We start from the raw sequence: 71508 nt of genomic DNA on the forward strand, positions 1-71508 counted from the left end.
TTGATCTGGAGCTCTCCCTCCTTTGCCTCTTCCTCCTCTCCCTGATGTTGTAGCCATGCACTCCCTTGTGATTGTTGTAACCCTTCCAGTAGGAATAGCATTCCTATGATCTTGCACAAACATATTCTCTGCCAGTGAGTTGCCATCTCCTATAGTCACACCTCTTCTCTATCATGTTAACCACATAAGTGACATTGCTTTTCAATTGCTATATTCCATGCCCAGCAAGGAATGCAAAACACATATTTGCAAAATCAACATTTCTCTGCATCTTGTCCATTATCTTGGGCAGATGAGCCCTGCCCATTTCTCCAAGCACTCTTTCTGCTTCTCATACATCCTCTTCATCAGTTGGCTAGTTATCTTCTCCATCATGCTTAGAATAGGAAGCTCCCTAGCCTCTAGAATGTACATGTTAAACACTTCACAGTTATTGTTCAGAAGGATGTCACTTTTAAAGAAATCATTAAAATAAGCCCTTGACCATGACCTTGGATCCATCTTTTCCAGCCATCCATGAGCTTCCACACTTAGCAACTTCATATTGTCCATGTTTCTATTGAATGCCGGCACATGACTAGATCTAGCACAAGCCCACGGCTGATCCTTTAAGACATCTCCCTAGCTTGTGAATCTGATTGAAATTATGTAACTAGTGTCTAACACGGAACCTATGCTCTGAATCTGGGAATTCTTCTTCCATGGCTAGAATTAGGCCTTTCTACTTGTACATATTTTTCTATGCATGTCTCTATCATGTGCACCGCCGCTGCCTGGGGCGCATCCCCTCTCTCCCCCGGTTCGTCATGGTTCCTGTATTTATAGGCAGGTGATGGAAAGTAGGATCTCCAAGAAGGGAAGGCGGTCAGCAGAATTTCACAAAACCGCGGATATTTCGTGATTGATTGCCGATCTCGCTGATCCTTGCCAACGTGATCGTTGGGCCGAGCTGGGCCATGCATGCAGCGTTCTGAACCCCAAAAATAGCTCACGTACTAATAATACTGCTACGCATGCATGTGGTGCTTGATTAATTAGCCCACCGCTTGTGTTTGGACCAAAAGACAGTACATGTATCCATACGGACACGCACATAGTGCTGCTCCATGCACTTGTGATGTATGTGATTATGTGCTATGACTATCATTTTTTAAGTTCGCTATGAGAAATTTCGGTACAAAATCTCGTCGAACAATGTGACATCCATCAAAGCACAGTACGGGTCTGCACCGTCCAAAAACCCACTCTTGCAAGCATCAAGGGAGAAGTACATAGTGTTGAAAGCTCCATTAACTAGGTGTAAAAACATGTTGTCGTATGGGTTACTTCAATACTCAGCTCCCTTGCATAGTCCCATAACAGATTGTACTTCTTGAGCTCATCCCCATATACAACCTTAAGTGCTTCCCTCTTTGCCCTAGATAATTTTGTCCTATTAGGTGCCAGATTATAATCCTTTTGCACTTGAGTTGAAAATGTTTTCATGTCCATCTTCTCATCATCTCTAAATGCCTCCATATATCTATTATCGCAAGATATGCAGCAGTGAAAGCTTTGATCACCCAGTCTTTGTTGCATGTATGTTCATTGATGTACTTCTTGACTAGTGAACTCTGGGATCTGGTGTCATATAGATGCCATGGACAACCGACAGCACACTTCACCTCTGCCCTCTTCTTTTCATTCCAGACCTTCTTGATGGCAACTCTGTTTTGTATGCTATACTCTGATATTTCCTCCCTTAGTTGCTTCACGGTTGAGAATATCTATGCAACATGGAACTTTGGTTCTTCCATGTCCACTCCAGTAAATGATTTGAAGTTGAACTTCATGTTGTCATCATCATCCTCACATTCTGGCAGCTCCAACTCTTCAGGTTCATCCTGTAGCACTGGGTTTCTTTCCCTTCACATCTTTCTCTTTTCCTTTTCCCTTTTCCACATATTTGTTTGCCACCTCTTTCACTGCATTTGGAACAAGACCATCATCCACATCCTTATCAACAAAAGCTGCATATATACAAATCATCATCTCCCTTAAGAGGGTCATTTTTAAAGTAATAAAAATCTGCATCTGAATCTAGGCTGTCCAGTATCGAAAACTTGAGCCATAACTTGTTGACTCCTGGTTCTGTAAAATTTCTGAGGGCTTTTAGGCAGGTCCTGGTAGAACTCAGAGAGAATTGGTGAATTTTTCTTCCTTTTGACTGGACTTATCATCACCTTTGGTAGTGGAGTGCTGGATCCTTCAATAAGACCATCATCCCAATTTTTACTTGCTAACATGCTGGCATGATCAATGTATATCACTATTGGACTGTTCAAATTAAGCAACGCACTTTCTGTCATCTTTTTTATGTCACCATCACACCAGACATAATATAAACCTGTTTTAATAGACTTCCCAGGAAAGCACCAATAAATCTTAGTCAGAGTACTATCAGCATAGCCTAGCTGCTTTTGCAAGATGTCCAATATCCATAAAATTGACTAACTATCCACATCACAATAGTCAAAAACATCAAACTTTTCCTCTAAGTATGATATGTTCTCCTCAATTCCACAGAAAAAGCCATCGTTATCTATCTTAACGGAAAATTGGCCATCGACTTTATCTACAATGTCATATGAACAAACAAATTTCAATTGTTGCGACACATCGATACCCTGGCTCATCATGCACGGATTGAACCATATCAAACCTAATGCCAGAGAAAAGGGCAAAGATTTTGTTCAGTCAAGAGTAAAGCATACACTACCGCATCTAATATCCCACAAATTTGGACGAAAAACACTTCATATATGCACAGATTATTCAAATCCAAAACCCTGCAAACCCCAAACCCAAATGCAAAAGGAGAGGGCCAAGATACTAACCGTATATAGGAGGCGGGTTGCCAGGTTTTCGCTGCCTTCGCCCACTGTCGACTCGTCGTCCGTCGATGAAGATCACCTGGTCCTTGATCGCGTCGACGCCATTGATGGTGAGAAGGGCGGACTAGAAGAGCAAAGGACGTTGAAGCCGAACGGTTCGTCTCCTGTGATGGTACGACCCACCCGTGTGGTAATTTTGCATAAAAGAAACCCGAGAAAATCGAGTAGCCGCGCGCGGTCCTAGCCGAAGCCGACGTGGCAGCCATGTGGCGTGTTTAAACCCGCCGAACCATTTTTGGACTAAAGTGATACAACAATTTCAATTTAGGGGTTTAAGTGTGTGTTTTTCGAGTTCATGGATTAACGTGTTCATTTTTGCCGAGTTCATGAATTAGCGGTGCATTTTAATCTTTTCTTTAGTGTGAATCAAGAGTGAACCCAGTGGAAAGGTTGCACTAGGGAGTGACGTCGCAATTCGTTTTTAATTTCGGATTGCTAGGGATCAGTCAGCTGAGAAATGATATTTTCACCGCTCGAGAAAGGCCACCTTGTTCCCATCTCACGGAACATGCTGAATTTTCACCGCTGCCAGATGTGTCATCAGGATTCCGCCGGCTTCAGATAAGCTTTGTTTCTAGAATATCGTTAGGATTAATTGATCGGCAAAGACTAACGTCTAGGGCAGCGGGCAGCCGCACGTCCACTGAGAAATTGCAATTCTCAGTCGGCTGATGCGTAGTCAATCCCTTTTAATTTTTCTAAGTGAAAAAAAGAGAGAAAAGATCAACAGGTGCTTGGGGTGCCATATGTACGGCAGAGTTTCTGGAGATTCAGCCCAGTTCTATGTTCTGCTGCATAAGTGCTCCGAACCTTCTGCCCAAGGAGAATCCCCTGCACCAGAAGATGCAGATCCAGCCCAGTTCTACGAGGCCAGTGATTCAGCTTCGACTTTTCATTTTGCTCTCGAGCACTGATGTGAGCACTAACCATTCATCCTACAACCGAAGCTACGTCACGACCAAAAGAATATGTAAAGCAACCAAAACTAATGCCTGTCCCGATCTAAAGCTATAAGCGGCAGACTTGGCAAGCGAAGCTAGCAACGATTCTACCGCTTGCTCCCCTTAGTTCTTGAATGCCCTAGCTAGATGTTTGGCAGAGGAAATTGGATTCGGCAGGAACCAGAGAATGTGACGAGAACGTGCGTCTGCGGGTAGTGCGAAGTAGTCCAAAACGAACGGACAGATCGAAAGTTGAACATTATAGTTGAGGGCACGTAGGACGATAGGAGTAAAAGACAGCGAGCAACAAGTCAATTTGACGCACGGTGTCGGTACGTCTATGCTTTTGGAAGCTCCCCGCCATTGACACTGGGCAGACCGCAGAGAGTGCCTGCAGATTTTTTTTTGAAAGAATGTGCTCGTAGATTTGTAGCAGCATACTTTAGCCGCCCGCCTAATCATTTCAGCTAGAAGCAGTAATAATCTTTATTGGTATACACAGTCAACAGCAACGCCACCTTTTCTTAAATGTCTTGGATAATGGGATTTTCTTCATGGTTGCCGACTTGCGTTCCCAAAAAACACACATCTATTCCGATTTCCAGAAACTTCTCATTATAAGAGTGAATTCCATTTTTATCTCCTCTTTTCATATATATTTTTTTGACACAGTCTATCATATTTAAGAGAATTTCTACAAACCTAGCTCATTTAAGCAAACTTGTGATACTAATTATCTTCTCCTTTCATTTTTTTGATACAATATACCACATTTAAGACAATTTCTGTAAATCTATCTCATTTTAAGCAAACATGTGCCACTAATTACTCCATCTTCCTTAAATCTCACCATTTCTAATAGGGAGGGTCCACTTTACAGGCCAAGCTGGCATGCCCAACGTGAGACCCGCTTTTGCCCTGGGCATGTCCGAATCCGGTTTTGCTATTTCTTAGGCAACTGAGAAATAACTATTTCTTAGTCGATGATAACAACATTTTGATTTAATCATTGAGATTCATGTATGATCAATATAATTTCGACGGAAAAAAAATCTTCACTGAAAAGCTACGATTGTTGACTGAGAAATAATTATTTCTTAGTCGACTGAGAAATAGACACTCTCGTCCGAATTAGACTTGGACCCCCAATATGAATTAGATTGTTACCATTCACTGATTTTTCGAAGTGCAGTGCCATCAGAGATGCGCATGCTGGGGTATATAAGGGCGATATATCTATGTTCAAGAATACGTATGATGAATTACTGCCCTACTCTTGTCCGACGAAACACATCAGCTATTCATCAAACTTTTGTGTAGTTGGAAACTGCATCGTACCCTCGTCGGACAATAAATCTTCTATCGTTAACTCAGAGTATTTTCCGATGTTCACATTGAAATGATTATTTCGTCTCGATAGGCTGTCAATTTATATCAAACATGTCGACCACTAGCTATATGTCGACTGACATTTAGTTTTGTCGATCGTTTATTTAGTTTGGGGAGAGCGATGCTACATACCGACATGAATACATGATCCCCGGCTTGGACGTACTTCACGGTCTTCGCTTGTCAGCATCTCCCTTTCACATTTAGATATGGGCTAGCTCCCTGCCAGGTAGCAATCTAATTAATTCATGTAGTCTCAATTAACAGACGAAGACACTCAGCCATGACACGTACGAGGATGTCACAGGAAAACTCAAACAGTACACGGGAGTCATCCCCACGTAAAAAAAATGATTGACACGTACATATTTTTTTCCCCGGGGTGACGCGTAAATTGTTATGCATGCTAGAACTAGAAGTAGCAGATTGCTAACCTCTTTCCGTGACTGGAAGCCTGGAAACAACTGAGGCAGTTCTCTTTGATTGGGAATCAGGAACTTTTGGTCCTTTGGAGCTCTTGGTTATCCATTCTACGAAGCATTAAACGCGCGTCCCGGCCGAGTAGCGAGTAGGCATCATTGCAAACAGCCAGGTTTCAAACCATCTTGGTCTATGCTTAATTGCTTAGGATAGCAACTGCACGTCGGCAAAGGGAGACACATAACCTGACAAGAGGATGTCACGTAAAAACACAAATGGCACAGCAAAGCGTGGTCAGTCGGCAGTACAGCAGCTAGCAGCTGTTACGTGCGCATATTTATGGCACAAAATAATTAAAACAACTTCTCGGGTTAAAAAATGTTTCCTGTTAACACTACGTGGCAGATTGCTTATTCTCACAACCGTTTTTGTTGTTGTTGCAGGCATTTAGGAACTTGGAGCGTTTGTTTATTCCCTTGTTTATTCCCATCGTCAGTGATCCTGTGCCATGTAGAATTCTCTGTACGTACATACGTACCTGGAAGAAAAGAGCCAAAGAAATACTAGTCCACATAAACACGTCGAATAGGTCAGACTACTACATCACTACATCAGGGTGAGAGCCAAAGAAACAGTACTACCACAGTAGCAATCTTGTCGCAAGCAAAAGCTGTAAAGCATCGCTGCAAATAGCCTGGGGATGCATACAACTAAAGCTAATGGAGTTATTAGCTAGCCAATCGACGTATGTTAACTCCGAGTAAGCATCGTTGCAAACCGCCCAAGATCGACGTACTCCACTGCCAGACTGCCAGTCGGCCACACTGTAGTGTGCTTAGTACTACATACATACCAAGCGCGTGTTACATGCAGCTCCACTCCTCTAATTAAGCCTTGTTTCCTCGCGCATCTTCTCACGACCGGCCGGGGTCGATCCACTGGCTGGCTCGGTGGCTCCGAGTCCGTCCGAGAGCGTGCTGCAGTGACCCACCAGACACCGGCGTGCCGGCGACAGCACGAGAGCGGGCGAGTTGCCAAGTTGGTACGGGTGCTGTGTATATATACACACGCAACTTGCGGCGCCGGGTAATCGAGAAAAACCGGGTACTGTACATAGAGCGCGCGAGTTGCCAGAGCTGCTGCCTGCAAATCTGCAATGCAGCTGCAAGTGGTGAGCGCGTGGTATGCAGAGATTTGCAGCATATCTGACGGAGCGTGACGGTGGAAAAAGAGTCACGATGGTGATCTCAGCCGTGGATTGCATGACTCAGAACTGACCAGGCAGGCAACCACATTCCCCACGAGCGGGACGTGGAGAGGGTGAGGGTCGAAGCCAAATAACAGCATGTTAAGTTTAAATTGATTGGGAATAACTTTTTTTAAGTCAGTGTTAATAACCATGTGATGCATTAAGATTCGTGCAAATACATGCAACTACAAAAGATGGAAGAAAATTCAATCGAATAGTTATGATTGTCGAGTGAGAAATAACTATTTCTAAATCGACCGAGAAATAGTCACTCTTAAACTTAAATTGTGTGGAAGTTTACTCAAAAGCGGCCAATTAAGCAAGCAACTTTCACTTCTACATGTCCTCGGTTAAGCTCGCAACCAGAAAGGTCGAGGCACAATAGCCAAAGTGGCGCACCAGCATTTTCCACGGAGGATGTCGCACCTAACATAAGATTTGCCTGAATCAGAGTCCAGAGAAGTTACCTGATGAAGTCCTAAATCAACATTGAAAACCGAAGGAAATTCGTGATATCTCCCTATCAGATGACGTGAATTGTCTGACTGTTATGTCTAGCTAATATTGTTCCCAGGAAAAACCTTTGTTTCTCCAAGTGAGCTTTTTTTCTTTCCAGCCCGCAAGCTTTAAACTTTTAGCGAATAGCCTGCCCTCGCAGTATAAATAAGACCCCGTTGCTCCTCTGCTTGTGCACACCTTCTTCTACGCTTTGTGCTCGCTACCACCTCTGTGTCAAGTGTGAGAGCTGAGAGGCAGCAATGGGAGGTCTTCACGATAGAGTCGCATGGGCATGGCCGGTGCTGCTGCTGTTGCTGTTGCAGCTCGCCGGGGCGTCACATGTCGTCTACGAGAACCAACTCCTAGAGACCGAGGCTGCCGCAGCCACCGTTCCGCCTTCCATTGTTGATGCCGAGCTGAGCTCTGGGTACCACTTCCGGCCCCCAAAGAATTGGATCAACGGTATATGCCAGCTAGCCCATCTATCTTGTTCGAGAGCTTAGAACTAAATTAGGACAGTAAAACTAGGCAGTCTAGGAGGCCTCTCGTGCCATCTGAGTCGTCAGCCGTTGGTTTTGATCATGATACATGAAAGCTATCCTAAGTCAACGGCTAAATTACTCCAACTTGCTTGTCAATTGTTCATGTCGATGAACCAGAATTGTAGCATTCCAGTACATATGTAGCTTGCACTAGCGGCGGGCTCGCATGCTCCCTGACAATTCTCCATTAACTATCTTATTTTTTTGCAAAAGGGTCATTAACAAGGTTGTTGTCCTACTTTAATACAGTTCTGTTTAATACTGTAACTTTTTTCCAACGGGTTTAGATGGTTCTAACTTGTGACGTTTTCTCTTATCCTGTTGGTGGGATGCTCCGCTCTCCGATTGCCACGCTAGATCCAAACGGTACGTCATCTTCCTCTCCCGCATCTCTGTCGTGTGTGATGAATTCGGTGCTATCTGCTAGATTCTGTGTGTGTGTGCTGCCTGCAACTTGCAAATCCATTGAACACTGACGCCACATGCTATTCAGAATGGCTGGCATACTTGGACTCACATGCAAACTTCCACTTGTAGAGAAAACATTAATTAGCTTATGAAGAGAAACTGTTGCTCATTGATAATTAGGGTAGTATGGAGGCTGTTGTTTTTTGGACTTCTGATCTGATTAAATGAACAAACTTTATACATGCATGAATGCAGCGCCGATGTATTACAAGGGGTGGTACCATCTCTTCTACCAGTATAACCCCAAAGGGGCCGTGTGGGGAAGCATCGTGTGGGCGCACTCGGTGTCTCGTGACCTCATCAACTGGGTGGCACTGAAGACGGCCATCGAGCCCAGCATCAAGTCCGACATGTACGGCTGCTGGTCGGGCTCGGCGACGATCCTTCCTGATGGCACGCCGGTGATCATGTACACCGGCATCGATCGCCCGGATAGCAACTACGAGGTCCAGAACATAGCCTACCCCAGGAACAAGTCAGACCCGCTGCTCCAGGATTGGGTCAAGCCGGGTCACAACCCGATCATCGTGCCCGAGGGCGGCATCAACGCGACGCAGTTCCGTGACCCGACCACGGCATGGTACGCCGACGGGCACTGGCGCATGCTCGTAGGCAGCCTTTCGGGCGCGTCCCGTGGCGTGGCATACGTGTACCGGAGCCGCGACTTCAAGCGGTGGACAAGGGCGAGGAAGCCGCTGCACTCGGCGCCCACAGGAATGTGGGAGTGCCCGGACTTCTACCCGGTCACGGTTGGCGGCCAGCAGCACGGCCTTGACACATCGGTCATGTCCAGCCCAAAGATCAAGCATGTGCTCAAGAACAGCCTCGACCTACGCCGGTACGATTACTACACCGTCGGCACCTACGACCGGATCACCGAGCGATACGTGCCGGATGATCCTTCGGGTGACAAGCGTCATCTAAGGTATGACTACGGCAACTTTTACGCGTCCAAGACATTCTATGACCCCGTGAAGCGTCGTCGGATCCTGTGGGGCTGGGCTAACGAGTCCGACACCGCAGTCGACGACGTTGCCAAGGGATGGGCCGGAATCCAGGTACGTAGCTAACATGCATGTCCGTGACTAGCTAGTTAGTTACTTGATCACTTCAATTCTTTTTTTATAAGATGTTCTACCTTTGACCCAAGTCTAACTTGAAATTGGATCAAGTCTATAGAAAAACGACTAACACCTACAACTCTAGGTTGGCTTTACAAAATCAGTGGTGATATACTTATTTGATATCATATATATAATTAAATACATTTATATATATTTTTGTCAAATTTTAAGAAGTTATTACATCTTGTAGAGAAAACAGAAGGAACAATTTCTTTGTCAGAACAGCGGTGTCATATATCTTCACACACTGTATATATCAGCATGTGCTCTGTAGTCAAATCATTCGTTTTTTTGCAAAAGATGATGGTATGTATCTTAGACAATTAACTAGCGGTATATATATATGTGATATTTTTAGGCGATTCCGAGGAAGGTTTGGCTGGACTCCAGTGGGAAGCAGCTGATGCAGTGGCCGGTGGAGGAGCTGGAGGCGCTCAGGGGTAAAAGGCCGGTCATTCTCAAGGACATGTTGATCAAGCAGGGAGAACATGTCGAGGTCACCGGGCTGCAAACCGCACAGGTGAGTGAGCTTAGCACAAACGTATGATTCCTAATTTTCTTTTCTTCCTAGTTAGTTCATCTACGTCTGTTTGCGAGCAAAGGCAACATTCTATAATAAGACCAAAAAAGCAAGAGAGCACTATTGACATGCACCAGTGCCGGCCTGCGAAACTGCTCAGCCATATGGCAGCATGCCAGCATGCATGCATGGGTGTTATCTTGGACCGCCAATCTTATCCGGCGCATGCATGCATTTCTGTAAGTTGTGTCCACTGTGCAGTGTCCACTTCCTCTCCCAAGCTATACTGCTCTCTCCGTCCAACGAAATATGTCTCAACTTTAACTAAATTTAAATGTATTATATACTAAATTATGTTTAAATACATCTAAATTTTGAGAAACTTGAGACATATTTTGTTGGCCGGAGGAAGTGCTTGTATCGTGTGGCTTTCTGCTGTGTTGTGCCTTTTTACTCCACGGATTTCACCACTCTCCCCTGCATTTTCAATCTCCAGCTCGATCGTCGTCATGCACGCACATCGAATTTAATTTGCTGCATATGCATGTATATACGCTCCCAGCGCTATTAGTGCTAGTGTCTAATTAGCTCTGCTAATGCGAAACAAATTAATTAATCAAGGGCATATGTAGGGCACCTTTTTCCTTTTTGCCAGTAGGTTCGTTAATGATCCGTTAACGACCAACTAACTAACATCTGCATTTCTGTTGATGGTTCGTCAGGCTGACGTCGAGGTGAGCTTTGAGCTGCCGAGCCTTGACCTGGAGAGTGCGGAGGCGCTGGACCCAGCGTTGGCCGACGACGCCGAGAAGCTGTGCAGCGTGCGGGGCGCAGGCGTGGAGGGCGGCGTGGGGCCCTTCGGTCTGTGGGTGCTCGCCTCGTCCAAGCTGGAGGAGAGAACCGCGGTCTTCTTCAGGGTGTTTAAGGCCGCCGGGCGCGGCAAGCCCGTGGTTCTCATGTGCTCCGACCCCACCAAGTACGTGCGCGCTCCGCCTAATTGCATCTCCGTAATTGTTCACTCCCTTAATTAACTATCTCAGGTGTGGATCATAGCCATTAAGGTGCACGCATTAGCAAAAGGAGATGGCACTCGCGCGAATGTTAAAAACACGTGTGGCTCACACACGCACGCAATTTTCGTGTGCGTTATTATACTGACATTAGACGATGGTTGGTCCGGTTTTGTCCCGTGCAGGTCATCTCTGAACCCGAACCTGTACCAGCCAACCTTCGCAGGATTTGTTGATACTGACATCGCAAAGGGCAAGATATCGTTGAGGACGCTGGTATATCCATATATTCTCAGCTCGATCCTACTGTAAACAAATTCGTCGTTACTGATTCCACGGCACTTCTTTTTGCTCGTTTTAGATTGATCGGTCGGTCATCGAGAGCTTTGGCGCGGGAGGCAGGACATGCATTCTCTCTCGAGTCTACCCATCGCTCGCCATAGGCAAGAACGCGCACCTTCACGTGTTCAACAACGGCAAGACGGATATCAAGGTGTCAGGGCTAACGGCATGGGAGATGAAGAAACCACTTATGAACGGCGCCTAATTCAAGATTACATGCAGATTCAGGAGCTGCTCCCATGCATGATGTGTGTGGATTTATTTGGGCGTTTTCCATTTACCGAATGCCTCACGCGAGTTTGATCTGACGATCAATATTGATTTCTGGTTTGTCAGTTTCAAGAAAAAAAAGAAGATTTCTGGCTTGTTCTATAGCGATAGGTTGCACGATGTACGAGTGTACAACGAACGGGCCATTTTGTATGTCCTAGGAACAATAAATTAATGCACGTTTGGGAGTGCATTGGCATATTGCATCTCAATAATACGGTTGCTGATTAATGATGGGTTCGTGCGCGTGAACAACATGATAAGTTTCAATTTCTCTTTTTTTAGAGGAAGGACAGGAGCTATGCAATATAGGCAGGACAGAGTCGCGTGATTAATTTCGGAAAACTGCGCAGAAACAGAATACAAACAAAAAACACCAAAAAGAACATACTAGAGCTTGGAGACAAGTTTTTTTTGTTTTTGTTTTTGTGAGAGGATCAGATCATCTGTAGCAGTAAAAAGAAACCTAAAAATAATAAAAATTACAAGTAGATCTTTGGACCACCCAACGACGGCAAGCACTAGAACGGAGGCGGGCCGCTGTCCTTACACCTCCATCACCGGAGCGGGGCAGAGCTTGCCAAAGGATTTCATGTGGTAGTGGATGGTGGGGTGTCATCGTGCTAAGCCCCCAAAGAACCAATGCACCAGAGCCATGACCATCGCGTAAGATTAGAACCGTAGATCGAAAGAACCAAACCCGAAACCACACAAAAGACCACGAAAGCCGATGGAATCCCAAGGGATTCGCTCGAAACCCGAAAAACCGGCCGGATCCCAAGAGATTCGCCGGAAACACGTCTCCACGCCAGGCCTAATGCCAACGATTGACTCCAAACTTTAGCCCGCCGTCGCTCCTGCAGGAAAGAACATCGATGTGGGGCGGGCTGCAGGACCTTTATTCCCATCGCTGCTGATGCCCCTACACCGGAGACGAAGAACACATAGACCCTACGAAAATCGGTCATCAGATCCAAGGTTCCCCTGCCCTCAGCCGGCGCCAATGGTGGCGGCGCTGGCGGCTGAAGGCACGAGCAAGTCGCCTCGTATAGGAGCCCTAGCTAGGAAAACGTTTCAGTGGGCAAATAATTTTTCCGTTCCTCCCCAGCTTGGAGACAAGTTACGACCATGCGGGAAAAAGAAACAAGGGACAGCGTCCAACCCCGAAACAAGAGCACCCAAGCCAATCATCCTAACCTTCGAAAAGCCCATGCTACCGGACGATTGATGTTCCCTTTCGTGCCCAGCATGACAAATTGCCCTCTCATTTTCATCGCTGGGTTGAAGAGCAAGCCAAACACAAGAAGATATTGCCAACCATGAGTAAGACCATATCAACATGCATGGAACTATATGCACCTCATCAGGCCTCAGCAACTCAGCCTCCATGAACCCCAACACCACGAGATCTACTTGCACCTTAGCATATGATTCGTTTGCGCATCAAGGCACATATCGCCAAACTTCGCCACCAAGAGAGGTGGTATAAACAACCTCGTGCTCCCCATAAGCAATAGGATTGTCTCAGTGCTAAGCTTGCCGGAAACCCTCTCTGGCATACTTTCCAGGTTCCAGTTAATATTTTTCATTTCAAATAATGATAGAGATAGCCTCACATTTCAATCACTCATGCGTGGACAATGGTTGTGAGACCTTGTTATGAGATTCCAATTGTCTCGATGGTATAGTAGCGGTTAGGTGATCATCGGTGCCAATCTACGCTAGTACTACTTCACTAGGCACGATTTCTTCGTTTCGAGACTTGCTCTTGCTCACCACCTAGCTTCCACATGCAAGATGATTACATGATGTGTTACAACACTTTCTCCCCTTCCCCTCCCCCATATTCTTTCATGATGGCAAAAGCTCTTTGAACATGCAGTTACCAACTCCTACCAAAAACATCTCCAAACATTCAAAAGCAACCATCTAGCGCAAAACTCTACAACTTCCAATCTCCTCGAAATCATTCGGTCCCCACAACTTTTCTGGTGGTTTTTTAGATCAAAGGAAGGAAAGTAGAACGAATGGCAATGGTATAGGGAGAGATCAATCGATATGGGGTCAGGGTTAGCGTGATGGGCCACCGCACATAGGTGTTCCTAGTCAGTTCAACAAAACTAACTAGGAAACATATGTTGTCAGTCGATTAGGATCATGATCATGAACGAAGGAAAATTTTCTTAGTTGGTTAATATTTCCAAACAGACCAGGATACTATCACTTTCTGGTCGACACTGTTCTCTAAGCCATATCTTGAATTTTTCCAGTCTTCTTCATTGCACTAAAAGTGTAGGGAAATACTTCATCCTGTCAACTATGTTCACTAAGCCGTGATAGATTTGATGACTTGCCCCACTTTACTTCGTGCTTTGATGATTTGCCCCACCATGTGTCCCTTGCATGTGGGGTGTGGGGTCACCTGTAAGTGAGTAAGGACAGGGCATATTATTAAAGTGCAAACTAAAGTGGGGCAAATGATCAAATCCCGGGCCCGTTATAAATGGAAAATCCTGGACATATAACCGGACGGTTTTTTTTGACCCAATTTTAAATTCGAAATTTTCTTTTAAAGATGATTATGTATTGCACACATGCAATTCAAAACTTTCAACCATAGTGTAGCGGATAAAGATAGCTATCTCTCCTTATTCAAAGGTCACATGTTCATTTGAGGCTTTAGTTCAAATTTTTGAAAACAAAGAATGTTTGTCTGATAAGCTCATTTTCCGGTATATGGGAAATGCGGCTACTGGACGGTTACCAAAAGTACAGCACATCGAAGAATTTAAACAAAATCAAGGGTCATAATTCTATGCACCCCCCTCCCCCCCCCCCCCCCCCAAAAAAAAACAACAACTTCACAACCTAACTTAAAAACAACAATTTAAGTCCGCATGAAATAACCTAATAAACTACCAATAATTTTGCATTCATCTGTTGGTTGTAAAAAAAATATCTCCACTACTAAAAAACGGTCTATATCTCATGGCCCATCAGTAACGGGTCGGGCGCAACCATTACTGATGAATAACATCAGTGTCGCGGCCCCGACCGTCACTGATGAACAGACGGGGGTCTACCCGTCCCCGCCCAGCCATACATCAGTGACGGTCGCGCGAGGCGACCGCCACTGATGTACCATCATTCCCTGCGAGAGTCATCAGTGGCGGTCGCTGAATAGTTGACCGTTACTAATGAGTGTTACATCAGTAACGGTCACCCGAACAGGCCCGCCACTGATGCACAGAGAATATTAGTAACGGTCGGTTGCGGCCTGACCGCCACTGATGAGTGGTACATCACTCACGGTCGCCCAAGCAGCGACCGTCAGTGATGTCGCCCCTGTGATCAGTAACGGTCGCAGGTGTCCCGACCGACACTGATGACGCGTCATCACTGACCAGATGCGGCCCCTTCTCCTCCGACGACGGCGGAGCCCTGCCGAATTTCGCCATGGCGGCCGACGAGCCCAGCTGCAGGTATCCCCTTCCGCCCTCTCCCTTCTTCCTCTCTCCCCGGCCGGCCCCTATCTCCAGATCCGGCCGCCGGCCTCCGGTGAGCTCCATTTTTCGATCCCCAAGCTTCCCTCTCCCTTGCGAGCTCTCTCTCCCTCCCGATCTTTCTCACCGGCCTCCAGTTTCTCTCCGAATGTCCCCAGTTTCAAATTTTTAGTTAGCCCCTTAACCCCAGTTAATTAACACCTTAATCCCCTTGTTAACTATTAGGCTAACTATTTTGCTTTGTGTTTTCTTGTGTATTGTGTTGTAGATCGAAGGACCGTTCTTGGATGTACGCCACGGAAAGAATCAATGCTAGATGGATAACCGAATGGACGGTCTTTTTTGGAGTCGCGAAAGGTGATATGGAACGAAAAGGACTTGTGATGATGTGTTTTCCATGTCGCAAATGTGGAAACACATGAATGATGAAGCCTGAAGATGTTCAGATGCACGTGCTGGCACCGGGTTTTGTGGAAGGTTATTCACGTTGGACTTGTCACGGGGAGGATGCGGTTGATGTCGGTAGCGGTAGCGAAGATGATCATGTCCTGCGGTATGATTTGGCGAATGATTCCGAGGAAGAAACAAGGGTCGATGAGGAGGCTAATGTGGAAGGTGAAGGAGCTACACGTGGTAGGATTACCGAAATGCTAGATGACCCGTACCTACGGGACCAGCTGGAGGACCCCGAAGATGAGGCTAGTGTGCTCAGTTCAAAAAATTGTTGGAGGACGCAAACACACTCTTGTATGATGGAGCTAGCAAAGAAAACAACGTGCTCGATGTAACGCTCAAACTTTTGAGGCTGAAGGCAGCATCATGCTGGTCAGACAAGGGCTTCACGGACTTGTTAAGTTACCTTGCTTCGGTTTTTCCACAGCCAAACAAGTTGCCCAAGAGCACATACGAGGCGAAGAAGATTACATGCCTGCTTGGATTAGATTGCGTGAAACATCATTCATGTCCAAAAGACTCCATGGTATACATAGGAGAGTACGAGAACCATGAGAGCTGCCACATATGCGGTGCATCGAGATACAAGAAGAAAAACGCCAGAGCTGGCGAAGACGATGGGGAAGAAGTGATGAAGGGTAGGCCAACAAAGACTGTCTGGTATCTTACGGCAGGTGGCCGAGTTGAGCGTTGGATGCAGAACATTAAGGACGCGAGGTATCTCGTCCATCACAATCCGGCGCAGGCAGCATTCGATCCTGACGGGCACTACCGTGTGGAGGAACCTGGGGTCCTAAGACACCCTACCGATGGGACTCAGTGGAGGAACTTTGACACGACATTTTCAGATTTCGAGGCAGAGCCCAGAAACCTAAGGCTCGGTCTCGGCACTTACGGGATAAATCCTTTTGAAAACATGAACAACAAGTACGGCACATGGCCAGTGATCTTGTTTGTCTACAACCTTCCTCCATGGTTAATCTTGAAGAGAAAGTACATCCACATGTGCATGCTCATACAGGGTCCAAAGCAGCCGGGAGCTGACCTAAATGTGTATCTGCAGCTAGTGAAGGATGAGCTGAAGCAGCTTTGGAACCCTGCCAGGGTGGTTTGGGACGCAAACAGGAGGGTGTACTTCACGATGAGAGCAGTGCTTCTGACCTGTGTGCATGACTACCCCGCGAATGGAAATACTTCATGCCAGGTGACACATGGCTACAGGGCCTGTACAAAGTGCGTGGAAAACACGACATCAGAAAAGTTGTCCGCTTCATCCAAAATTGTTTACATGGGCCACCGAAAGTTGTTGGATGCTAAAGACCCTTGGAGGGATGACAAGGAAAGGTTCAATGGGAAGGCGGAGCACAGAACAACGCCGAAGGAGAAGTCTGGTATGCAAATTCTCGAAATTGTGAACGATCTTGAAGTTGTCTCTGAAAAGATTGCTGCGAAGAAATATAAGGAACCTGAATGAACCTGAATGCAAATCCTCGAAATGTATGCGACAGCGTGCTGGGGTTGCTGATGAACATTCCAGAGAAGATGAAAGATAGACCCAATGCACGGAAGGACTTGGAACTCATGTCTATCAGAAAAGAGTTGTGGGGCAAAGATCAAGTGTCGGCAGCCGACAAGAATGGTTTCGTGACGGTGACCATGCAGTGTAGTCTTGCATGTTACAACCTGTACAAAGACGAGTTGCATAGGATGTGCTAGTGCCTGTAGAGTATTAAAGTTCCATCGAACTACTCGTCGAGCATCAAGCATCTAGTTGACATGAAGAGTGACAAGCTATCTGGTATGAAGTCTCACGACTGCCATGTCATACTCACTCAGTTACTTCCAGTCGCAATCAGAGGTATATTGGAGCCGCATGTCAGGGAGATAATCATGAAGCTTTTTGACTTCTTTGACAGCATCTCGCGGAAGTCAATCACCGTTAGACGATGCCAGATACTGCAGGATAGTATGATACAGATTCTGTGCGAACTCGATGTTCTTCCCTCCATCATTCTTCAATATCATGGTCCATCTAATGATCCACATATGCGATGAGATCTTGTCCCTAGGGCCCTCGTTCCTGCATAACATGTATGACCCTGAACGATACAACGGGGTTCTGAAGCGCTACGTTCGTAACAGATCGCGTTCAGAAGGTAGCATCGTGGAAGGCTTTAGGGCAGAAGAGTGCATCGAGTTCTGCACGGATTGGTTGGCCGATCAGAAATCAATAGGTGTTCCCGAGTCACGACACAAGGGCAAGCTCGATGGCGAAGGTGGCCTTGGACATACATTCCTTAATGTCTATGGAAGAGGAAGGGAAGTTGACTTTGAAAGAGCACATTTGGTTGTGTTGCAAACTGTCGATTGATGCCGGCCTTATCAGGAAATGCACATGGAATAACTGCGAAATGAAAACCATAAAAGAGGAGAAGTCTGGATCCACTGGGAGGACAATAAAACATTCGCAGCGTGGCTGAAGAATTATTGGTACGGCAGGGAGACGGCCAATGAATCTGAAAAGACAGTTGCATATTTGTCACGGGAACCTGCTTACCACGTCTCTACTTAGCAATCATATGCGATCAATGGCTATAACTTCTACACTGCGTCCCAGGACCGTAAAAACACGTATCAAAATAGTGGTGTAGTCATGACTTTTGAGACCGCGACCGACGATAACAGCAAAACCAAAGCGTTCTTCGGCGTTATCGAGGAGATATGGGAATTGGAGTACTCGATCACAAAGATCCCAATGTTTCATGTAAGATGGACCAAAGGTGACAAAGAAGAAAGTCACAGGTTCAGACGATGGTGCTACCTCCTGAGATCCCTCATGAACAAGTTGACGTGAGAAAAATCCCGGCAAGAGAGGAACCATGGGTCTTTTCTAAACAATGCAAGCAGGTATTCTACATAGATGAAGCGACCGCCCCCATACACGGGTTCGATCTCTATGCTTTAAGTGCTAGTCTCTGGATCGACTCACTACCACACACAGTTTCAAGATGTAATATCATAGAACAAAGGTCTCAAGTATTACAACGCATCATCCAGAATTTAAAAGTACTTACAAACTCGCATAACCTCATGGGTTAGCTGGAAATAAAACATTTGTTCAACAGCGGAAAACGGAAGATACAAGGGCTACATCAACACCACGGTGAGAGCGTGTTGGAATATAGGCCCATAACCTAAAGAACCAGAACGTACTCTTACTCTTCGTCGGAGCTCCCTGCATCATAGAACGATGCAACCACTAGGGTCAATACACTGAATGTATTGGCAAGATCACTAGGAGTTATAGCAGAACCTACCAAGTATATGCATAATCTGGCAAGGTGGGGTTCAGGCTATTTGCATAAAAGCTTAATTGTTTAATCCTATCATTTTAGTCAAATAATTTTATCACTATTAGACATGGGGTAGACACACCCATGCTCCTATTAAACTAACGACATTGAGTAGACACATCAATGCTCCTAAACTCAAGTTCAAACCATTCATTTTATTAAGAAATTAGAATGAGTGAGGTTTTCCTTACAGCTCCACATCCAGTTGCTCATAATTGTCCATAACCGGGGACATGGCTAAGTACTTAGTTTTGACGCTCTCGAGAGTTTGTACACATTCCCCACAAGAAACCGACAGGTTAATCCCTTGCTGTCCTCAGGGTAGAGTAGCAACGGCGTCGATTACGAGATTTTCAGAGGTAGTTCCCTAAACCACGAGAGAATCACGCTCCTCCTACACATGCTACCTCGGTACAATTCCTCGGGTCTAGGTTCATACAACTTACTCTTGTCTCGCCAGAGCCCTTATAGCATTGTGGTTGTACTGGAAGCTGCTAAATAGGAAACTAGTCCAGTCTCAGTTACCCCAGGTGGCATTCCACAGTTGCAACGTAGGCGCTCCCCGAATCCACGGGAGAGACCTTCATGGACGATCCATTCCTGAATCCACGGGAACTCGACTCAGAGGGACCCATAGAAATGGACCTGACGTCGCATAACCTCAAAATCCTCAAAACCGCACAGCCAGGATGGTTCATTAAATTAATTGTTTTGCCTTACTCTAATAAAACATCTCATTTCTCCATAGACATAACAATATCACAATGTAGTAATTTCCCCCACGATACTACATAGCCTAGCATTCAACTACAATCGATGTCAATTTGGTAGTAAGGTATTGGCAAGGGTAAACTATACTACCTGGGATTTATAGCTAGCATAGAGGTACGATTAATATTCCTAATGCAACTAATAAAACAACTAGTAAATAGTAAAAATATTTGGGAGATGATCAAAGTGAACTTGCCTTGTCCAAGGTTGTGGTAGTTCTCGCACTCTTCGCAACAACAAGGTTCACAATCCACACAATCTAAAATAAAAGAAAACACACACACAATAAACATGCCATTCAATACAAAAACATGCTATGATGCAAATGTCATGATGATGCACACTTAGGTTGCTTCTAAATGTAACATGTTTAGTTTTTGTTTTGAAAAGCTTCACAAAAGATTTGAACAGATTATACAATAACAAAGAGATAATTACTTTGTATGAAATAAAGATGGGGTTTAATTAAAAGTTTATTTGATTTTTGTAAAGCATGGAGCAAGATTAAATTTGTGTGGCAAAAATATTTACAAAATAATTTCCCCTCTGGTCCTAATGGACAGAGAGTATACTCAAAATATTTTTCAACAAGCTAACATGCTCAAAACTAGTTTGAAATAATTTATTTGAATATTAAACCATAATTAAGCATTCTGCAATTTGCTTCTGTTAAAGTTGTTCAAAGTCAAAATTAAACTATGCCAAAAGATTCTAGAGGTTGTGAGGATTCCAGAAAGGTATAGAACTTCAAATTTGGTCAAACGGTTGAAAGATATGATGGTTTGAAGTTCCAGGGGCTTTTCTGCAAAGTTACTATTTAATTCGGCCGAGAAATAAGTTTTAATTAAAAAGGGCGACACGTGGCGCTATCCTACTGGCCAGTACCGGTTCGGTAAGGGCTTTAATACGAACCGTTGGATCTCACTTAAAATAAAACAGGCGGCTGAGATCTAAGCATACCGGTTCAATAAAAACATTCTAATCCTGGCCGTTGAACAAGATCCGACGGTCGGGATGGTTCGGGCTCACCTCCGGCCGGCGGCTAGGGTTCCGGCAGAGCTCCAACGAGTCGGGGAGTTCGGCGGCAGCGTTCCGATGAAGCAGCGAGCTCGGGAGAAGGCAGGGAAGATGCGGCTCCGCGAGGCGATCCCGATGACGGCGACGGCTTTCTTCGAGGATGCTTGGGGCGACGCCTAGGACGAAGAAGACGGCCGGTGGCGGCGGGGAGCTTCGGGTGATGGCGGTCCAGGCGCTACAGTGTGAAAGAAAGAAAACCAAGTGTGTCACGGGGTGCGCAAGGAAGAAAGAAGGAAGGAACAACAGAAGATGGGGGCTAAAGTTCACCGGTTAACCGGCGGCGACGAAAATTTGCGACGGTGTTCGTGGAACTCCGGCAGCCTGGCGGCGTGGATTCAGTTGGGCGAGAGAGGGGAAGGACTGCGGGCGGGGGAGGCTTTATAGAGACGCGCTGAATGTGGAGAAAGGGGGTCGTGGGCGACGCGGACTCGGGGTGGGAGTCGGGGGCGACGCGGGCTCTTGCGCGCGGAAGAAGTGGCCGGCGGTTGAAGACGATACTGACAGGGGCCCCACCTGTCAGCGGATGAAGGCGGTTCGCGAGCGGCTGGCTCGGTCGGTCGGCCGGGCCGCCCAGCAGGTATGTGGGCCGGTTCGGCCCATTTGGCCGGGCCAGCCACGGTTTTCTTTTTTTTTCTTCTTTCCTTTTTCTTTTTCTATTTTCTGTTTTTGAAAACCAAATTTGATTCAAAGCTCCAATACAAACCAAATAAATTGCAACAAAATTTGTAAAATAAAATTTTCATCTGATTCAACTTTTGGGACAAGAATTACCTCAAAACAAAATATTTAAAAATACTTTTGCCTATAAACTAGCCTTTAAGGCTTTTTAACTCTCAAAATAATTTGTTTTTTTTTCAAAACAAATTCAAAAGCCAAATTATGGAATAGCATTATATATGCATTAAACCCATTTTTATGCCAAAACCCTCATGGGTTAAAATGCAATTATCCAAAAGCAAGAAGAAGGGCCAAAATCAAATAAAAACACTTTTGCAAAAGCGTTTTCTGGGTTAACTTTGGGTTTTTTAAATGTGATTAAATGCAAGGGTGGCATGATGCTTATGAGATGCAATGCATATGGAGAGTTTTGAAAAATTTGGATGTTACAATAGATGACCCGGCAAATAAAGGTCGCGTCGTAGTAAAAAGCGGGAAAAGAAGCATTATTGGAGTGGACGGAATTACTTCACAAGAAAACTACAAAGGTTTCCATGATCCGACGACCGTCGCAAATGTCGAAGAAGCAGAACGCACGATATTAACGAGGAAAAAGAGAGGGAAAAGAAGAAGTGATGGGAACGAGAGCGAGAAAATACCACAAAAACCCTACCTCAGAAGCACTACTGCGAGGAGTCAAGTTAGGACTTACCGAAGGAAGGAGAAGGTCTAGTAGTCACATTGTAATGTACTTGTATTGAATTTGAATACAAACTTTGTACTAAGTGAAATTATGTGTGATCGATGTACTTGTGTGTTTGCATGTGATGAATTTTTTGAATTTAATTTAGCACAAATACTAGACAAATGCATGAATTTATTCATCAAACTTTAACTTTTTTGTTTCATCTATTTGAATGTGACAAGTCCATGTCCTAAAACACTCAAAAGGATGGGTTTTAAATTTTTTAAACGTTCCTGTAATTAAACTGTTGGTACAAAGCTCAACAAGTATTGGAACACATCAGTAACGGTCTCCTGGTTACTCGCCCGTTACTGATGAGTATAGGCAGACATCAGTAACGGTCGGGTAACAAGACGACCGTTACTGATGTCTTATTGGGCAATGCTCATAGTAGCACGTCAGTGGCGGTCGCGTTGTATCCTGACCGTTACTGATGATTGAAGGAACATCAGTAACGGTAGCCCTGTTAAGCGCCCGTTACTGATGTGTATAGCGTATATAACCATGACTTGAGAAAATTACCGGTTCATTCTCTCCCACGCGTCCTCAAACAGAGCGACCAGCAAGGGGCATCGTAACCCTAGCACGAGCGAAGCCCTGCCGGATCTCCGCGCCGCCGCCGCCGTCGACCCCCTACGCGCCGTCTTCCTCCACGCCGTCCGAGCCCGACGCCGCCCGACCCCGTGCCGTCTTCCTCCGCGCCATCTTCGTACGCACCGTTTTCCTCCGGTCGTCCGAGCCCGACGCTTCCCGAGCCCGACGCCGCCCGAGCCCGAGCCCGATGCCATCGCCCGACCTCGCGCCGCCCAACCCCGCGACGTCTTCCTCCGCGACGACCCGACCTCACGCCGTCTTCCTCCGCGACGACCCGAACCCAGGTGCGCGCGCTCCCCTCTGCCACCGCTGTTAGGGTTAGGGTTAGAGGAAGGTTTCTTGTTGTTAATTTGTTGCTATCAAATTAGTTGCTGTCAAATTAGTTGCTGTCAAATTAGTTGCTATCAAATTAGTTGCTACTCCCTCCGTTCCATAAAGGTTGGCACGGATTTGAATTAGAGCTAGCTCAAAGTCGCGCCAATCTTTATAAAACGGAGGGAAAATCAAATTAGCTGGAATTTGATATACATGCTGTTTATATTTGTTTAATTGGGGTTAGGATTTAATTAGGTTTTGATTTTAGGTGTTTTATATGCTATATATACATGCTGTTCAAAGATGGGTTGTTTGAAAGCTATTCCATGTATATGGGTTATTGTAATTAATTCTTTTATGACATTACTATATCGATGTTGTTTGAAATCTATTCCATGTATATGGGCTATTCCATGTTGTTTATGTGCTTCATTTATGTGAATTGTGGGCAACTTTCGTGTCGGGTCATTGGAGAAGGAGCCGGCCATCGTGCCGAGGGGGTACATATGCGGGTGGGTTTTTTTATGCAGGTTTCGAGCTCCTAGTGCTAGTTTTTTTAGCATAGGTCATGCCGAAATTTTCGGCCGATATATATTTGATGGTTTTGATGGCATAAGTACGAAATGGGCAAGAGTAGCCAAAAATCAGTTCTTGATGACGTAGCTCTTGAGGAGGTGTATCGTATCGATGAAGAGTCTTCATCGGGAGAGAAAATTGCCAGCTCTGACGGTGATCATAGCTCTGGCAATCATAGCTCTCGTTCAGAAGAGCAAGACAACGAGCGACGGGTGGAAGAGAGTAACCCGCAGCCAACTGCTTCTACGGCTAAGAAGCCAAGGAAGAAGACGCCGAGGGGGAGTCACAAGTTGAAGGAGTTTTGCTACGTGGTCACCCGACATTCTAACAGAGGCTGCCTAGAGTCGCCTGAGAGGGACAGAAGGCCTTCGCAACCACCTGTGGAGCCATTGCATGTAAATATTGCAAGATCACCAACGAGTGGAATGACATCTCTGAAGTCGTTAGAAACACGTGCATGGAGGACGTTGAAAGGAGGTTCCAAGTCAGTGACGAGTGGCACGAGCGATTCCGAGCGTCCATCAACATAACATTGCAGAATGGTCTTGCTACTTGGAAAACCATCAACGGGAGGAGTGGACGGTCCAAGGAACACACACATATGCCTTCTTTTTGTTACGCGCAGGCACCGGTGAAGTGTCGTATTCACGTAGACAAGTCTGGGAAGCCTGTAGGCGCCATTGACCACCTGATGCCCAGACAATCACCGCCACTGGTGCACGGCATTCTTATGAACAACACACAAGTGAGTGTGATGGTGGACTCCATCGTCGAGGAGCATCGTGATTATGCTATCTCGCTGCCTCCGGAGGAAGGCGTGGATATCCTAAGCGGTTGTCCAAACTACCGCATAATGTGGCCTAGAAGCTTGGTATCTGTCCACAACTAGCGCCGGCCCTCTTTGACTCCATGTCCCTCCGCCCACAAAGGTACTTCTCAATCACCACTCGGCCTTTCCCCTAGGATACTGCCTCCTGTCGATGCCGGCGGAGATGAAGAGCGGGCAATGTCGTTGCTTCCATAGCTTAAAGATAGCCAGACCATAGGGTCGGCACAGGCTAGAAGCGTCCCTCCTACCTTCTCTCTCTTGGGTGCCGCTGAGTCCATGGGTGGCTGCAAGATCGATGACAAGTACAAGGCAGAGGAGCAAAAGGATTGGGACAATAAGAGGTGGCATAAAAAGAGGGGGCGTGGCGGCAAGACCAGCAAGGACTCTTCGAATGTCAACCAAGATGAGATGCACTATGTGCCTGACATAACTGAAGTGTGGGAAGACAATAGGCCTGACATTCTCATGAAGAACCCCCGTCAAGGCCAGAGGTTCGAAGACGGATCCTATTTTGTGCCCAGGGAGTTTGACCGGGTGCTTATTTACTATCCTGTAAGACCGATGCTCACCGAAGCTTCCCTGCGTGCCGTGTCGGGAGAGATGCAAGAGCTTCATCAGTTCTACATGCAAGCACCAGCTGGTTCTCAACAGCATGCCCAATAAATCAATGTTCGAATCCCACGAGACTATGGCTTCTTTGACCAAGAAACTGGGGGCATTCAGGAACGTCCTATAACCTTTGGTGTGGAGTTCAACAAACTGTTCCACCTCTTCAACCGCCAAAAGCTTGATATCAACCTCTTAAGCTATGCTCTACCTACCAAATAAGGGAAATGCGGCAAATGAAGGTAAAAAATGTAGCCATTCTAGACCCTACGGTGTTCAACTACGGTGACATCGGTCTAGAGCCATAAAAGGATCACTCAAGAACCCTGGCGTCTAAATACTTGGTAGCATGTCTGGAAAAATACCCTGACCACGACTTTATCCTCTTCTTCCTTAATTTGGAGTATGTTGAATTTTATATATGGAACCGTTTGTTGTTTCTAATTCAGTCTTTGTTATACACCCTTAGTTACTAAAGTTTGTTTCTTTTGAAAACAGAGACCATTGGGTGACACTACTCATTTGTTTGCATTGGTCCGCAGTATACTATTTAGACTCACTACTTCCCAAGAAGGGTGTTCGAGGTCGCTACTGGAAACCCATCAAATCAGTCATTAACACTGCCTGGAAAGTTGCGAGCAAAGGAAAACTAGCTGGTAAAGGCTATAAAGACGAGTCTCAACACAACCACAGGTTCCCTTGCAATGTACTGTGGGTACTACTGCTGTCACATCCTTATGGAGAATGCCAGCATGTTCAAACCTGAGTGGAAGGGGTCAATCACGGCTGTGGAAAAGTACTGGCGGCCCCGAATGACAATGGCACACCGATCTAAATGGATCGTGTATAACATTCAAAGGGAGTTCGGCCATCTCATCAACAATGAGGTCATCAAGCCTAGTGGGGACTTCTACGAACGCGTGGAACAAGTAGTTACTAGGATTCACCCACAACAATAGCTTCAAACTTGATTTTGCTATGAAATTTTGACACTTTGTAATCAATGTCGTGAAGTGAGATACATTTGTATGCTTTATATGCTTTAAATGATGCGGCTTTATATACATTTGTATGCTTTAAATGATGTGGCTGTGGTTTTAATTCGAAATATATGTGCTGTGCTGTGTATTTTCTGTATATTCGAAATACATGTGCTGTGTATTTTCTATGTATAAATGTTGTGTATTTTCTGTGGTTTTAATTATTTTTTAATTACTTAAAAAGTATCAGTGTCGGTCACTCGCCCGACACTGATGGGACACAGCGACCAATACTGACGATACTATCGTCAGTGACGGGAGCGGAAACGTGACTGTCACTGATGATTGTCATCATCAGTAACGGTCGGGCCGCCCGCCATTGATTGTCATCATCAGCTCCGACAGCTCCGACCGTTAGTGATGATGGTACATCAGTAAGGGTCGCTCCGACCGTTACTGATGATGACCATCATTACTGGCAGGAAGTTAGTAACGGCGGCCCTGCCCGTTAGTGATGATGTTTTTCGACCGTTACTGATAACCGTTTCTGTAGTAGTGCTCGTGTGGCCAAAGCCATGGATATACACCAGTGCTTCATTAGTTCTTATGCATGGGCCGGTTAGGCGATGAAGGTCCTGGAGGGAGGCCGTGTTTGTTGCCTTAGCCAAGCGCCAGATTTGCTCATCGCTGCGGATGGCACCCGTCGGGCTTAGGTATGGGTACACCTCTACCATACCCGCACCCGACGACCCGACCCTCAACCCCTACCCGTACATGTACCCATGGCCGGGTATGAAATTTTACCATACCCACCACTCGTCACGGGTATGGATTACCCGTGGGTGTTTTTACCTGACCCGTCAAGGTGCATCCGACGAAAGACTTGACGTCGGGGGCCAAGTCATATACGAAAGATGCTGGGTTGGTTCTTAGGCAAGATTTATGGGGCCTCTTGTATTGGGCTATCTGCGGATACACGGGTAAACATGTTCGGGTACTCCAATACTATACCCGTACCCATCAAACCCGTCGGATACATGATTTTACCATTTACATACCCGCGGGTATTTTTTTTACCATTCCCGTATGTTAAACGGATAAATACCCGTTGGGTATGCGGGTTCCGGGTCCACACTCATCGCACAGTCCACCACTGGACTCAGTCCATCATCATTATCCAACCCCACTCGATCGCAGCTATAAATATGCTTCACTTCCACTGCGCATAACAAACAACAGACACAAACTGATCAGTTTTGGCCTACCGTGCTCTTCTCATCTCTTCGAGGTATACGTGCCCGTGCACAAGAGAGGATATGGGGACGGCGGCGGCGCTGCCGCTGCTAGTGTGTCTGCTGTGCTGGACGGCGGTGATAGTGCGCTCGTCGCACATCGTCTACCCGGAGCTCCAGTCGCTGGAGGCGAAGGAGGTCGACAAGGAGCTACGCACCGGGTACCACTTCCAGCCTCCCAAGCATTGGATCAATGGTACGTGGATATATACGTATGGTATGCCGACCGAATTGATGTTCGGCTCTTCTCCAGTGTTTTTTCGGATCTAAGTACCAGCTTGTTTAATTATCGAGTTATCTACATTTTGTGGTTTACCGTTTACGTCCTTGTTGTGCGATCGATTAATTATTTGCTGCAAGTCTGTTGTTACTTGTTACTCATATTTCACTCTGTTTTTTGGCCTCTTTGCTTGTCGATCGCCTGGTTTGCATGTCATCGATCCAACTTCTCACGACGCAACGATCAGATCCGAATGGTACGCGCACTCACACAAGTTCATCTCAACTGAATTTACCCGTTGCAGTTTCCACGGCATTAATTAACTGTGTGCGAGCCAAAATTTCCCACGATCCGACGCTGCAGGGCCGATGTACTACAAGGGGCTTTACCACCTGTTCTACCAATACAACCCCAAGGGCGCGGTGTGGGGCAACATCGTGTGGGCGCACTCTGTTTCGACGGATCTGATCGACTGGGTAGGGCTGGAGCCCGGGATCTACCCTTCCAAGCCGTTCGACGTCAATGGCTGCTGGTCGGGCTCCGCCACGGTGCTCCCCAGCGGCGTGCCCGTCATCATGTACACGGGCATCGACCCCGACGAGCGCCAGGTCCAGAACGTGGCGTACCCGGCCAACCTCTCCGACCCTTTCCTCCGCGAGTGGGTCAAGCCCAACTACAACCCCATCATCAACCCGGACCAGGGCATCAACGCCAGCGCCTTCCGCGATCCCACAACAGCCTGGTTTGGCCCGGACGGGTACGTACCAAATTAACATTACCATGCATCCAAGTGTCGCTCTTGCACATTGCCACGTTGTTGACACGTACGCGCGTTTTGATTTATATGCAGACATTGGAGGCTGGTGGTGGGCAGCAAGGAGAACATGAGGGGGATCGCGGTGCTGTACCGGAGCAGGGATTTCAAGAAGTGGATCAAGGCGCACCACTCGCTGCATGCGGGCCTGACGGGAATGTGGGAGTGTCCAGATTTTTATCCCGTGGCCGTGGCCGGAATGGGAAGCCGGAGCCACAGGAACGGCATGGACACCGCCGAGCTGCATGACGCCGCCGTTGCCAAGGAGGTAAAATACGTGCTGAAGGTGAGCCTGGACCTGACGAGGTACGAGTACTACACGGTGGGCACGTACGACCACGCCAAGGACCGGTACACCCCGGACCCGAACTTCCCGGACAACGACTATGGCCTCCGCTACGACTACGGCGATTTCTACGCCTCCAAGTCCTTCTTCGACCCGGCCAAGAAGCGCCGCGTGCTCTGGGGATGGGCCAACGAGTCTGACACTGTCCCCGACGACCGCCACAAGGGCTGGGCCGGCATTCAGGTCGTTAATTGATGAACTAATCCTTCATTAATTGTATGATCAAAATGTTACTAGTTTTTATGTCTTCACGACCGTGCTGATTTGTTTAATTTGCCAGGCGATACCGAGGAAGATCTTCTTGTCACGGAGCGGGAGGCAGCTGATCCAGTGGCCGGTGGAGGAGGTCAAGTCACTGCGCGCGAAGCACGTCAATGTGAGCAACAAGGCTGTCAAGAGCGGCGACTACTTCGAGGTCACCGGCTTCAAGTCCGTGCAGGTGAATTAGTTTGTTTTACATGCACGCGACGCACGAGGTAATTCGTTAGTGCCTGACAACAACGTGTGTTATCCATGCATGGCAGTCGGACGTGGAGGCGGCGTTCGCAATCAAGGACCTGGACAAAGCGGAGACGTTCGACCCGGCTTGGCGGACCAACGCGCAGGGGCTGTGCCACAAGCTCAACTCGCACGTCAAGGGCGGCGTGGGGCCGTTCGGGCTGTGGCTGCTGGCCTCCGGCGACCTCAAGGAGAGGACGGCCGTCTTCTTCAGAGTGTTCAAGACCAACGACACGGCCGAGCACGTCGTGCTCATGTGCAATGACCCTACCAGGTCACACATTACTAACTCTCAACTCAACTCATATTAATTGCGTACAAAACTTGCATGTACTAGCAAATTAAGTTCAGTTATCCGAGCAATCAATGATGCTGATGCATGCCTTGTTCTCCAATCTGTAAATCAAACAGGTCGTCTTACGAGTCGCAGATCTACAGGCCAACCTTCGCCGGCTTCGTCAACGTTGACATAGCTAAGAACAAGAGGATCGCCCTGAGGACCCTGGTACGTTACTTGTTCACACATTATCTCGGTCTGTTCGTATATTCATACAGCTCCCATATCCATATGCACTACGGTGTTGCAAAAGTAACTCTGCTTCGATCAGATCGACCACTCTGTGGTGGAGAGCTTCGGGGCCGGCGGCAAGACGTGCATCCTGACGAGGGTCTACCCGAGGAAGGCTATCGGCGACGACGCGCACCTCTTCGTGTTCAACAACGGCGAGTCGGACATCAAGGTCACCAACCTGCGCGCATGGGAGATGAAAACCCCCAAGATGAACGCGCCGGAGAAGATTTAGCAGCACAGACCGAACGAGTAGGAGTAGCCTAGTTCCAGTCTTAGCTGGCTAGCTTATTACTGTAGTTTAATTACAAGGCTAGATGCATGGGGCCAGAAATATGCATGGTTGTTAGAGACGGAAATTGATGGTCTGGTTCGTTTCAGACTGTTCTCTAGCTGCTGCGAGTATTTGTACTTCACTTGTTGCCGGAGGAAACATATGAATGAATAAAATTTCAGTGGACGTTTTCTTACCCAGAACTCCAGATCTGTTCATCTGTTTAAGCCTTCCCGGCCGAGCCATATCTGCCCTTTCTTGTATACAGCTAGCTAATTTTCGTATTTCCACCGGAGAATCCAAGCCACTCACGTCAGCAAGAGATAAAGCCACGCTCTGAGCCAAAGAAAAACGGTTTTGCTATTGATAAGTTGTCCGTTTTCTAGTTAGCGATCAATCGTCGTCGGTGGTGTCCCAGTTGAACACACCGTCGTCGTCGTCGCCGTCGTGACTTGGACCCGTGCCTGCATATATCGCTCGCCGCCAAGCTATCCCTGTAGGACCACTCGAGGGCGTAGTCCATCGAGGACGGCAGCACCACCTCCTTCAATTGGACCATGAAGGCGGCTAGCCCCGGCACGTCGCCCGGATCGCTCGGGTCCGCCAACACCTGCTGCGCTCGGGCTTCCGCCAGCCACGCTTCGTCGTCCACCTGCTTGACCTCGCCCCGGTGGCTGGTCGCGAATGACTATGCCGCCGATGCGGGGCGCTTGACATGCACCTATATTCGACGGAGACCCCATCGCCGGGGCCCGCGCGGGTGCAAGCAGCAGCTGACCGCCGGGCAGAGGAATGTCGTCCCCTAGATGCGTGATGACGGCGTTGAGCTTGCGTCCGGGCCCGCTCCAGAACGTTGTGCATGAACCCCGCGACGTTCTTGCTGTACGGAGGAAAGACGTTGTTGTGGCAGAGAAGTTCCTCTTCGAGCTGCTGACGAAGGATCACATCCCACTGCACGGTGTTCTGCGGGTGCCACAGAGGGACGGCGTGCTGAACCGGTGTGAGCGTCTTGTCATGGCGATACACCTCTTCGTCTAATTGCGCTGCTCCTGGGTGTACACCGGCGGAATGGCCATCCCACCCGCGCTCAACTTCCACTTGGAGGTCCACCGGATATTCGGAGGAGCGGGGTAACCAGTGTGGTACAACGCCCATGCCTCTGCGGTCGTGAGGTTGCGCGGGCTGAACCCGTTACCGGCGGCAGCGCGGCGACTGCTCCGGCTACCTCCATACCCGGATATGGCGACGGCGAGGCGAGAAGCTGGTGAGACAACTCGAGAGGGAGAGGAGGTGTGGCACGGATGCGACACGTGCGAGTGGAGGCGAGGCGAGGAGCTCGCGGGGACTTGGGATCACACGTTGGGCGACGATTCGTCTCCTTTCCCGTCCGACCTCGGAAACCGTCGTCGCCCGACGGGACGTGTCCCAACGCCTGCTCGGGAACCGGCACAAAGTCGGCGGTTAATTATTACCGACCTAACTGGCAAAAAATGTTCCCTAGACTCAAATCATCAAGGCAAACAAGAGACCGTCCGTGAAATTTTTCTTCTGTTGTACCTTGGAGTGGAGGAGGGGGTGGCAACACCCACCGTAGCCAGGGGAGAAGAAGTCAACGACGATGTGTCACCAGCCCCGCCGGCTCGAGCCACTGCTCCATGGCGCCGTGATGATGCTGTGTCCCATGTGCTTTCACACCCCGGCGCGCTGTCATCGACAGAACTGACTGAGCATGAACACCTACACAAAAGTAACCAGAGAGAAGAGGAGACGAAGGACAATTCCCAACGCGCAAGCAAAGCCGCGGGCCAATAGGACGACACGTGCTTAGGCGGCAGCTCCAGAAGACCCTCGGCCAAAACTCCTGTCCAGCCGAACCTGCGGACCAAAACGTGTAGAGGCTGTAATGCTCAAAAACACCTGAGGCGAACACCTGTCCATCCAGACCCAAAATGGCGACGCCGAAAACCACAGCACCTACCATGATAGTTTGACAGCGGGCCAACCCAACCAGCCCAGCCCCACCAGGACCCAAAATGGCGACGCTGAAAACCACGGCAACAACCACGGCAGTATGACAGCGAGCCAGCCTAGCCGAAAACTGCCATGGCAAGAGGCCATGAGGCCGACAGAGGGCCACAGCTGTCAGAGCGAGGACGTGGACGCTCTCTCCGAGTGTCCTTCCTGCCCGAACGTGAGGATTGAAGGGATGCGGCTGATTCTAATGTAGCTCTGTATATAAGGGATGGAGGCATTCACGCATAGAGCATTAATTACTAAATCTAATTTTTCAAGAATGATTTATCTTCAAAACCATTAATTAGACTAAAGATCCGTTTTCATGCTTGAGTTCTTCTCTAAGAGTGCTTCAAAACAAGACCATATTTCATTATGTTCTGATGATACTTTCCTCGAGGTCACGAGTCATCATATTAAATTGTCCTGGTTACCATATTAATAATCAGTTCATTAATAATACACGGGTACCGAGCAAAAAATATGTAGTTAGACATTGCAATGTTATGCAAGCTGAGAGAATGAGCATCGAATCAACAAGGAAAGATTTTCATCAGATCGTAAAAGTACAATGATCCAATTTTTTTACATAAATGCACTTTCATGCGTAGCAAATGGGTAAACATGTGATATTAATCGGTAAACAGGTGACATGACTTGATAACCAAGTGATATTAACATGCTAACCAATTGGTGGTAATCTGGTAAACAAGTGATCATAACCTGATAACTTGTGAGTTGTCACGGAAAAAAAGTTGTCAAAACATATCAACATGGCATCATCTAATTGTGTAGATCTCGGCTTGATCAAGATAAGAGTGAAAACGTATCATCAATCGGGTGCACGATTTAGGAGATAAAAAATTTAAAAATCAAAGGGAAGAAACGTGTGAATTTTATACTACATGTGGACGCCACACGTGAAGGTTGCTGCGGGCACGTGCGCCCCCTAGTTGAATATCTATTTAGACATTGCAATGTTATGGAAGATCTAAGAGTAATATTGCAGTGTTTCACCAAGTAAGAGATTTCATTAGATCATACAAATACAATGGTCCAAGGTATTTACATAGGTGCACATTGACGATCAGCAAATTGTTAACTAAGTGACATTAACCTGGTAAATAAGTGACTATAACCTGATAACCAAATTATATTTAACATGGTAACCACGTGATCATAACTTGGTAAACAAGATATCATTAGATCATACAAATACAATGGTCGAAGTATTTACATAGGTGCACATTGATGATCAGCTAACTGGTAACTAAGTGATATTAACCTGATAAACAAGTGACTATAACCTGATAACCAAATATTTAACATGGTACCCACATGGTCATAACCCGGCAAACAAGTGATCATAACCTGGTAACTTCTTATGAAAAAAAGCCGTCAAAACATATCAATATGGGATCTACTTTTGTAGATCTTGGCACGACTAAGATAACAGTGAAAATGGATAGTCAATCTGGTGTACGATTTAAAAAATTTCAATCATAAGAATTCTCATGGATTTGGTATGCGCCGCACGCTAATTACCTGGGGCAAGTGTGCCCTATAGTCTGGTCAAAGAAAAAATATCCCAAGCCAACCAACAATGGACAGGGGCTTTGTACCGATCAACGCGCTTGTATAGCTTTCTTGTGCATGCATGCATTCCCTTTGTATCTTTTCGTGATAACGACATCCATCTCAACACAATCCGCCTACATAGGTACGAATGATAATGACATCCATTTCAACACTATGGGCCTACATAGGTATCAATACACTCATGTACACCAGCGAGATGAAGAGCACCATCAAGGTTGCGTGCAGTAGCGAAGCTTGATGAAAAGCTAAGGGGGCAAAAGTTTAATTTCATGTTCGAGGAGGGGGGGGCAAATGCTCTAATTTTAACAAAGTACAACTAACTGCTACCTAATAATATGAAGAAGAAAATAAGGTGGGTTGGGGGGGGGGGGGCAGTGCCCCCCGGCTTGCACTAAAGCTACGTGATGGCTATGTGCATGTGAGATATTGTCAACACTCATCACCAATCACTGGAGGCCGGTGGTGGGCAGAAAGGAGAACATGAGGGGGGGATCAAGGTGTTGTACCGGAGCAGGGACTCCAAGAGGTGTATCAAGGTGCACTACTCACTGCACGAGGGGCTGACAGGGATGTAGGAGATTCCTACTCGGTGGCAGTGGCCGTTAAGCCAGAGCCACCGGAACGGCGTGGACACGGTTGAGCTACACGATACCGCCGTGGCCGAGGAGGTAAAATACGTGCTGAAGGTGAGCCTTGACCTGATGCGGTATGAGTACTACACAGTTGAAACATACGACCACGCCAAGGATCGGTACTCCTCAGACGTTGCCTTCCCGGAAAACGACTATATGTGGCTGTCACTACGATTATGGCGACTTCTACGCCTCCAAGTCCTTCTTCGACCCGGCCAAGAAGCTCCGTGTGTTTTGGGGATGGGCCAAAGATTCTGACACTGTCCCCGACGACTGCCACGAGGGCTGAGCCATCATTCAGATCACTAATTGATGAGCTAATCCTCCATTAATTGTACGAGCAAAATGTTAAGTGTTATGTATTCGCGACCGTGCTACTTTATTTAATTTGTCAGGCGATACCAAGGAGGTTCTTCCTGTCGCGGAGCGGGAGGCGGTTGATCCAGTGGCCGGTGGAGGAGGTCAAGTCGCTACGCGCACAACACGTCAATGTCAGCAACAAGGCCGTCAAGAGCTGCAGCTACTTCGAGGTCACCGGCTTCAGTCTGTGCAGGTGAGTCAGTATGTTTTACATGCGAGAGGAGGGGCGGAGCCAGGAGAAAAGTTATGAGGGGGCCCTTAGACATTCTTAAGACACTACAACTTAAATTAGAGGGGGCATCAATTGTTAAAATTTAACATTCACATTGCTATATAAAAGATGAGTGGGGGCATTGTCACCCAAAGAGCATAAACTGGATCCGCCGATGACGGAGCAATTCGTTAGCGCCTGACAACCTGTGTTATGCATGACAATCGGACGTGGAGGCGGCGTTTGTGATCAAGGACCTCGACAAGGCGATGGAGTTCAACCCGGCTGTCAGCTCCGGGGATACGGGGTATCCCGAATCCTAGGAGCACGGGACGCGGCCCCACCATGTCAGCGTGAGGCGCCCTGGGGAAGGGGTACCCCGGGGACCGCCCTCCCGGGAACCCTGTGATTGTTCTCTCATTTCCTGGACCCGGAGCCGAAAGGCTCCGCGAGGGTGCCTGGTCTGGTACCCGGGGAGCAGATATGTCACTTCTTACCTCAGCCGGTCCTGGGTGGCCACTTTGACGTCCACGAGCCTGGGCCGATACGAATCTGCCCGTTCAGAAGGCATCCTCGAGACTGCGCGACTGCGGTATGACGATCATCGGCGAGGACGACAGGCTGGACGCGGTAGGCTCCCCTTTACCTTTTGACCGGCCAGCTTCCATGCCGTGCCAGGACTATCACCGTTTCGGCCCGGACAGGGCCGAAAGCTTCCGTGCGCCTTGGACCGAGTACAGACCGCTTTGGACAGAAGCCACAGAGCAGGCGGACTGTGGAGTCCCCCTGCAGCAGCACGCATGTCGTGTGCCCTAGTTCGCCACTGTGGTGTCCCCTTGAACTATAAAAGGATGCCCAAGGCTTCCACCCAAAAAAGGAGGCATCAGGGTTAGACCAGGCATAAGAGTTTCAAGGTAGGAGAAGGGTTGGTGTTTCGGCCGCCGGAGAAGAGCAGCGTCTGCTTCTCCCTCCTCCTTGGGACGTCGTAGTTTAGGCTAGAGCTCGCCGCTCTGGCCGCTCATTGTACTCTTTCCTTGTGCCATCCACACCATCTATACCCACAAAGTAGAACGTAGGGTATTACACCCTTCGAGTGGCCCGAACCTGAGTAAACGATCGGGGTTGAAGTTCTTACCGATGAGGCTCGAAGCACCATCCCTGCGCCACTCTACCTAAACAAAAAAGGGGGTGTTCGCACTCCCGGTGTCCGTGTTCGCAGATGCGACACCGGCTTTGGCAGACCAACACGCAGGGGTTGTGCCACAGCCCACAAGCTCAACTCGCACATCAAGGGCGGTATGGGGCCGTTTGGGCTCAAGGAGAGGAAGACCTTCTTCTTCAGAGTGTTCAAGAACCACGACACGGCGAAGCACGTCGTCCCACTAGCACGGAACCAGCCATTAATAGCGTGCACAAAAGTGGGTTAGCGACGATTCCAACGATCGCCACTAACGTTTCGACACTAATGGTGGGTACTTTCAGTGGTGATCAAAGAAGTCGCCACTACAGTGGTCTCACTAGTGGCGAGCAAGGACATGCACCCCGTCGGTAAGTTTTTGGCGAAATAAAAAAAGAAACAGGCCCCCCGTCCACAGCACGGCGACGACAACCCTAACTGATTCACATCAGAATCAATATTCATCTAATTCATTCCAAAAATTCTGGCTATTTTACATTTTTATATTATGTACGTCGAAACCAAATCACACACCGAGAACGACGCATTTTGACCTTCTTAAAATCTGATGCACAAGATCTCAACTAAATATAATAAAGTTACATCATTACTTGTATAGAACCAAATCACATCTCCTGTACATCGGAGCAACGGCGCCGCCCTCCTTATCTCCGACCATGGCGGCGGCGCGGTCCTCATCTCCACGGCGGCGCCATCCTTGGGAGAGAGAGAGATAGAGAGAGAGAGAGAGCGTCAGAACCGAGAGAGAGGGAAAGGGAGTGAGAGAATAGAGTGAGAAACATACCATCGACGGCGGGGCGGTGGCGGCCGGATCCTGCAAGGGCGGCCGGATCCAGCCTTGCCGGTGGCGCGGCAAGGTGGTGCCGGCGTCGGGATCCCCTCTGCCGTGCATGGGGGAGGGCAACCGGATGGAGGCCTGGCAGCGGCATGGCGGTGGCCAGCGGGGGCGTCACGGGGAGGTGGGGCTGTGGAGGCCGGCAGACGGTGGCGTCACGGCGTGGTGGGGGCTGGGCTTTGGAGGCCAGCGGCAGCGTCGCAACGGAGGAGGCGGGGCTGTGGAGGTCGGCGGCAGCGTCGAGGCGGCGTGGTGGAACCGTGGCAGCCGGATCGAGGTCAGCCGGATCCGCAGCGGATCCACAGAGGAGAGGCCAGTCCAGGGAGGGCGGCGGCGGGCACGCTGCAGTGCGTGCAGGCGGGGTGGCGGCTGGAGGAGGCGGGGACGTGGGTCGCCGGGTCATTATCACTAATTTAGAGCCCATGCCAACTTTCAGCCTATTCTGATTTATATTGAATTCTACAAATTTAAATTACTACAAAAGGTGCATATAATCCTACAATACATGCAGAAAAAGATGGAAATTTGGATTGAAATTCCAGGTGTGATACAAATATGTAGTAATGCACTAAAAAGTACACGTGTTTTTTCATATACACAGAATATATTACATAATACCCAAAAACCTATTAGTGGCGAGTATTGTCTTAGGAATCGCCACAAATGGAGGTTATTCTCAGTTATTGGAACCAATGTAAGTCTATCAGTGAGGATTCCAAGAAGAGTACTCTCCACTGATTGCCCCCAGAGCAAATAGATAAAGTATCCACGTTACCCAGTTCTACAATATCCTATTGCCTATCACACTGGCTACATGTAATGTCCGCATGGTTCGGGCTGGTGGTTCGACTCCCCTGGGCGCAAATAATCACAATTTCTTGATGTGTATTTGTGGGGAGCGCAAATATCGTGATCCCCATTAAATGCCATGACCACTAATACCACGGTTATCAATGACGAGTATGTCCTGTGATCATGACAAATAGTTGGCGAAGGAATTTTTCATGAACCAACCTTCAGTGGCTATTGAACTTTTTGCGGAAAATGATCGCCACTGATGTTGAGCATTAGTGAGGTGTGCCCAGTACTCGCCACTAACCTCCATTGTCCTATAGCAGGTTCTGTGCTGTGACCTCATCTGCAATGAGCCTACCAGGTCACATTATTAACTCGATCTCAAGTCAAATTAGTTACGTACAAAACTTGCATGTACTTGCAAAATTCAGTTATCCAATCAAAATCATCACTGATGCTGATGCATGCCTTGTTCTCCAATCTGTAAATCAAACAGGTCGTCTTACGAGTTGCAGATCTACAGGCCTACCTTTGCCGGCTTTGTCAACGTCGACATAGCCAAGAACAAGAAGATCGTCCTGACTCCTGAGGACACCGGTACGTTCGTTCACACATGATCTCGATCACACTAATGCAGCACCCGTAATGCAGTGTCATATACGAACATGACTGAATCACATGCGCATGCAGCACCCGTAATGCAGTGTCATATACGGACATTGACTAAATCGGTGTCATATACGAACATAGACTGAATCACACATGATCTCAATCAGTCTATGTTCGTATATGACACTACATTACGGGTGCTGCACATTAACTCTGATCCGATCAGATCGACCACTCTGTGGTGGAGAGCTTCGGGGCCCGCGGCAAGACATGCATCCTGACGAGGGTCTACCAACAGTATGGGAAAACCGCTCTTTGCCGGCGGCCAGCCCCTTTGCCGGCGGCTTTTCATCGGGCCTCCGACAAAGGTGGCCCTATACCGTGGGCCGGGAGAAAAGCCCACGGCAAAAGGCAGGCCGCCGGCAAAGAGCCCAGAAGGCCGTCGGCAAAAGTAGGCCCACAACAAAAAGGGAAAAACGCCACCGGCAAAGAAAGGCCCCCGGCAAAGGGACCCTGGCACGTGGGCCAGCCGGTGCAGTTAACGGCGCGCGGGAATGGCGTGGTTAAGGCCATTTCTTTGCCGGAGGCTAGCCTCCGGCAAAGAAATATATATTTTTTCCCTCCTGCCCAAGAATTCAAACTAAATTCCATCGCGCGTGGAAATTGAAAAAAAAATGTCTTTGCCGGAGGCCCCGACAAGAAGCCGCCGGCAAAGATATATATTTTTTTTTCCCAGCCCGAGAACTCAAACTAAACTCCAGCGCACGGAAAAAAAAAAGAATCCTTTGCCGGAGGCCCCCGGTAAAAGACCGCCGGCAAAGAGACCTTTGCCGGAGGCATGATGGGAAGCGCCCGGCAAAGACTATTTTCTGAAAAAAAAAATCCTTCTCATGTAAATCTACCGTTTTGTGAATTAAATCCAAAGCCCTTATGAGGCACTTCCTTCACAAACTAATCTTAGAAGGGAAAATTCGCATTTCGGACTGACGGAGCAGAATTCGGTTTGGACTTGGGTAGATTTTTGGTTTTTCATGTTCAAATGTCGTAGTAGAACACGAAGGAAGAGTAAAGTGATGCGACGGATGCGGTCTACCCGAGGCAGGCCATCGGCGACGACACGCACCTCTTCGTGTTCAACAACGGCGAGTCGGACATCAAGGTCACCAACCTGCGCGCATGGGAGATGAAGACCCCCAAGATGAACGAAGATATAGCAGCGCAGTCCGATCCAGGAGTAGGAGTATTTCGAGCCTTAACTGGCTACGTAGCTTATTACTGTAGTTTAATTACAAGGCTAGCTGCATGGGGCCAGAAATATGCATGGTTGTTAGAGAAGGAAATTGATGGTCTGGTCTGTTAGGATTTTTCTCTGCCAGGAGTATGTGTACTGAGTATTTTTTTATTCGAAAAAGAGGTTGAAACCCGTAGCCTCTGCATCAAAATGATACGCACAACCAAATGTGTACTACACTGGTAGCAAAACATCAGGAAATTAAATATGAATGAATAAAACGTCAGAGGATGATCGAGTTTTTCTTGCATAGAAGTCCGGGTCAGATTCATGTCTTCATATTTGCCTTTCTTGTATAAGTATACTATGATCGAAGATATATATCACGAAGTATTTAATAAAACTAATTTGGAGTTGTATATGTTGGTAGATTTTTTATAAACTTGATCAGTTTTAAGAAGGTTTACTCAGGACAAAGCCATAATATCTTATATTTATGAATAGAGGGGGTAATTGTACTAGAAATGTATCTGATATGGTTGTGTGTTTGAAACTTTTTAAACGAGCACACTGGCCCTGAACAGAATTGTCTATTTTGCTATAAGATCTCTTTTTGTGCAATATGAGTGTACCTAGAGCTGCAAAATTTTGACCCTCAGGGTATCCTTTGACCCTCCTTAGTTCAAACAAATGAATTAGTTTTCCAAAAAGTTGTGTCACTTCAAAATTTTAGTTCATTCGGTTGAACTAGTTAGGGTCAGCGGGTACCCGGAGGGTCAAAAATTTGCAGCTCTAAGTGTACCGTTGCAAAAAGCAAAAACTCATAGGGTTAATTGGATCCATGCCACTCTCTATTCCACCAGTTGGAGATATGTCATTACAAAAACTTGACTTGAAAAAATGCCACTCTAACTTTCTTATACCTCTATCAGTGCTCTTTTGTCCAATACCAGCACATATATTGTCTAAATACGTATAGAAATAGTTCTATACGGACAGTTTTTTTCCCCATCGCAAGTCAAACAGTTCTAATCCTCTTATCCCCCACGCGCTCCTAATATCCCGTCCCCAACTCTACTGCTGAACTTATACTGTCTAAATACGTATAGACATAGGCATAGAATTTTTTGAACCTTTATGGTGCCTGGAAGACTCAAACGTATTGTTGAACGTTGTAAATAGGGGTATTATGATAAATACTGCTGTACACGTTGAAATAAATGTATTTTATAAACAGTTATTGGTCTTAAGTGGACAAAATGACATTGATAGAAGTAAAAGAAAGTTAGAGTGGCATTTGTTCAAGTCAAAATTTTATAATGGCATATCTCCAACCGGTGGAATAGATGGTGGTATAGATCCAATTAACCCAAACTCATATGTCTTGCTTTAAGATAATTGTATTGCAAAAAATAATTGAAGAGTTTATCGAAACAAGACTCTGTTTTGTCAATACACATGGCGGACAAGACAAGATCGAAGTGGACAGACATCAATATGCATGAAACTCGCCGTCTGGATTGACAATGCTACGTACGTACGTATTTGGCCATCACTGAACTTTACCTCTCCAGTATTCTCGTTACCGTACATCTGGAGACGGTGCCCATTTGACAAGAGTGCGGAGATGGTATCTGCATATCTGATCCTGCCACTTTATCTAATGGCCACTACATACAGTAGTGACCAAAGCAGCAACACACCGATCGATCCACACGAAGAAATCATGAGATCCGTCCACGAATCGGTCCCCTGGATGCGATATGATGTGATGTGATCTACTCATGTTCATGCAAGAGGGCCTCAGAAACCTAGGCCACGGTGCACTAACTAGACCGGTCCCGTCACGTCCACTCTAGCTTGCATCCTTCTTAGGATTCACGACGTCCTCACGGCTCACAGCCTTTAATTACTTGCAAGAGGAAACCATGCAGCACGCGGTACGTATAGGCTGCGAACCAGCTGCGGTAGCCTTATCCTTCCTTTGGTATATGGCATTTGGCAAGGGGACTCCGGGCGGTAACATGCGGTGGCTAACCTCAATGCGTGCACGGATGCATGTGGATCGGCACCAATAGAAATGGCCGGAGCAATATATGGAGCATGCCAAACCAAGGTCGCAGGCCGAGAGGGGACGGACAGACCAAACCAAGCAAGTGAAGTGAGACACGATCGAGTCACTGTCTATGAAGCAAACCACTGACACCGACAGCGGCTCGCTCGACCCGAACGCATGCCTCCGGCCAAGATCCACCTTTCGGGAGATGGCGCGCACAGAGGAGCCCCAACTTGCATGCAGCATGCAAAGACGGGCAGACGGCGATATAGTGGCATACTGGCATGTGCATGTGGGAAGGAAATGGCTTCCAGCTCCAAGGTGACGCAAACTGTCGCTACAACATATTTGTGGTCTCGGCGATGTGAAGTGGAGGCAATGATCGATTTCCGAGGTAGTAAGAGATTCGCGTGGTGGCGATTTGTGATGCGGGTGGGGAGATGTTTTGGTGCATGCCTTGGTGGAAGCTTAGAGATTGTACAGCGTGAATGAGGTTGCACTTTTCCGTTGGCTGATTCAGAGAGGCAGATTCGGCACCGATACAGCTAGAGCTAGCTACGTGGTGATACAGCGGCCGTGCATGAGTTCCGGAAACGAAAGAGTGACGCCATTAGCGTAAGAGAGCCGTGTAGTTTCGACGGAACAAAGTAATCTAATCTCTTGGCTTTGACAGTAAACGGCTAGTTATGCACTACAAGGGCGATTTTTGTCCGCCACTATGACCTATTCTGCAGTAGTGTGGATCCATGTGCGCAAAACGGCTATTCTAGTTCATTCACGTTGTCGTTGCCTTTTTTCAGAGAATGATCTTTTGACGTCGGCCTTTGACGTCCAACAAACTGCAAATAGGTCAGAGAGATAAGTCCAGATTACCCCGTCAAAAACATGCAAAAGTTTAGATTACAACCTGCAGCTCCACCGTGGTTTAAGTTACTCCCTAATAAACTATGAAAACCATTTAGATTGCACCCTTTTGACTGATGAAAGTTCCCCGAAAAAATTGAAAAAAATTACATACAACCATAAATGGTATGCTTACTATTCTGAGAAATTTTCAGCTCATTTGGACAAATGGTTCAAAAATAAACAACATATTAAGTTTGAATTTCAACTTTGGACCGAATATTGAAAGTGCACAGAAGTATCTAAAAATATACAGAAAATAAAAAACTATATAATTAGTTTTCTGGGAAATTTCAGCTCATTCGGGCAAATGGTTTGAGAACAAACCTAAACCAGAGTTAGATCAGTCAAAACCTGATTAGGGGTGTAATTTAAATGGTTTCCATTGTTTAGGGGGCTAACTTAATCCAAAGTGGAGTTCGGGGTTGTAATCTAAACGGTTTTCTTAGCAGTATGGAAGCTGCGGATTGACCAACGAACCCACACGATTAAATTTAGCTTCGCGTTGGTGTAGCGACCCGAATGCGCAAATTTAAACCTAGTCCTACAACTCCAGAACTACAACAATGGCACGTAGGGTTTTTTTTCTCCTGAAAAAGACACATTTATTTACTGATGTGTTGACCTTATCAATTTCAAGATTTATCGGCTCAATCTCTAGTAACGTGCGGGCATAAGTTCATAGGGTGAGTGTGTGTATGTGTGCGCGTGTTTGCCTATGCACCGTGTCTCCTAAACAAAAATATACACGCCTAAAACATAATAAAGATTACATCGATGTAGACCACTACCACCGCTAGAACAAGTTGAATTGGGCCTGGCCCTGATGGCCCACAAGGCCATTTGCTGAATCCAAGACACATCCATTTATCTTCAACTCTATGGACTTACCGGGCAAATGTGCATTGTAGGTACAATTGAAAGTGGTAGATTAATCTCTAAAACCAAAATGATAGTGATTATTTTCGAAGCCAATCCAACAAACTCTGGATAATAACAAAGATTACATTCGACGTGGATTAAGTTCGCAAAAAAATCAACAAACTAGGAAATTATAAACCCCAAATGCACAAATCAAGATTCTTAATGTGAATCAACATCGACACAAGCTCTGGAGAACTCCGAATGCACGTTTTGTACTGAAAATACTAGCTGCTAGAAATTTTGCTATCCTTGAGACTACATGAGAAACAGTCATGAACCATAGCATCTCGTTGCCATGTTTGCCTCGATAACTTGGCTCAATTGATTGATTTTGCTACACCACAACATATTGCTTTCTCTAGTCATCAAAAGAGAATGCCATGTGCTTGTTCAAGGAGTAATGCTATATGTACGACGGACTCATGTCCGATTCTCGTCCGATACAAGACACCAACCATCAATCAAATCACGGTATGGATTGGTTACTAGTTCCAATTTGATACAATTTTTTTTTAGAATGTGTTCGTATTTATTGATAGGCATAGGCTTTTGGTTTACACGACCATAGGCATAGGCTTTTGGTTTACACGACCAATGGCAGCGAGCGCTTGTCAAAAAGCTTTTGTAACTAATCGTACAGGTGATTTTGGTCTTTCATTAGGACTTTTAGGTTGGCTAATGGCCCACTGGGTCTCCTTGAACCCATTCCCATCCATAAAGCGGCCAGTGGTTGCACCGTAGTCATCTCCTTCGCTTGTATATAGCTGCCCCCATTCAGCTCGTACTTTCGCCTTCGACATCAACCAACAATCCAATCAGGCCACGTTAAAAAACAACGAAATAGATTTTTTTCGCCACATTTCACAACCATACAAGCATGAAATCTGTTGTGCCTTTTTTGCCTAACAGAGAACATCCATGGCAAATATAAGGTAACGATAAGTAGCAACCATTTGATTTCAAGAGGGTCATTTTCTAACGATCCAACACAATATAGCTCAAAAACTATAAATCCACAAGACCGACTTAACCATCATCAACAGAGTACAGAAGTTGCCAAACAAGGAATCGATAACAGTATGGTTCCATCCTTGTAACAGAGAAATTACAGCCTCCTTCCTCTTCTACCACCCTTTCTGCGAGTGCTGTCAGTTGGGACTGGAGTAACATCCTCTGCTCAACAAAAACAAGAAACCATAATCAAATTTTAGATCCAGCTCCAAACTATTGTAAAATACAACACAGGGCTGAATAAATATGACCATAACACAGGTCGAGGATGAATTACAAATTGAAAACAAAAAACATCTGCTCAGCAAATCCTAGCATCCCTAGTAAACAATCAATCTTAAAGACAAACAATCTACACAAGAATAACCTATCCTACACAAAATTTGATGTGTCACAGAGATTATTTAAAAAGTAAATACAAAATAATATGCACTTTCATTGGCTATTAGGCATTCGATCAACAAAACACAGCAGGACAAATACACCTACAAGTTAATACAATTGGCATGCCATGGGGCAGAATACAAACAAACACATGCTTACCAATGCGTCCAATCTTCATGCCAGAACGTGCAAGAGCTCTAAGTGCAGATTGAGCACCAGGACCTGGGGTTTTTGTCTTGTTTCCACCAGTAGCACGGAGCTTAATGTGCAGAGCAGTGATTCCAAGCTCCTAGAGAAGGCAATAACACATAAGTATCACGTGATAGCAAACATATTTTTTTTAACAAGTAGCTTGCTACCTTGCATCGTGCTGCAACATCCTGAGATGCAAGCATGGCTGCATATGGGGATGATTCATCACGGTCAGCTTTAACCTTCATGCCACCTGCAAAATACAATTTCAAGGTTACAAATGCAGATCTACAAGACGAAAAGAACTTTGCTGTCCTGCGCATCAGAAAAGTATAGAAATAAAATGGTGGCATAGTAGAACCAATTATCTCGGATGGCCTAGAAAAAACAAGTTCGAAACCATAGTGAACTCAGTATCTACTGGTAGTCGTAGAAAATAATCAGCGATCTTGCAGAACACATAAAACTAGGCACGGTGGACATCATCTATATACATATGCATAAATTTATGTATATAACGACGCAACAATGTGCTGGTAACTGTTCCAAACCTACTGTAAACAACCAGTTTACAAGATTCCTGACAACCAAATAGTCCATTCAGTCTAAATCGCCAAGAACCAAATAAGAAAATACACATTAAATATTCTCTGGCTGATACAATGTGGTGTTCCAAATAACATTGGAAATCTTCCTTCTTCTATGCTTTAGCTGACTACATGGTCCACTAAAGCAATATAAGGTGAAGAAAGTTGGTTAGTAAGATCTCAATTCTTCAAACGAGAAGAGATTGCAATAATATAAAGCATGTTCACTTCTAATATTTAGACAGCTCCATTTTGATTTGGCAATAAGTTGCAGGAGTGAAGAACTCAGCAGAAGCAACACAGAGTGGCTGCTCCATACTGACCATACACTTCGCGAAACTCAATGCAAGATGGAGAAATCTGTAAAAGATATAGGAAGAGAAAAGCTCCTGAGAAGAACTCTCTGGAGCTCTTGTGACTTTTGCACAGCAATGACTCGACACGCTCCCACAGAATAGAAGGGAGGCGATCTTAAGGGCAGTGCTTACAAAGAAAATTGGCAGAATCACGAATGGAACCACATAGGGGAATACTACAACATGGAAGTAGAAAATAAAATGTAGAAGGTCTCCTCGAGCTTAGTGGGTTTCAAGGAGTGCTGGGTGATTTCCAACAGAGAGGTCACTACACAAAGACAGAAAGGGACCAAAATGGTTTATGAGAAGTACACACTACACGATACAATTCACAGTTCAACACTTCCACACATGAGGCTCTTTCGGGCCTAACATGTCGACTCACAACTAAAATATTACTATTGTTCTTCAAGTTGCACCAAGCAGATCTTGAAGTAAGGGACTTTAGCACCCAACAAGTTTGAGATAATGAGAAAATGTGGCAATGTGCGCGGACTACCATACAAAGAGATATGAGGTTCAATGAAAAATTTCTTTACAAGAACAAGGGCAACAACTCTTTCCGGTAAACATGCAGTTTTCAGAAACAACTACAGGAGTGACAAGCACATTTGGTTCTGTAAAATTCAATAATAATATAAAGCATGTTCACCTCCAAATTGTAGACACCTCCATCTAATTCGCAAAGGGTTGCAAGAGTGAATAACACAGCACAAACCATGCAGAGAGCAGCTGTCATATGCTGGTCATACACTACAAGAAATCCAAGGCAATGATAGAGACATCTGGAATTGAAACAGGAAGAGAAAAAGCTCCAGAGAGAAACTCTCTGGATCCTCGTTGTTAATGTTGCATGGCTATGACTCGACTCGCTCCCACATATCACAAGGGAGGGGATCTTAAGGGCCATGCTTACAAAGCAAATCAAAAACCTCGATAAGCCAACATGAAGTTAGGTTATATACCATTTCAGATGTAGGAACATTGTTAATGAACCTATGCCTCTGAAACGAAGCTGCTAACGAACATCGAACATCAATACTTCAATAAGTTACTCGTAAAGCTTTATTACAAGATGTGGATTCAATTACCGGTGATGCGAACGAGAGTTTCCCTCCCTGACAGATCCGTGACGTGCTGCATCAGCAAAGCTAAGAATATCAGTAACAAGTACCACACTCTCGTGGTGTAACCAATAGGAAGGCGTGTGCTTGGGGATCTTACGATGAAGGTGTCGTTGAAGGAGGCGAAGATGTGGGCGACACCGAAGACGTGCTCTCCCTCGCGGACCGCGGGGCCGAGCGTCACGTTCTCCTCCTTGGGCTCTCGCGTCTTCTTCCTCCCGGACTGCACGCACAGTACAGACGATACGCAAGATGGATTAGCACAGGGGCTAAACCAAAGGCCAGTTGACGTGAAAGGAGCAAGCGCTGAGGCGTTACCATGGCTGCTTCTGCGTGCTCGCGGCGGCGGCGGCGGCGGCGGCGAGGGGTAGAGGAGGAGGCTAGGGTTTGGAGTGGGACGTGTAGACGAAGAGGTGGGGGGAGAGCGGAGAAGTGGGTAAAGATAAAGCCTCTCGCGGACTCGTGGAGTGGGCTGCCCGAGTTTGGTTTCGTGGGTGGGCCTGAGAATTGTGCCGAGGCGCTGAGCTTTGTTCTGTTTCGCGGGCCAATTACCACTGCCCGGGGTGCCGCAAAGAACCTATCCGTATGACAATTACAACTTTACCGTCGATGTTGGGACTTATACGCAGGACTACTTGAAATGTCCATGCGCTGCCACGGTCCGTTCGTTTCGTTCGTATTTTCAGCACAAAATTTGGCAGCACATTAAAGATGTGCACATGTCAAACACTGAAACACATAAAACCGGCCGCTGAAATCAAGAATTTATCTATCAGCTAATCTCTCGGGAGCAGAAGTGGCTCCCCTGCAAGAAAGTTCGAATCTGCAATTTATAATGACATGACAATCCTATCTTGCAAGAAACATAATCCAAGTAGCAGACATTTCTGTGGTTGATCTAATCTTTCTTTTATAAGATGTTATGCATATTTCCTGACCAACATACATGCTCTTAGATGTGCTAAGAACAAAGATCCACTTGCATCTCTCAGTCCGCAACGCGAGTCAAGTATTAGCCAGCTCTTCTTGTACGAGAACTTTCCGCCCTCAATTAGGACTTCAAAGCCCTTCTGCACAGTTGAAGTATGTTATGCCAGACAACCTATACAGCTAACATTTTGTAACTCCAAACTCTTGTTCCTTCACACCATGCTCGCAAAAAGTGATAGGAAATACCGAGGTATTTGATTTACTGATCAATTGATCTCTTTGCCTTCTCCAACATCAAGCATAGACATAAAAAGAATCCGGAAGTCATGAGCCCAGATTTCATTCATGTGCTAACATCTGAATATAAAAAGAATTCGGAATCATGAACCCATCTCTTGGCTTAAGCTGCCTAATGACTGGCGTGCTAGTCTTCTATCAAAAAGAGACACAGAAGCCTATTAGTCAATTTGTCGAGCACATCGAATGCAGATCTTATATCATGGAACATAAGAGTAACAAGGGTCCTCACTTGGTGTGGAGGCCAATGTAGGCGTGCTTGGTGCCATTGACGAAGAGGATCACGGTGGGGAAGCCACTGACCCTGCCGGCGGCCTTGGGGTACTGCTCCCCGTCGAGCCTGGCACGTGATGGCACTCACCATCGCACAGAGTCGTGGCGAACCGCGGCATGAGCTGCGCTCGCACCACGGCACGTACCCTAGCAGCTGTAGCTCCGCGTGCTCCTCCACGGCACTCCGGGAATTGTCTTTGTCGAGCACCATCAATTGGGACCGCCGCCCTGCCTCCGCAACCCGGCCCGCTCCCTTCCTCAGGCGCCTCATCCTCCTTGTCGTCCACGTCCAGCAGCGCCTCTAGCACGTCCGAGTCGTCGTCTGCTCCAGATTGAGCCTCCACAGTGGACCGCGGTGGCAGGGGACGACGGCGGAGTCCCAGGCGGCGTCTGCAATCGCACGACTTTCCACGCAGCGGCGGGCTTTAGTGCCCCTCCAACAAGCGGCGGCGGAGGATGGGGCGTGGGGGCGCGAGGGTTGGCGGCGCGAAATCGAGGGTGCACGGGGAGGGAGGGAAGACAAGGGGGTGCGCTGCGGAGTCGGAGTCTAAGGCGGCGGTGATGGCAAGGTGGCGGCAGGGGTTTCCCCTGAGTAGTGGAGCACGGCGGCATCGGGGGATAGTAGCGAATGCTGGGTCTGCGGTTCGAGAAGGCTTTTTTTTTCTGAACAAGTACAGGGAGAGGGGGATGGACAGGAAGTCATCATGCGTGGGGCCAAGCGAGCAACGACCGATGAAAAAAAGAGGAAAGTTTGACAGGCGACGAAACCGCGTGGTGAAGGGAACGGTTCGTATTTTTTAGATAGGTATAGATATAGATCGGTACAGGGGAGAATACTTTTTTTTGACACGTACAGGAGAGCATACTTTGATATGGGAAGATAATTGGCTTCCGCGCGATCACCTCCTCCCACCTGTTAATGCCCGTTCTGTGCAGCCACCTGAGTTGGTGTCGGAGCTCATTGACGCTTCGTCTTGCACTTGGAAAGCTGATCTACTTGCTGAGCATTTTTATGAGATGGATAGTGAAGTTATTCGAAACATCCCGCTGAGTACTTTGCGACAAGACGACCACTGGGCGTGGCATTTTGATAAGGGGATTTTCTTAGTAAGGTCTTGTTATCGCATGATTGTGGAGCTGAAGAAACGGCGAGAGGACTGGCTTGATAAGCGGACGGCCTGTTCGGATGTTGATCAAACACGTGAGAAATGGTTGACTCTCTGGAAAGTTAAGGTTCCGTCCAAGATCAAAGTGTTCGCCTGCCGACTTGCTCGGAATTCTATTACAACGGGTGAGGTGAGGTGCAAGCGTCATATGGCAGATAATATGATTTGCCCGTTTTGCAAGGCAGCCGAGGATGACTGGCGGCATGCCCTCATTCATTGTTCCATGGCTCGATGTGTGTGGGCGTTAATTGATGAAGAGGTGATGGAACATGTCACGACAAGTGTCTGCCCAGACGCGAGAAGCTGGCTCGGGTCACTCTTTGAGACGTGCAAGCATGCGGAATTGACAAAGATCTTAGTAACTCTTTGGGCAATCTGGTGGGCGCGTCGTCGAGCTATCCATGATGACTTTCAGAGCCCGCTCTCCATGGTGGGATTTATTTAGCGCTTTCTCGATGACCTGCATATTCCCTCATGCAAGCCTCGGGAAGCTATTCCTCGGGGGCCACGTGCGGCCAAGCCATCGAGGTGGATCCCTCCTGCGCCAGGTGTGGAGAGGCTACCTTGGCAATACCCTGATTCGAGGGTTTTTGACTGAGGGAGAGCACGAGGTGCACCAGCGATCTCATAGACTAACAAGGACTAGGGGGATGTCACAAGGTTTACCCAGGTTCAGGACCCTCGGAAGGTAATACCCCTACGTCCTGCTTTTGGTGTATTGTATTAATTGGGATTACAGAGAAACTATGAAGCTATGGTGCGCAGATGAATCTGGCGTATGAATAGAGGTTACCCATTCCCGACTCCCCCTTCTAGCCTTATATACTGGCGGCTAGGTCTCGGGCGTGATAATCGGGGAGGTTACAATCAAATCAGTTTATTCTGGTACGAAAAGATTATGTTCCTTGGCTTGAGTCGCACTTTGAGGGACTCGACCTGCATATACTTGATGGGCCTTCGAGTGGACCCCTATTGGGCTGTATCGGGTATATGAAGGTTGACAACTCGAAGGGTCACTCCCTCGTCAGTTAGCCCCCGAGTCCCTGTTCAAGGCGTAGGCTCGGGTAGGGACCCAAGAGTTTTTATTCCAATTACTTGACTGTATATCAAGATGTAGATAATCTTCTTGCTTTGAATGTCCGTCGATCGATTGACTCGAATGTTCGTCAGCCCCGAATTTCGGGAATTCCTGACCTGTGACTCGGAAACCACAGGGTGCTTCTGCGAATTGTACTGATACTGTGTGGGAGCGTAACGCGCCTGGAATACTTGATCGGTCGAGTCCAGTTAATTGCACCGGGGTAAAAACTTTGTTCGCATACATCAGCACTCGAGTCCCCAGGCTCGAGCCTGGATAACTGGCAGTGTTCGAGTCAAACCTGCCGGGGGCTTTACAGACTCGAAATCCAGTACTGTGGGGTGATCAACCAACACGTCAGTTGGGATCTTTTCTTCATGCAAGTGCATGGGTGATCTGGAATCGCCTGAAGGTGCTGATTTCCAAGCCTGATGAAAAACCATCGGGTCTTACCTTCACGTTATGAACGTGGCTTCGGGTGTGTTTCGCAGTCTGTGCGACCCGGATATTGTTGTCGAGTGCCCATGAGTCGGTTACACTTCGAGTTCCTGTGCCGTCGGGTGGCAGCCCCGAGTTTTCTAGAGTTTGATATGACGTCTTTGCTAACGTTCTGATTAAAGAAATGGTCTGGGTAGTCGATGGGACGTACCTTATGCTTTATGCACGGACTGAATTGAGTACTGTGGATGTGGTCAGTTTGATTTGACCACACGACGTGCGCGAGAATTTAGGCGCAATAATAGCTGTCATGGGTTCCTGAACCGATGGAAGGGGAAACAGCTCATTTCTGTTGGGGCCACGCGTCATACACGGATGCGAAACGTGTGGCATCATTCTGAATCGTGTGCCGGTGATTCTGCCCTTTCCTGTTATCAATCTTCTTCTTCCTGCCTCATTTCGCCCCCTTGTCTTCTGCATTCAATCCAATCTTCCTTTTGCGCTCCGCTCCTTTGCTCAAGCCCAACCTCCTCTCCGTCGCTCTTGCTCCCCACCTCGTTCCTCACTACCATTGCGCGCTTGCTACCATAGGCAGGAAGAAAACCTCCACTGCCACCAGTGCCAACGTCGCTGCTGACGGCAAGACCCCCCCCCCCCCCCCCCCGCCGCCTTGGACAAGAAATCCAAGAAAACTGTTGATGCTAAGCCTGGCGGTGACAAGAGGACCGGGGAGTGGAAACGCTCCGGGATCTTGGCGCGCCACTTCTCGGTGATGTGGAAGCACAGACTGATTCCGGGAGAGGACTCCGACAAGGTTCGCGTCCCGGGCAATGAGGTAACTCCCCGTCCCAGGCCTGGGGAGAGAGTTATTTTCTATGATTTTGTTATCCGCGGCCTCTCTCTCCTAGTCCACTTCTTCCATGCGCTGCTGCTGGCGTACGGGCTTCAGATGCACAATCTGACGCCCAATAGCTATCTGCACATTGCGTGTTTCATCACGCTCTGTGAGTGCTATTTGGGCGTGAAACCCCACTGGGGTCTGTGGAAGAAGCTGTTCATCATTAAGCGGCAGGGTAAAGGCGACTGGATCTATAAGACCGGCGGCGCCAACATCCAAGTTCGTGGAGATGTTCAGTACTTCTCCCTTCATCAGATCGAGTCGGTACAACAGTGGAGGAGTCGCTGGTTTTACCTCCAGGACGAACTAGTCGACGGCAAGGATTTCAGCCTACCCGAGTTCTCCGCTACTGCTCAGGTGAGGACATTGAAGTCTTGGAACCACGAGATAACAGCCGAAGAAGATGCAGATGCCACTGTTCTATTAAGACAGGTGGTCGAGCTTCAGCAGACTCCCGAGAAAGAGGTGAGTGGTCTGCAGCTTATTGCTCTTTTCATGAAGAGGCGGATTCAGCCGATCCAAGCCCGAGTTCACTCTATGTGGGAGTACTCGGGACCGTCAGACTCCACTCGAGTCTGTGCGCAAGAGCTGTCGGACGAGGATCTTCTGACTCGAGTCAGGGTGGTCACTCGAAAGGAGATCACCTTGGCAGATCGATCGCGCGAAGAGGTGATTTTTAGTTGCTCACTCGCCATTTATTACTCCACAATTTCCATGTTAGTCTTTATTGAAAGGTGTTGCTGCAGGCCCATCAAGAGCTTATGAGCCAGCCTCCATTGGACGAAGGAGTGCTAGTCGACGACGACGAACTGGTTGACTGCTCTAACTCCAACGCCCTTTATGAGGATGATGTGGATGAGGATGAAGATGACCATTAATCCCGCAAGCGTGGTCAGTCGAGTGAAGCGGAGCAATCGACCGAAGACTCTTATCAGCACGAGGTGCACGAAGAGCTGATTCCTTCGAGTGCCACAGCCGCATCCGACGAGCCGAAACCCCAGTCGCTGCTTCCGTCGGCTCCCGTGACCAAGAGGGCCGAAGTCGCTGTCAAACCGAAGGGACGTCTTTGCATCTTTGATGTTTCGTCGAGTGGCTCCTCCAGGTACGCTTTGTTAAAAAACCATCCCTTTTGTCTGTTGGAATTTCTTCTTTCTGAGTTGTCGGGTAATCGAAATCCACAGTGATGGTGATGCCGTGGCCAAGAACTCTCGCGCCGTTTCTCCAGCCCGGAGTCCTTCGAAACCGAGTGCGTCTTTGGCTCGGTGCGAGGTGCAAGATTCTCCGCCAGCGAGGAACTCACCGGCAAGGCTTCCCGAGACACCACCGGCTCCAACTATCGCGCATCCGTCAACTTCTGCGGCTCAGCTTCGTATTGGGTCTTTGGCTCTAGAAAACCATGTATGTATTCTCCCGATGGGAGTGCTGAGTGAAAATTTTCTGCTAAGGGTTTTCACTCATGCTTCTGTCCATTACAGCCTTTTGTTGAAAAGCTGGTAGATCTTGGCCATCGCTACCTGATATTAGAGGAGGAAAACCAGCAGCTACGCCTGGAGCTGGACCAAGCGAAAGAGGCCGCTGCTCACGCCAATGGTATGAATTTGTGTTCTTTAGTCAGATTTAAACCCTCTCCATACTGTCTGCATGGACTGTTGCCTGTTAATCATGCCTGTATTTGTAGGTTTGACTGAACAAGCCAACTGACTACGCGATGTTGCGGTTGGCAATAGTCAAGAATGGCGGTCGAAGTACGAGCAACTAGTTGCCGATTCTGCCAAGGAATTGGCGGCTGCTCGTGCCGAGGTGGATGCAGCTGTCAAGCAGTCCAAACTGGAGGCGGAGGAGAGCCTTGCACTCGAGAGGAAGGAGATTGCCTCTCGAGACGACAAGTTGAAGTCACAACTTTCGGCTGCCGTCGACGCACTCACCGGTGAGTTTGATCTTATCTTAGGATGTTTCCTTTCCTGTCCGATTACTTCGACTGATATGAATTTTGCGCAGATTCCCTTGGCTCATTGGCCTCCCTTCGTGGTAAACACCAAGTGACTGAGTTGAGCGGCGTGGTGGGCTCCGTCGGAGAATTGTGTGATCACGCGGGTGACATGCTCGCGAAGGTGATTTCTTCTCTAAGGTCACTATTCACAAGTATGTATCTAGAGGTCGAGGCGCCGAGCTCACTCGACGGCTTGCGTAGCTTCTTCGACGGAGAAGATCCACTCGAAGATTTCACTCGGGCGCAGACGCAAGCGGGTGCTGAAGCTGCCTTCATTCTCTCGCTCGCACATGGACTCGACCAGGCGTTGCTGCAGAAGGTTGCTGATGGTGCCCCAACGACTCCTGACGGGCAAGTTGTCGAGTTGAAGTGCTTCGTCAACCGGGGGGGGGGGGGACTTGCGAAGAAGTTTACCGCCGTCATCGAGCATCTGAACGCGGCGAATGTCTGGACCGCGCAGGAGGCTACGGATGAGGTTGGAGCTCATCCTTCGTCGTGATGTTTGTTCTTGCCCTGCTGTAATAGTTCGTAGTATTGACTCTGCCATGACTTCGTTTGAGATGATCCAATACTATGATGCTTTGTTATACTGAAATTTATTCTCTTGATGTGATATGAATGTCTCTTGGTCATCTTTAAAGATATATTTGCTTTTCTGTCTTGTTTGGCGCTGTAGAGCGATGATGACGAAAAGCGCGAAACGCCGCTTGCCGAGGCCGTTCCTGTGCAGCTGCAACTGGTACTTGCTACCGTGGCGACTCCGGCATCTTCCCCCGCATCTCTTCTGGACCCGACGATCTTGAGGGACCAATTGAAGAGTCTCGAGAAAAACTTCGGGTGGTCACGGGGGAGGTGGCTGTGCAACGGACGAAAGCCAAAGCCGCCACTGACCGCGAGGAATTCCTGATGAAGGAGTTGTCGACGATGTGCAAGAAACTGGCGGGTAACAGAAATTCCCTCCTTCGTCTAGTCTGATTATCACCTTTGCGACTGTAGCTGTTACTGATTCTGATGCTTCAAGTCTTCAACTTGACCCCCAATTGGAGGCCGAGAGGGTGAACTCCCGACTGAGCAGGCTAAATACTTCGAACATATCGTCCTTTTGGTATGACAGAGAGAGGGGCCGAGCTTTGGTGTTGATGCAAGATCGTGTTGACCAGATTGGGGTTTTTGCCGACTCCTATCGATCGACGTTGGAGCACATATACCAAACCCTGTTTCCTCTGCGTCAACCGCCTGCTGGACTCAAAGCTTTGATGCAAAAATTTTGTGGCGGCACGGGGGTACAAGATTTCTCTCGGAGTTTGATGATCAGGGGCGCTCAGCACGCTTTGGCGTTTGCCCTTGTGAAGCATCCCAGTTTAGATCATGATCACATCCACGAGCTTCCTGTGATGCCTGAGGAGACGATTGATATCCGTCCTCAGATGGATCAAACTTTGCAACCGACTCGATGGATCATCTTTGTTCGTGAGGAGGCGGAACAAACGCAGCTTGATGCGAACCGGGTCGCAAATCAAATCGCACCGTAGGCACATAAGGGAAAAGATATCGGGTGCGCGATCAGCGCTCCCGATGGGAGTAGCCCCCGAGTGCGTGTCCAACTGCTTGTAGTTGGGGACGGACTCGAAAGAAAAAATTCAATTTGTATGTGGCCACTGTAATGGATCTGTTATATTGATGGTATACGATAAATCGATGTTCATATGCTGTACATCTTGTCCATATTCGCTCCTTGGATTACCGTCGGGTGCGCGGACAGCGCTGCTGATGGGAGTAGCCCCCGAGTGCGTGGCTTACTGCGCGGAGTTAGGCACGGACTCGAACAGACCTTGATTTCGGAAAAATTCGTCGGGGGTGCGGACAGCGCTCCCGATGGGAGTAGCCCCCGAGTGCGTGGCTAACTGCGTGGAGTTAGGCACGGACTCGAACAGACCTTGAGTTAGGAAAATTTTGTCGGGTGCTCGGACAGCACTCTCGATGGGAGTAGCCCCCGAGTCCATGGACGACTATTTATAGTCGGGCTTGGACTCATTGATTGGCATATCTGGCTAGATCAACTGCTTCATTGCTTTCGCCGAGATGAGTCGCTCTGATGAGATCGTGTACCTTCGCGATCGCGTGAGGGACGCTGAACGTTAGCTCTTGGCGCTCCGTGGGGAGGTTGCCGTGTGGAAGTCGAAGGCTCGTGCCGCTGCCACCCGAGAAGAATTTCTCCTGGGGGAGCTTGTTTCGATAAGCTCTGATCTGCGCGGTAAGCATTGTTCGTAGTGATTGCTTGTTCCGTATTGCTTCCCATTTTTAACAGGCTGTCTTGTGTTTGCAGAAATTATCCCCGAGTCCCATGAGGAAGCTGAGCGTGTTCGTCATCGCCTGAACACGCTTCAACGGGCGGGGCCGACGGTTCCTTCCTTCTGGTTCGATTCCGATAGGGGGTATGTATCGGTGCTTCTGCAGGATCGGGCCGCCCGGGCCAAAGCTTGTTTGAGCTCGTGTCGTCAAATTATGACTGACATTCATCGAGCGTTGTTTCCGAACACGCCGGTTCTTGGCAACCTCCGGGGTTTGGTCCGTTTGTTCACGGATACGGCTGTCATCAAGAGTTATATACATGAACAGCTTGTAACTGGTGCCACTGCTGGCCTGGCTTTTGTTCGGCTTCGATATCCCGGCCTGGATCTGGGGGGGTTGCATGCGGTGTCGTTTTTTGAAGACGGCGAGATTAACATGGAGTACTATTATGATGCCGTCGAGTGGCATGCTTGAGAGCTGGTCAACCTTGTCGAGATGATATAGACTTCTACTGCGTCGTTGAGTTTTAGTACTTTTTGGTGGGGAAACAGCCCCCGAGTCTTTTCTTGCCATTAGGTGTTGAGTAGCTCATGTTTCATCTCCTTTTGTTGTGTCCTGCAACCAAAACTTTGTTAGTTAAATATTTGGAATACGTACCTTTATCCATTGATCCTTCTTGCGGATGTTGAATATTTTGTGTCATGACGAAGTGCGACAGACCTGCGCCTGAGTGTCACCTGCGATGAGAGTGGCGATCCGATGGTTTGGAGTCCTTGCCTGGATGGGGATAATCATGGTTTATGCAATGCATCTGTACAATGCTTGTATTGGCGAGTGTTTCGCAGCCCCCGAGTCCTGATTGATTGTCGGGTGAGTGCCACCCGCGGAGCTTTAACTGCAGCGCTGGAGTTGCCACACTCGAGCGATATTATAATAGATACATCCCTCGGGTCTTTGGAGAGACGGAGGTGTTTAATGTAGTAATTCAGCTCATGTACGAGGGAAAAACTAGTCTTTATTCAATTATGTACTGACGAAAATAATATGACTGAATAGAAACTGAAAACGATGAAAAGATAAACTGAGTCTGTTTGTAGAAAAAATTAAGCGTAGAAACGCCGTAGCTGTGCGGCGTTCCACGGCCGCCGAAATCGATGCTGGTGGCTGGATCCTTCAGGATGTAGGCACCGCCTAGGATTACTTTGGATATGATGTAAGGCCCCTCTCATGGCGATGCCAATTTGTGATGACTTTTCTATTTCAGCCAAAGGACTAGGTCGCCCTCAACGAATGAGCGACGGCGTAGTCGACGGTCGTGATAATTGCGGAGACTCTGTTGGTAAACTGCTGACCGAACGAGGGCGATGTCGCGTGCCTCATCTGCTGCGTCGAGTGCATCCTACATACCTTCTGTGAAATCTGGTCCGGCGTATGTTGCGACCAGAGGTGCATTATACCTCACCTCGGATGGCAGCACTGCTTCTGCTCCGTACACCATAAAGAAAGGGGTGAACTGTGTGGAAGAATTTGGTGTAGTCCGAAGGCTCCAGAGTACTGAGGGGAGTTCTTCGACCCACGCGCCGGCTGCTCTCCGCAAGGGTGTCATCAACCTTTTCCGCATGCCTTCAGTGAGCAGACCATTGGCCTTTTCAACTTGGCCATTTGTCTGCGGGTGCGCGACTGCAGCGTAGTTGATTCGGATCCCCATCTGCCAGCAGAAGTCTTGAAAGTCGGCTGCCTTGAAGTTGCTTCCATTGTCTGTGATGATGCTGTCAGGAACACCAAAACGGAAAATGATAGATCTGAAGAATTGAATAGCCGTTGTAGATGTGGCACTTGCGATTGGCATGGCCTCGATCCACTTCAAAAATTTATCAACCGCGACTAGCAGAAAACGATGTCCTCCATGACGCGACTTCCTCAACGGGCCTACCATATCGAGTCCCCATTGCGCAAAAGGCCAGGCGATGGGAATTGTCTTGAGTTCAGATGCTGGGGCATGCGGCTTCGTGGCGAACATCTGACATGCCTCGCATTTGCTGACGATAGCCTGGGCATCGAGTAGGGCCGTGGGCCAATAGAACCCAGCTCTGAAGGCTTTGGCGGCGATTGTTTTTCTTCGGGCGTTGTGCCCGCACGTGCCCTGATGGATATCTAGGAGGATATCATGTCCTTCTTCTGGTGCAATACATCTCTGAAAAATACCAGAGACACTGGGTTTGTATAACTCGCCGTTGATTACTGTGAAAGCTTTCGATCGCCGCATAGTCCTTCTAGCTTCGGTTGTATCCTCTGGCAACTCCTGCCGGAGCATGTATGCGAGTAGAGGCTTCATCCATGTTGGTTCAATCGCCATGACTTCGACTGCGTCGTCTGCTGCTTGCTCATCTGCGGGGCTGTCGAGTGAAACTGTTGAGTCGGTAGAAGCTCTGAGTTGGGCGACTTTTTGACTGAAACCGTCGTGCTCTTCTCTTTGATGGATCGTTCATGAATGATCTCTAGAAAAACTCCAGGCGGAACTGCTGCCCGTGTGGATCCCAGGTTGGCCAAATGATCAGCCTCTTCATTACTAGCTTGGCTGACATGCGCGAGCTCATAACCGTCAAAGTTACCCTCCAAAGTGTTGTACATATCACGGTAGGCGATCATGGTGTCTGATATTGCGTCACAGGTCTTCATTGTTTGTTGCACAACCAAGTTGGAGTCACCATAGATCATTAGACGAGTAGCGCCACATGCTTTTGCCATCCGCATGCCATGCAACAAAGCTTCATACTCAGCTTCGTTGTTGGAGGCATTGCGGAAGTGCATATGAAAAACATAGCACATCCTGTCCCCTTTTGGCGAGATCAGTATTACTCCTGCCCCTGCGCCTTCTGCCCGTTTGGATCCATCGAAGTACATGGTCCAGGCACTCAAAAAATCGGGCGGGCATGGAGTCTGCATCTCGGTCCACTCGGCAATGAAATCTAGCAGTACTTGTGACTTGATTGCTTTCCGGCACTCGTATGTGATATTCCTGGGCGAAAGCTCGATTCTCCATTGGGCGACCCGTCCTGTTGCCTCTGGGTTATTGAGAATGTTGGCGAGTGGAGCCTCACTCACTACGACGATCGGGTGTTGCTGAAAGTAGTTTTCCAGCTTCCGGGCCGTCATGAATATTCCGTATGCCAGTTTCTGATAATGTGGATAACGTTGCTTCGTGAGAGACAATACTTCACTAACATAGTATATTGGCCTCTGGACTGGCTGCGCTTTCCCTTCTTCTACTCTTTCTACTACCAAGGCCGTGCTGACCACTTGATTTGTGGCGGCGAGGTATAGCAAGAGCGGCTCATTCTTGAGTGGGGCTACAAGGACCGGTGAAGTCGATAGCATGCATTTTAGATCGGCGAATGTGCTGCTGGCTTCTGGAATCCATGTGAATTTATCCACCTTTTTGAGTAGCTGGTAAAATGGTAGAGCTTTTTCTCTCAATCTGCTAATGAAACGGCTGAGGGCTGCCACTCTTCCTGTAAGCTGTTGTACTGCATGGATGTTTGTTGGTTCCTTCATTGTCACTATTGTCGCACCAGTGGCATCCGGGGTACCACCGCTGCGCGACGCGTGGGCCCCTTCCCCGAGTTCCCGGGAAGGTTTCGTCCCGGGCAGCGGCTACGAGCAGTCCGGCAAGCTACCAGCCCGGAAGGGCTAGCAGGGCTTCGGGGAATATTCCCGCCTGGGCACCTCCCGGGAAGCGGCTTCCCGGGGGGAGGTTCCCGGGTGCGTTGGGCCCGGGCGCTTCCCGGGGAGCGACTTGCCGGGACAGGGAGTTCCCGGGCGCATACCCCCGCCTCAAGCGTGGGGCCCAGTAGGCAGATCAACAGCGCCACGCAGGCGCGTGGCGGGCGTGGGGTGCGCGGCCCCACCGGGGCAAGGAGTAAGGCGTGCGGCTCCTTAAATGAGCCGACCGACGGGGCATTACCCGTCCGATCAAGTGAACAGTGGCTGTCCAATCCTACTCTAAGGTTTTAGACCCCTAGCGGCGGAGGTGGCGTCCATGCGCGCACCAGCTCACCGGGGGGGAGTTGTATGCCTCCCCGCTCGACACTTGTAGCACATGCACCGTGGTGCCTGTGGCATCCCCTTGAGTATAAAAGGAGGACCCCCGCCAACGGTCAGGGGGTTGGAATCTCAGTTGGTTCCAGTAGACGGTAGGGTTCGGTTGAGTTCGATCAGCCCACAGTTAGCCTCTAACATTAGCAGAGAATAGTAAGGAGTTCCTAGCCAAAGGGAGAGAGTACCCGGGAACTTACCCGGCAACCTGTAAGCACTTGATTCATTACCAATATGAGCTGAGACAAGCAGGACGTTGGGTTTTACACCTTCGGGTGGCCCGAACCTGGGTAAAAACGTGCGTGTATCTACTCCTTGATTAGCGCGCACTTTTAGTACATCCTTTTGCCGGCCCCGCAGGGCATCATCGGCCGAGCCGGCGATCGCCGGGGCGAACCCCGACGCCCTTACCAAACCGAAAAGTGGGCCGTGACCGCACGCCCCCGGTGTCGAAGCACCGTGCGACGACATCTGGCGCGCCAGGTGGGGGGCGCGGGAGAAGAGCCTGCCGGTGGTCGCCGGCAGCATCGTTTGCATCGACGTCGGCCTCGCCTTCTTCGCCGACGAGACTAGTCGCCATGCCCCCCAAGCGGGCTGGTGATCCTCATATAGACCCGCGTGAAGCCCCAGCGGCGCAGACGCGGTCGCATGACATGCGACCCTAGTCGAGGGCTCAGGAGAACCTCGAGCCCTCAAGGGTGCAGCAAACACAGTTGCCTCCCTCGTCGCCTTGGCCGTCTGTCGACAATCGGCCGAGGGGACCGGCTGCCCCCAGTGCCGGGGCCAGTCGCGCGAGCACGCACGGTGCCGCCCGCGCCGGGCAGCGGGTTGAGTCGCGGCAGCGGCACCAGGAGCATACCGCGTCGCGGGCGCCCCTGGGGGTTCGCACCCTCTGCACCCGGAGGCGTCCAGGGCTAGAGCGGGAAGCAGCCGCTCGGGAAACCGGCTGCCCCCCGTACGAACCCCAGCGGAAGCCATCATCGCCGCGCGCTTCATGGTGCGGTACGAACCGCAGCAAGGCACGCCGGCGCACGAGACGTGGGGCGAGGAGTTAGAAGCGCGTCTCGTCCTGGCAGCCCAGCAACGGCGAGGCGAGGGCGCCACGGTAGGCTCCGGGCACGGGTAGAACCCGGAGCGCAGGGACGCGCCACCCGCCTCGCGACAGGGGGAGAATCCTCCCCCTCTGCAGGGAGGCCAGGGAGACGGGGGCCCGAAGGGGTCCTCGAACTCGTCGCCCACCGTTCCGGGGGGCGATGCGCGCGGCATCTTGAATGCCCGCCAGCAAGAGGATTTGCGCCGCGCTTGGAGCGTCGGCGCAGGCGCGAGGTAGAGCGCCAGCGCCCACAGGAGCAGGAAGACGCTCCCATGGGCCCCGAGGACGGGTGCACCGTGTTCACGCGCGAGTTGCGGCGGGTGACGTGGCCCCATAAGTTCCGAGCGCCCGCGCTTGGTACGTACGACGGGCCGCCAACCCCAAGGATTTCCTCCTGACCTACACGTTGGGTATGCATGCCGTCGGCGCCGACGACAAGGTCAGGGCAAACTGGTTCCCGATGGTCCTGAAAGGATCAGCACGAACCTGGCTGCGCAACCTGCCCGCCGGGTCCATCGCCACTTGGGCGGACCTGCGCGAGCAGTTTGTGAGCGCGTTCCAGGGCGGCTATAAGCGCCCAAGAATCATGGCGGAGCTGCACACTATCATGCAGAAGCCGGGAGAGACGTTGCGGCCCTTCGTCAACTGCTTCTCCAACCTCTCCTATTCCATCCCAGAGGCGGAGGCGGCTGCCAACATCAACAGCTTCGCCATCAACATCCGCGATCCCAAGATGCGCGAGAAGCTGAGCATGCATCGGATCCGGACGACGCAGGACCTGTACGCCTTGGCGCACAAATGCGCCATGGCCAACGAAAGGCGCCTAGCGCCCGAGCTTGCAGCTAAGGCTGCCGCGAGCCCTGGCGAGGGTTCGCAGAAGAAGGGTTCCCGCAAGCGCAGCGGGAAGCAAGTTCTCGCTGCGGACTCGGGGGTTCCTACCGCGAGGCCTGCGAAGAAGGCCTCACCGGGTGGCGGATCCGGCGGGAAGCAGGGCGATGCGCCCTGCTGCCCCATCCACAGCAACTCCACCCACGACGCGCAGAACTGCCGCGTTCTGTAGGAGATCAAGCAGCGGCGGGAGCAGCGCCATGAGGAGCGCCGCGCCGCCGGCGCCTGCTTCAACTGTGGTGACATCGGGCATCTCTCCCGAGACTGCCCGAACAACCCCAGGGCAGGGCCAAGGCATGCTGGCGGCGGTGCCGGCAGGGATGAACCCCAAGGGGGGCGCGGTCAGCCCCGCGCTGGGCGGGAACGCCCACCCCGGGGACGCGACAGGGCACGCGCTGAGGAGCAGCGCGAGTCCGACTGTACTGGCAGCGATGAGCCGGGCTTCCAGGAGCCTCGCGGCGTCGCCTGCATCCATGGGGGAGCCTACGCTCTCCCATCCCACGCCGCGGTACAACGCCTGACCCGCGACGTGTGCGCACTGTTGCCGGATGCAGAGCCGCAACAGCCACTGAGGTGGTTGCACGTGCCGGTCACCTTCAGCGCCGACGATCACCCAGGACGGCGGTTGGGTTTAGGGGTAATACCCTTCGTCGTCTCGCCGATCATTAGTAATACGACGGTGACCAAGGTGCTGGTGGACAACGGAGCGGGGCTTAACCTCCTGTCCGCTAGGCAGGTGGAGCAGCTGAAGCCCACCGACCCGTTCCGGGGGGTGAACCCCGGAATCGTGCGCCCGCTGGGACGTATCACGCTGCCGATCACCTTCGGGTCCCGGGAAGCATTCAGTACCCCGTTGCCCTACAAGGGGATCCTTGGTCGGCCAGCGCTGATCAAGTTCATGGTGGCCACGCATTGCGCCTATGGCGTGATGAAGATGCCGTCCGTCTATGGAGTCCTCTCCATCAGGTGCGACCTCAAGGACGTGGCCTGGTGCGTCGGCAAAGTCGTCCGGGCCACTGCCGCAGCTGACGCCGGCGACGAGGATGCTGCCGGAGACAACAGCTTGTCGGGCGATGCCCCAGCAACGAAGAAGGCCCGCGCTACCCCGCAAGAACTCGCCGGGGGAGGCGCGGGCTCGAGCTCGCGCCCCGGCAAGGGGCAGGGGCTCCGGGAGGAGGCTGCCAAGGTGAAGAAGCTGCCCCTCCAAGCCGGCAACAAGGAGCGCACCGTACTGCCGAATAGGAAAGCGCCCTCATCACCTTCCTCCGGGATAATGCCGACGTGTTCGCTTGGGAACCGTCGGATCTTCCCGGAGTCCCCAGGGAGGTGATTGAGCATCGGCTTGCGGTGCGCCCGGATGCGCGCCCCGTCAAGTAGAAGATTCGGCAGCAAGCACAAGAGCGTAAGGATTTCATCAAGCAAGAGGTGAACAAGCTCAAGGCTGCCGGGGCGATCAGGGAAGTTTTGTACCCTACTTGGCTGGCTAACCCTGTAGTAGTGCCTAAAGCAGGGAATAAGCTTCGCATGTGTGTAGATTTTACTGATCTTAATCGCACATGCCCCAAGGATCCCTTCCCTGTACTCCGTATCGATCAAATAGTTGATTCTACCGCTGGTTGTGACTTGCTGAGTTTTCTGGATGATTTCTCCGGCTACCATCAAATAAAGATGGCGGTTGAGGATGAGGAAAAGACAAGGTTCATCACCCCGGTTGGCTGTTATTGTTATACATGCATGCCTTTCGGGTTGAAGAACGCGGGCTCCACATTTCAGCGCGCCCTGCGCAAATGTTTGGGGCCCCAGCTAGGCCGCAACGCGGAGGCTTACATGGACGACATCGTCATCAAATCGAAGCGTGGGGACTCGTTGATTGATGACCTGCGGGAGACGTTTGACAACCTCCGCAGGATCAAGCTTAAGCTGAACCCTGATAAGTGCATCTTTGGTGTCAACTCCGGGCAGCTTCTGGGTTTCTTGGTTTCACACAGGGGGATACAGGCCAACCCGAGCAAGATAGAAGCCATCGAGAAGATGGAGGCCCCCCGCAAGGTGAAGGATGTCCAGCGCCTCAACGGTTGTGTTGCCGTGTTGGGACGTTTAATCTCCAGGCTGGGCGAGCGTGCCCTGCCTTTCTTCAAGGTGATGAAGAAGAAGGGTCCAGTCGACTGGACTTCCGAGGCCGAGGCGGCGTTCCGGGAACTCAAACAGTACCTGAGGTCGCCGCCCGTCCTCGTCGCCCCCAAGCCGGGCGAGCCACTACTACTCTACCTAGCGGCGACTGATCAGGTGGTCAGCTCGGTGCTGGTTGCTGAGAGGGAGGAAGATGTCCCGGGGACTGAGGCGGCGGGGCAGGGGGCTGAGCGGCCCCCGGCAACCGCCTCGGACCCGGGGACCACCCTTGAGTCGGCAACCTCGGCACCGCGGAAGCGGTTGGTGCAGCACCCGGTGTATTTCGTTAGTACGGTGCTGCGTGACACGCGGACGAGGTACCCGCAAGTACAGAAGCTCCTTCTGGGGATTCTCCTTGCGTCCCGCAAGCTGCGCCACTACTTTCAGGCGCACCGCGTCATGGTGGTGTTCGGGTTCTGCCTTGAGCGGGCCCTCACCAACCGTGAAGCCACCGGGAGGGTGGCCGAATGGAGGATGGAGTTGTCGGAGTTCGACCTCCACTTCGCCAACTCTAAAAGCATTAGGAGCATGGCCTTGGCGGACTTCGTCGCGGAATGGACGTCCACAGGCGTGGAAGAAAGCGAGCTGGAGACCAGCCTGCCCCGCAAGGAGGACGAGGGCCACTGGGTCCTCTACTTCGAAGGCGCGTTCAGTCTCCAAGGAGCAGGCGTTGTTGGGGAACGCGGTATGCTACGCTAGCACAAAATAAAATTTTCTACCGCTTCCGCCCGGATCAATGCTATAGATAATGGATCACGAGATTACCACTAGACGCGCAGACCCGTAGCGGAAGTAGAGTCGATGTAGCGCGTCGATGCCGAGTAGTCGAACAGCCTGCTCCTCCTCGCCGATCCCACGAACAGTTCGTCCAAGCACCGCAGGTGCAGCGCCTCCGAGGTATCCACACGTACAGGGAGGAACTCCGTGCGGCGGACTGCTAGATCCGATCGCAAGGCTTTGGGCGTGGAGGTGCGACGGCCGAGTCTAACTCGCGTCTGAACTGGGGTTCCCCCTAGACGGGTTGGTCTCCTCCACTTATATAGACGTCCCTAGTGGGCTCAACACTTGAGGCCCATTAGGAGTCCAAGCCCGATACGAGTTGGATCCGATCCAACTCGGTTCCCACCCCTTAAGCGTGTGACCCTTCAGGTTCGCGGTCAGTCGGCCACGACTACGAGCTCGGACTGCGGGCCCGAGTAACACCTTACTCGTCCACTGGCACTGACTCAAGTCGATAGTTGGTAGCGGCGCCTAGCAGCACGTGCCAACTCCCGAGTAACCACAAGGTATATTGACGAACCATACAATGTGTCATATGCAACATTCCTTTTGCCTCGCGATATGTGTGTCGAGCTCAAGGCGAGTGCGTGTCATCCTTGTGGATAGCTCGAGTCTCTTCTCGTTCCTGTGATACAGATTCCCGAACAAGTTAACACTTAACCCAAGTCGCATGGCCATGCTTTCCGAATCTGATCACTCGAGAGGGCCCAGAGATATCTCTCCGAACAGGAGGGGCAAATCCCATCTTGATCAACCATGACTCGCAGCATGCTTCTCAGCAAACCCGAAAGCTACCTTTATAACCACCCAGTTACGGAGTAGCGTTTGGCAACCCCTAAGTAGGCCGATTCACATCCCAAGCTCATACGATGACCTCAGGTCTAGGACTGGCATATACATCGTACTTGAGACTAACAAATGACAATCATCTCGTTGTGTCTCAGTGCAGGTCTGTCCGACTCAACAATCTCATTGTCGAGTCCATGCTATCAGTCGGCAACACCTTGCCCTATGACTTGTGAAACATAGTCATCATACTGATTCACATTGCTAGTCTAGATTATGTGTCCGCATAACCTCAATGACCAGGGTGTTAGGTTCGTTGCATAGGAAACAAAAATTTTCCTACGAGAAGTGCGGAAGAAAACCCAAGAATATATATACTAGATGTATGTAACGAGAGGGATCATGAACACCATACCCTCGTAGACCGCTAAGCGTTACGATCACGAGATCGTTGTTGGTGTAGTGGAACTTTCAATGAGATCAATCTCAGTGCCGAACGGACAGCACCTCCTTGGTATCCACACGTTCAGCTTCACGTTGTCTCCTCCTTCCTCGATCCAGCAAGCGAGAGGGAGAGGTAGACGAGATCCCGGCAGCACGACGGCGTGGTGACTATGGTGAATATTCTCACGGGCAGGGCTACGCCGTGCGCGTGAGAAGAGGAGGAGAGGAGGGCTCAGGGGAGAGAGATCCAACTGAAAGCTTGGGGTGTCTCTCTCCCTTGCCCCCCCCTTCTATTTATATAGGGGTAGAGGAGGCGTGGCCGGCCAGGACTATCCCGCGGCCAGGACTCTCCGGCGGCCAGGACTCTCATGCGGCCAGGACTCTCCTCCTGGCCGCATGGGCCCTGTGGGCTAGCCCCTCGGCCCATTAAGGCCAGGGTGCTCCCTCACAGGCCCATTTAGCCCAGGGATAGGTGGGCCTCAAGGTGGAACCCTCCGGATCCCTCCGGAACCTTCTAGAAGCTTCCCGGTCAAAACCGGGAAATATTCCAAACTTTCCAGAACCCTGAAAACAACTTTCCATATATAAATCTTTATCTCCGGAACATTCCGGAGCTCCTCGTTGCGTCTAGGATCCCATCCAAGACTCCGAATCATAATTCGATATCATCATCATTTATCTCATCTAACCCAAGCAACATGAAACGTTAAGTGTGTGACCCTACGGGTTCGAGAACATGTGGACATGATCAAATATCAATAACCAATAGCGGGACCTGGATGTCCATAATAGTTCCCACATATTCCACGAAGATCTCATCGGTTGAACCACTATGTCGAGGATTCAATTAATCCAGTATCCAATTCTCTTTGTCTCGCGATATATTACTTGCCCGAGATTTGATCGTCGGTATCGCCATACCTAGTTTAATCTCGTTACCGGCAAGTTCTCTTTACTCGTTCCGTAATATAATACCCCCGCAACTAAACACATTAGTCACATGCTTGCAAGCTCATTAGGATGTTATATTACCGAGAGGGCCCAGAGATATCTCTCCGTCACAAGGAGTGACAAATCCCAGTCTTGATCCATACAACCCAACAAGTACCTTCTGGGATACCTGAAAAACACCTTTATGATCACCCAGTTACGAGATGACGGTTGATGCCCACAAAGTATTCTTCCGGTACTAGGGAGTGGCATGATCTCATGGTCTAAAGAAATAATACTTGACATAATAAAACATAAGCAACTTAAACTTAAGTGACACGATCAAAAGCTATGTTTAGGTTTGGGTCTGTCCATCACATCATTCTCCTAATGATATGACCTCGTTATTAAATGACAACACATGTCTATGGTTAGGAAACCTTAACCATCTTTAATTAACGAGCTAATCTAGTAGAGGCGTATTAGGGACACTTGATCTACAGCATATTTGCAAAGGCAATTAGACTAAGTTCATGATAATAAGTTCAAGCTAATCAAATTACTAATGAACTCCCACTAAAATCAACATCCCTCGGGTTGTTTAGTGACACATGATCCAAATCCACTACACCAAGTCCGATCATCACGTGAGATGGAGTAGCTTCAATGGTAAACATCAGCATGTTGATCACATCATTCATATGACTCATGTTTAACCTTTCGGTTCCTTGTGTTCCGAGGCCATGTCTGTACATGCTAGGCTCGTCAAGTTAACCAAAGTATTCCTGCATGTGTAAAACTGGCTTACACCCGTTGTATGCGAACGTAGAGTTTATAACACCCGATCATCACGTGATGCTTCAAAACGATGAACTTTTGCAACGGTGCATACTAAGGGAGAACACATTATTATCTTGATATTAACAATGAGGGATCATCTTATAATGCTACCGTCAACTAAGCAAAATAAGATGCATAAAAGGGATAAACATCACATGCATAAATAATGTGACATGATATGGCCTTCTCTTCGTGTGCCTTTGATCTCCATCTCCAAAGCACGGGCATGATCTCCATCATCACCAGCATGGCGCCTAGGTCCTTGGGCGTCATGTATAGTTGCCTCCACCAACTATTGCTACTACGACTATTGCTACTACTAGCGATAAAGTAAAGCAATTACATGGCGATTAAATCATTGACACGAAGGTCATACAATAATTAATGAGACAACCATACGGCTCCTGCCGGTTGCCAAACTCATCGACATGCATGAAATATTACAAAACATGATCATCTCATACATCAAATATATTATATCATATCTTGGCCATACCACATCACATGCCCCTGCAAAAACAAGTTAGACGCTTCTACTTTGTTGTTGCATGTTTTACGTGGCTTTAGGGGCTGCACTAAAAGAACCGTTCTTACTTACGCAAAAGCCACAACGGTGATATACAAATTGCTTATTAACCATATAGGCCTCCCATTGCAAATCAGATTTCAACTATAGTGGGAGAGACAGACACCCGCCAGCCGCATTATGCAATACAAGTTGCATGTTTATTGCGGAACCGGTCTCTTGTGCGAAGACAAGTAAGGTTGGTCCGAGCCGCTTCATCCCACTATCCCGCAAAATCCGATAGTGCACAAAAGAGGTAGCAATATGAACATCAACGCCCACAACTAAATTGTGTTCTACTCGTACAAAACATCAACGCATAGATCTAGCTCTGATACCACTGTTAGGTTCGTTGCATAGGAAACAAAAATTTTCCTACGAGAAGTGCTGAAGAAAACCCAAGAATATATATATTAGATGTATGTAACGAGAGGGATCATGAACACCATACCCTCGTAGACCGCTAAGCGTTACGATCACGAGATCGTTGTTGGTGTAGTGGAACTTTCAATGAGATCAATCTCAGTGCCGAACGGACAGCACCTCCTTGGTATCCACACGTTCAGCTTCACGTTGTCTCCTCCTTCCTCGATCCAGCAAGCGAGAGGGAGAGGTAGACGAGATCCCGGCAGCACGACGGCGTGGTGACTATGGTGAATATTCTCACGGGCAGGGCTACGCCGTGCGCGTGAGAAGAGGAGGAGAGGAGGGCTCAGGGGAGAGAGATCCAACTGAAAGCTTGGGGTGTCTCTCTCCCTTGCCCCCCCCTTCTATTTATATAGGGGTAGAGGAGGCGTGGCCGGCCAGGACTATCCCGCGGCCAGGACTCTCCGGCGGCCAGGACTCTCATGCGGCCAGGACTCTCCTCCTGGCCGCATGGGCCCTGTGGGCTAGCCCCTCGGCCCATTAAGGCCAGGGTGCTCCCTCACAGGCCCATTTAGCCCAGGGATAGGTGGGCCTCAAGGTGGAACCCTCCGGATCCCTCCGGAACCTTCTAGAAGCTTCCCGGTCAAAACCGGGAAATATTCCAAACTTTCCAGAACCCTGAAAACAACTTTCCATATATAAATCTTTATCTCCGGAACATTCCGGAGCTCCTCGTTGCGTCTAGGATCCCATCCAAGACTCCGAATCATAATTCGATATCATCATCATTTATCTCATCTAACCCAAGCAACATGAAACGTTAAGTGTGTGACCCTACGGGTTCGAGAACATGTGGACATGATCAAATATCAATAACCAATAGCGGGACCTGGATGTCCATAATAGTTCCCACATATTCCACGAAGATCTCATCGGTTGAACCACTATGTCGAGGATTCAATTAATCCAGTATCCAATTCTCTTTGTCTCGCGATATATTACTTGCCCGAGATTTGATCGTCGGTATCGCCATACCTAGTTTAATCTCGTTACCGGCAAGTTCTCTTTACTCGTTCCGTAATATAATACCCCCGCAACTAAACACATTAGTCACATGCTTGCAAGCTCATTAGGATGTTATATTACCGAGAGGGCCCAGAGATATCTCTCCGTCACAAGGAGTGACAAATCCCAGTCTTGATCCATACAACCCAACAAGTACCTTCTGGGATACCTGAAAAACACCTTTATGATCACCCAGTTACGAGATGACGGTTGATGCCCACAAAGTATTCTTCCGGTACTAGGGAGTGGCATGATCTCATGGTCTAAAGAAATAATACTTGACATAATAAAACATAAGCAACTTAAACTTAAGTGACACGATCAAAAGCTATGTTTAGGTTTGGGTCTGTCCATCACATCATTCTCCTAATGATATGACCTCGTTATTAAATGACAACACATGTCTATGGTTAGGAAACCTTAACCATCTTTAATTAACGAGCTAATCTAGTAGAGGCGTATTAGGGACACGGTATTTGTTTATTTATCCACACATGTATTTGAGTTTCCAATCAATACAATTATAGCATGGGCAATAAACATTTATCAAGAACAATGAAATATGATAATAACAAATTTATTATTGCCTCTAGGGCATATTTCCAACAGTCTCCCACTTGCACTAGAGTCAATAATCTAGTTTACATTGTAATAAATCTAACACCCATGGAGTCTTGGTGTTGATCATGTTTTGCTCGTGGAAGAGGTTTAGTCAACGGGTCTGCGACATTCAGATCCGTATGTACTTTGCAAATCTTTATGTCACCATCCTTGACATATTCACGAATAGTGTGAAACCGGCGTTTAATATGCTTGGAATTCTTGTGAGACCTCGGCTCCTTGGCGTTGGCTATGGCACCAGTGTTGTCACAATAGATGTCCATGGGATCCAACGCACTCGGAACCACACCAAGTTCATCTATGAACT

At 48.8% G+C, this 71508-nt stretch overlaps 3 protein-coding genes, 1 long non-coding RNA gene and 1 pseudogene across 4 annotated transcripts; 3 read left to right on the forward strand and 2 right to left on the reverse strand.

The window, feature by feature from the left end:
- Positions 1 to 7617: 7617 nt before the first annotated feature.
- Positions 7618 to 11940, forward strand: LOC100838542 (beta-fructofuranosidase, insoluble isoenzyme 2). The gene is made up of 7 exons (XM_003579656.4): positions 7618 to 7892; positions 8330 to 8338; positions 8636 to 9498; positions 9923 to 10084; positions 10807 to 11060; positions 11280 to 11370; positions 11456 to 11940. The coding sequence occupies exons 1-7, from the start codon at positions 7691 to 7693 to the stop codon at positions 11639 to 11641; spliced, it is 1767 nt and encodes a 588-aa protein (XP_003579704.1). The 5' UTR covers positions 7618 to 7690; the 3' UTR covers positions 11642 to 11940.
- A 15471-nt stretch (positions 11941 to 27411) lies between these two features.
- LOC100826413 (beta-fructofuranosidase, insoluble isoenzyme 3) lies at positions 27412 to 30392 on the forward strand. The gene is made up of 8 exons (XM_014895591.2): positions 27412 to 27653; positions 27925 to 27933; positions 28041 to 28434; positions 28528 to 29020; positions 29118 to 29276; positions 29362 to 29609; positions 29747 to 29840; positions 29944 to 30392. The coding sequence occupies exons 1-8, from the start codon at positions 27482 to 27484 to the stop codon at positions 30136 to 30138; spliced, it is 1764 nt and encodes a 587-aa protein (XP_014751077.1). The 5' UTR covers positions 27412 to 27481; the 3' UTR covers positions 30139 to 30392.
- Positions 30393 to 30923: 531 nt separating this feature from the next.
- Positions 30924 to 31954, reverse strand: LOC112269253. Its single transcript, XR_002960796.1, has 2 exons — positions 31735 to 31954; positions 30924 to 31609 (listed from the first exon to the last, which is right to left on the reverse strand). It is a non-coding gene; the product is annotated as an uncharacterized LOC112269253 (long non-coding RNA).
- A 2016-nt stretch (positions 31955 to 33970) lies between these two features.
- Positions 33971 to 39820, forward strand: LOC100826727 (annotated as a pseudogene).
- Positions 39821 to 44458: 4638 nt separating this feature from the next.
- LOC100838855 (40S ribosomal protein S14) lies at positions 44459 to 47676 on the reverse strand. Its single transcript, XM_003579657.4, has 6 exons — positions 47516 to 47676; positions 47298 to 47420; positions 47165 to 47210; positions 45298 to 45383; positions 45098 to 45227; positions 44459 to 44716 (listed from the first exon to the last, which is right to left on the reverse strand). Exons 1-6 carry the CDS (start codon positions 47516 to 47518, stop codon positions 44649 to 44651), a joined length of 456 nt encoding a protein of 151 aa, XP_003579705.1. The 5' UTR covers positions 47519 to 47676; the 3' UTR covers positions 44459 to 44648.
- Positions 47677 to 71508: the final 23832 nt, after the last annotated feature.

Source organism: Brachypodium distachyon, chromosome 5 (assembly GCF_000005505.3).
Source record: "Brachypodium distachyon strain Bd21 chromosome 5, Brachypodium_distachyon_v3.0, whole genome shotgun sequence".
Classification (NCBI taxonomy): domain Eukaryota; kingdom Viridiplantae; phylum Streptophyta; class Magnoliopsida; order Poales; family Poaceae; genus Brachypodium; species Brachypodium distachyon.

Bases quoted from the DNA above. Each gene is read 5' to 3' on its own strand.
- LOC100838542 (XM_003579656.4), top strand. From the start codon at position 7,691: ATGGGAGGTCTTCACGATAGAGTCGCATGGGCATGGCCGGTGCTGCTG. The intron at 9,499-9,922 runs GTACGTAGCTAA...TGATATTTTTAG, and splicing joins AGGGATGGGCCGGAATCCAG to GCGATTCCGAGGAAGGTTTG. The intron at 10,085-10,806 runs GTGAGTGAGCTT...ATGGTTCGTCAG, and splicing joins CCGGGCTGCAAACCGCACAG to GCTGACGTCGAGGTGAGCTT.
- LOC100826413 (XM_014895591.2), top strand. From the start codon at position 27,482: ATGGGGACGGCGGCGGCGCTGCCGCTGCTAGTGTGTCTGCTGTGCTGG. The intron at 29,021-29,117 runs GTCGTTAATTGA...TTAATTTGCCAG, and splicing joins AGGGCTGGGCCGGCATTCAG to GCGATACCGAGGAAGATCTT. The intron at 29,610-29,746 runs GTCACACATTAC...TAAATCAAACAG, and splicing joins ATGTGCAATGACCCTACCAG to GTCGTCTTACGAGTCGCAGA.
- LOC100838855 (XM_003579657.4), bottom strand. The intron at 47,211-47,297 runs GTAAGATCCCCA...TTGCTGATGCAG, and splicing joins CCTTCAACGACACCTTCATC to CACGTCACGGATCTGTCAGG. The intron at 44,717-45,097 runs GTAAGCATGTGT...TTTGTTGAGCAG, and splicing joins CATGAAGATTGGACGCATTG to AGGATGTTACTCCAGTCCCA.